At 36.1% G+C, this 72,089-nt stretch overlaps 3 protein-coding genes, 1 long non-coding RNA gene and 1 pseudogene across 5 annotated transcripts; 2 read left to right on the top strand and 3 right to left on the bottom strand.

Annotated features, from left to right (window-relative positions):
* Positions 1 to 3,920: 3,920 nt before the first annotated feature.
* LOC113286293 lies at positions 3,921 to 5,665 on the top strand. Its single transcript, XR_003329201.1, has 2 exons — positions 3,921 to 4,186; positions 5,236 to 5,665. It is a non-coding gene; the product is annotated as an uncharacterized LOC113286293 (long non-coding RNA).
* A 6,840-nt stretch (positions 5,666 to 12,505) lies between these two features.
* On the bottom strand, positions 12,506 to 13,771 carry LOC113286294 (oil body-associated protein 2B-like). Its single transcript, XM_026534955.1, has 4 exons — positions 13,552 to 13,771; positions 13,267 to 13,349; positions 12,980 to 13,094; positions 12,506 to 12,885 (listed from the first exon to the last, which is right to left on the bottom strand). The coding sequence occupies exons 1-4, from the start codon at positions 13,763 to 13,765 to the stop codon at positions 12,629 to 12,631; spliced, it is 669 nt and encodes a 222-aa protein (XP_026390740.1). The 5' UTR covers positions 13,766 to 13,771; the 3' UTR covers positions 12,506 to 12,628.
* Positions 13,772 to 14,620: 849 nt separating this feature from the next.
* LOC113289762 (photosystem I reaction center subunit N, chloroplastic-like) lies at positions 14,621 to 15,713 on the top strand. Its single transcript, XM_026539138.1, has 3 exons — positions 14,621 to 15,041; positions 15,245 to 15,370; positions 15,456 to 15,713. The coding sequence occupies exons 1-3, from the start codon at positions 14,748 to 14,750 to the stop codon at positions 15,543 to 15,545; spliced, it is 510 nt and encodes a 169-aa protein (XP_026394923.1). The 5' UTR covers positions 14,621 to 14,747; the 3' UTR covers positions 15,546 to 15,713.
* Positions 15,652 to 19,788, bottom strand: LOC113289761 (probable polygalacturonase). Of its 2 annotated transcripts, XM_026539137.1 has the most exons (6): positions 19,208 to 19,788; positions 18,953 to 19,073; positions 17,703 to 17,877; positions 17,007 to 17,077; positions 16,773 to 16,910; positions 15,652 to 15,823 (listed from the first exon to the last, which is right to left on the bottom strand). In XM_026539137.1, the coding sequence occupies exons 1-6, from the start codon at positions 19,670 to 19,672 to the stop codon at positions 15,771 to 15,773; spliced, it is 1,023 nt and encodes a 340-aa protein (XP_026394922.1). In that variant the 5' UTR covers positions 19,673 to 19,788; the 3' UTR covers positions 15,652 to 15,770. The 2 variants fall into 2 exon arrangements, with proteins under 2 accessions (XP_026394922.1, XP_026394920.1); XM_026539135.1 differs by lacking the exon at positions 15,652 to 15,823 and having other exon boundaries at positions 15,876 to 16,910; positions 19,208 to 19,787.
* A 19,066-nt stretch (positions 19,789 to 38,854) lies between these two features.
* LOC113292150 lies at positions 38,855 to 38,954 on the bottom strand (annotated as a pseudogene).
* Between the last annotated feature and the right edge of the window lie 33,135 nt (positions 38,955 to 72,089).

Raw genomic sequence — 72,089 nt, forward strand, 5'->3', positions numbered from 1 at the left:
AAGATACTGGTGGATCACCTAAGACATACAGAGATATCACACAAAACCAACATAAAAATTACATAACTACTTATCTATTTCTTTCCACACATCAAGTTGTATACATGATGGGTAGTTCCAATATCTTGTTACCAAGAAGCCTGGTGAACAAGAATATGCTCAGGAAACCATCTCAGAATAATAATTGTCGTCTCTTCTGCCTGTAGCATAATCATATAAGTTAGAATTCTTGGTCACAATTGAGACCTTCCATTCAATTCCATTCCTGTCAATGAAGTGATCAACTTATTTGGTTTCATGACATGTAGAAGATGCCATCATCGTTGCAGTTTTCATTTTAGGGAATGTGCAAGATTTTTTGACATGAAAATTTTTTCCACACTTGAAACTAGGGATACACAAGAACCGGTTAAGATGACCTGGACCGGTCTGGAACCGGAAATACCGGACCGGAACCTGTGTAGCCGGTACAAGGACCGGTACTGGAAGTTGAGAACCGGGATAGACCGGTACAGGGACCGGTTCTTGTGGGGGACCGGACTGGAACCGGACCATAAGTGCAGGTTGATATAAGCCGTTAAGATCTAGATAGGTTTTTAATCCTATCCGTCCAAGATTGTGTAGATGGTGGATTTTCGAAAAGGGTTAAAATCGTAAAACCATAATTATACATGCTCCTGATCCAGCAATCAGATGAGTATTGAGGCTCATGTCTCTCATTGAAGCATGAAAGCTCGTGCCATGAAATCTATGACTGAGAATACTGTCTCTTAGAGTATATGTATATGTGTAATCTCTCAGCTGAGGCAACGGCACATCTCATGTATAGTGAGCAATTTCAGTAATTACTTTTATATAGAATCGAAAGATTGGACGGATCCTAGACAACCTTCCTGCTAGTATAGAGCAATAACGTCTCCAGGATGCAACAAGGTTTTCCCTGACTATATAAAGGAGATATGATGTTTCAACAAGCTCATATTTCTCAATTCTCAGATAATTAATGCTCCTAGACAACATGCCTGCTAGTATAGAGCCGTCAATTAATTATCTCTAATCGTTAACTGAATATTCAGCAATATTCTACGATTCTTCGTAATATTTCGTCACTTCAATTCGTGGTTCTTCCCAGCATAATTCCACGGGTTAGTGATAAAGGTTCAACATAGAAGCATCTGAGCAGCTCTCGAGTAAGCCCCGACCAAAATGGTGCAAGTGTAATCAGCAATAAACGAGCACCTGAATGCACAAAAGAGCATTCCAAAACACGAAGTAACGATGAACCTATGCAAAATAGGAAGAAAATAGTAAATAATAAAATATTAATCAAGACGCTGGGAGACTGGGTCCACCGGCCAGCCGGTCGTGCCGTGGCCAGTCCCACGCCCAATTTTATATTTTATCATATTGTTGTTATTTTCCCTGATCTCATGAAAATCCCTTCATTTGAGCAAATCTCCTTCGTCTCAAGGAAACTCCCCAGTCTCATGGTGTTTCCTCGTATCAACGAAATAATAATAAATTAGGAAAGCTATCGTGGGACCAGACTCACTAGCCGGCCGGCCATGCCCTAGCCGTGGCCGGTCCCACACCTCATGACTCCCAATTATTTTATTATTATTTCCCTCATCCCATGAAAATTCCTTGAATTCATGAAATTTTCCTCAAGTCATGAAAATAATGTAAAATTAGGGAAACTCGTGGGACCGGGCCCTAGCCGGTCGATCATGCCCTAGACGGTCCTACACGCCGCTTATTTTATTATTATTGGTTTTTATGTTTCCCTCATCTCATGGAAACTCCCTGATTTCAATAAATTCCTTGGTTTCAACAAACCTCTTGATTTTATGATATTTCCCTAAAATCATGAAAAATATAATAAAATTGGGAAAAGTGCCTTGGAACGGGCACTTTGGCCGGCCGGCCGGCCGTCCATGCCTTGGCCATAGCCGGTCCCACACTTCATGAATCCCTATTTTATTATAATTATTTCCATAATCTCATGGAAATTCCTTAATTTCATGAAATTCCTCAGTTTCATGATATTTCCCTCACATCAGGGAAAATACATAAAATTGGGAAAGGTGCTGCGAGACCGAGCTTGCTAGTTGGACGGTCATGCCCTAGCCGTGTACGGTCCCACACCTTGCAAATCCCCTATTTTATTAATTATTTTTCATCATCTCATGAAGATTCCCCAGTTTCAGCAAAACCTTGAATCCTTCATATTTTCTCAAAATATTGTTCAAACGCGCATACGAAAATATCGAAATTCTCAAGACTGAGGCACATACATTATGGTGACGCGGGCATGTATCCTTGACCGATCAAGGCTGGCCCTAAGGTTTGCAAATAGTCGGTCCCACATGTTTTAATAATTTTGACCTAATTTGCTCAATTGCTCATATTGGGTCCAAACTCTTCTCAGACAACTAGGAGTTTGCTCAAACGACCATCAGCTGGTCCCATGATCACCAAGGGGCGGTCTCATGCCCCCTTGGTCGGTCCCTCATCTCTCTATAATCAGGTTTTACTACCTAACGGTCACATGAGCATTATTTTTAATAAATGATGAAATAAGCATTTAGTCATCTTTTTACCAACTGGTCTTCAAGAGACTTTGGTATTTTTGCTCACTTTAGCATACGGGCGTTACATGGTCGACTCATCATCTCATGTAGCCGGTCCCTCCTTCACTCCGTGGTCTATTTTCAATAAATCATCAATTGATCAGCAATTGATCAAAATTAGGGTTTCGAATCCAGAGCTCTGCAAAAACGTAATTCTGAGTAGATTCAAATACTAATAATTTTATGTTGATCCCATGATCAACACTTTCATTATTATACTCGACCTAGCAATCAGTATCTTAAATTAATATTTTGTTGGGTCCTGCCACCAACAATTCATCAGACGACCAACAGTCGCTCAGATGAGCAATATTTGCTCAAACTAAGGAATATTGGTTCAACTATCAATATTCAACGATTCAGCAGCACAGTTTGCTCAGGTTATCAACATTTATTCGGCAACGATGCATGTGTCTCAACAGATATGTTCAATTCATGAGTCTCAGAACATTTGCAAATCACTTTCGACTCAACAATACAAGGACTCATCGTCCCATGAAGTCAGCAACTGACTCCACAACCACGAGATGTCAATCGTGTCACATGGGGGATATTAACTAGGGTTTTGGTCTGGCGGTCTACGTCACGTGTTTTCATGCATACGATGAGAATGTGAGCAAGTCGTGCAATCAGTTGGAGGAGTTAGCAAAGAAGTGGATGGAAAATCAACCAAGTCTTCGCACGATGAGCAAATGGTTTTGACACGATTTCCCACTTCCCCACTCTTTGACTCCAGCAACTGTCACACTTCATGGGATCAAGGTGTTTACAATTCAGCAATATAAAAAGGCCTCTGAATCCTGATTGAAACAGACAAGAATTTCTCGACAAGTTCACACAGACAATCTTTCGTTTACACGAACTCATCGTCTGAGCAATCACTTTCAACTGAGTAAAATTCAATCATTCAGAACTTTCTTACGCAGAATACACAACACACCTACAATCTCGATCACCATTGATCTCACACATTCCTCAGCTTCCCTCCTACAGGTCAACCCATCCTCTCTTGTGACCGAATTGACTCTGGAACGACCATTGTCTTGGTTTAGGCCGGAGTCCTATAGATTGATCTCTCGAACTTAAAGCACTCCCTCCTTGCAGTGCATCTGTGTGAGGTTGAGCATTTTCTCGGTTCAAGGAGTCTCCGCATGGTCATCTCCTCAATTCCGTAAAACCCAGCAAATCGTTTTTCTCCATCTACAGATTGGCGACCACAGTGGGAGGTTAATCTCTCGGTTGCAGTATCAAACTTTCACAAGATGGTTGGTCTTAGGACTAATTCAACTACTCCAAACCCAATCCAGAATCCTTCAAATGGCAAGGCTCCTCCTTCTAACGCTACATCTGACAGCACGTAAGGTGGAGAAATACCGATCCTGACTGAGTTGGCGCAAGTCTTGGAGATCCACACCAGGAACATGATCTGATGAAAAATACAATGAACCACATACTCAATTTTCTCATCAAACTGACATCCGAGTTAGGCAGTATCGGTGTACCTAGTTCGATTTGTTCCACTGAAGTGAATCCACGAATTGGTGATCGAGTTTAAGGTATTTTATCTTCAATCTTTCGTTCCTTGTTGTTTCAGAATTCAAAATCCCCAATCATGTATGTTTGATTCCATACTTCAAATGAAATCTAGTTTTTCTGAAAGAGAGATGATTCTCACCATCATTTATCTGCTGAAAAGTGAATTCATCTTCTTCATTTCTTCTTTCTGCATCTTCTTCTTCTCTTTTCACTTCTTATTTTCTGTCCTTCTTCTTCATCTGGTTTAGGGTTCTTAATTCTTATGTTTTTCATCTGCTACTGCTAGCTACTAAGGTAAATCGATTGCATCTTCTCTGTTCACTTCGTCTTTTATGAATTCCATGCATGTTTAATTTAGGGTTAAATGAATTTAATCGATTGCATCTTAAATCAATTTATTTTGTTAGATTTAGGTTTAAATCGACTTACTCTGAAACGGGAAATTAAACAACAGAAAGTAGAGAAATGATTGAACTAATGTGTTTTCTGATATGGGTTTTTGATTACATAATTTGGGTTCTGTTTAATTTTGTCAAATATTTGTTTGATTTGAACTGAGGATGTGATAAAGTTTAGGCTGTGTTGGTTATTAAGAAGATGATAGGTGTTAGAACTATGCAGGGGTTGAGCTTTATGAACTGAAATGGGTTAGTTTGATTCAATTGTCTTGATTAATGGGTTGAGAACTGTTGCAACTGGAGTTGAAGTTACATGAAATATGAGGTTAACTTTGAATGATGAACATTGGTTGTTGAGATGTAAGCCTGTAACTGTGGATGAATTTTCTTTTGGTGGAAGCTGTTTAGATGAATGCTAGGTTAATTGTAGGTGGTAATTGTGAAGAGAATGTGTTTAGGGTTGGAACTGATAATGGTAATAATGTTGAAGTTGAACAGATGTAGGTATGAATATTTGGTTCTTAAGTTATTGTAGATGGTAGTATCTCCAGAATTTGATTGAACATGTGGATAAGATTATGCTGCTACTATGTGTTGTATGTGTATGTCTACTGTTTTCTGCTCATTGCATATTTGGTTATTAAGATGTTCAATTTTGTTGACTTTGTTAGATGGATACACGTAATTCAACTCAAGGAAAAGTGAGATATGCAGTATGGGAACACTTTGAGAAACTGGACTCTACAACAGCAAAGTGTAGGCACTGCTCAAAGATATATGCTGCTGATGCCATGAAAAATGGGACATCTAATTTGATAGCTCATATAAAAAGATGCCCGTTCTTTCAAGTAATGGAGCGACAAAGATCTTGATGTTCATGTTTTATCTATGTCGCAATCCTGCATATTTATGGACGGAAGTGAAAGTGGTGTGAAACTTTTGTTTTAATGTCAAACACACAACTTTAAACTGCTTGTTTCAGGAGTTTAACTTGTAACTTATTTTAAACCTTTGATTCTTAAGAACATATGATGTAATTACAGGTAAAAACCCGGTACCGGTGTTGTACCGGACCGGTACCGGAGGTACAGGTATAGGTCCTCAAAATTAGGTATCGGCGAACACCAAATACAGGGACCGGTTCCATAAGAGAACCGGATCTTACCGGACCATGTGCATCCCTACTTGAAACAAAACTTGTTAGACTCCAAACAGTGCACATAATTAGTTATCTTCATGATCACAACAACACGGTGCAAGAATTCAAGAGTATTTTTAATGTCTATAAAGAGATCTTCCTCCATGGATCTTCTTTTATTGTATTATTTAATCAAATAGGTAGACGATTATTTAAGACTGCTTGACGTAATACTCTTGACGGACGTATTCTTGACTTATGTCCTTGTTAAAGGAAAAATTATTTTTCCTTTAGAATTCTTCATTCCCGAATATGAGATTGGAGGTATATGCAGGATTGAAACTATCTCGAGAGATCGTTAACGATTTTTTTTACGAGAATTTCTGAAGAAACCTTGAGGAACTATGGTGTACGTTACGGGTGAATGAAAGAAACCTTCCAAAGCGATCTCCCATCAGAAAGTGCTTTTAAGGATCGAAATACAACCACATACTTATTAGGTCTAAAGGTGTTTGCCCGCTCTTATACTAATTAAAAGCGTGGGGGTATCAAATATACCACCATCTTTTTCTTTCAACAAACTGTATGGACAAAACCTAATACATTTGCAAGTAGACCAACTTAATGATCCTTGAAAATATGTATATAGAGTTTATATCTCTACCTCTTCTCAATCAGTATGTATGAGACAATGAGTCTGTGAACCTGATTGTTAAGAAGAGTATTTGGACGATCTGAAAAATCAATATCCAAGATCAATCTAGTCATATCCAAATAATCCATTCGAAATTCTTCCAGGTAATTAAACTTGTTATCTATCTTTCATGATATGAATTCTACAAGAATAAGTCTCGTAATCCATCATAATTATATAGACGTATCTACTTAGATTGAATACGTACAACTTGCCTCAATCCAATTATAAAGATAAACAATATAATGCGGAAAAAGAAAAACATAAGACACCGGAAATTTTGTTAACGAGAAAACCGCAACAGCAGAAAAACCCCGAAAACTCGTCCAGATTTGAACACTATCAGACTTCTGACTGGAATATAGATGAGACCTAATCAACCCTCCAAGCGATTCGGTTACAACCACACTCCTTACGTTTCTTGAACCTCGCAAGGTTCCACGCACTTGATTTCCTTAGATGACGTCCTTTACAGCCTAAAAATATTGATTTCCTTAGATGGCATCCTTTACATTGCTTCAACCTCAGTGAAGACTTTCGATACCAATATTCCTTTTACAATTTAAGAGTTGCTTCATTCGCAATGAAGACTTTTGATACCGAAGAATTTTGATACCAAACACCACTTTTAATTCCAATCTGCCTTTTACAGCCTAAAAGTCATTTCATCCGCAATGAATGAAGACTTTTGATACCTTTTACATCCTAATGAATGAAGACTTTTGACCGACTCTGTAAAAGGGTTGCGACTTTTGATACCTTTTACAGCTTAAGAGTTTCTTCATCCGCAATGAAGACTGAAAACTATCCGTAATGAAGACTAAGAGTTGCTTCATCCACAATGAAGACTTCCGCAATGACAAAGAGTTGTTTCATCCGCAATGAAGACTTTCTTCATTTGTAAATGAAGACTTTAAGACTTTTGATACCAATCTGCCATGCCTCATGCCTCTAAGTGCCTAGGAGTTTTTTATTGTTTTCTATTATGAACTTTTGATACCAATCTGCCATGCCTCCAAGTGCCTAGGAGTTTTTTATTGTTTTCTATTAAGATCAGTGACGGAGGTGGGGGTGGCTTACCTAAGGTAGTTAATATCGCGTATTGGTCTCGTATCGTCCGGGTCCGATATACCTATACAAAAGATAATATCGGTTTTTATCGGTGATACATCATTTAATATAGAATTTCCAATAATTATAAAACCGTAATAAATAATAATAATAATCATACACATATCTCAAATTTCCAAAATACAAGGTGGTTTATTAGCCAACGTTGTGATTGTTGTCCCATTATGCCGGTAAATCTTTTTATTATCCTTCAAATTTATTTTTTATATTTTTTTGCCTTGCAGTCGAAAGAAATATGGTTTCCATCTTATATCCTACCATATAGTCATTGATTTTATATTATAAATATATTAAGAATTTTTACCTTCTACAATTGACATTGTACTTGTCTGTAAAGACCAGATGTATGTTGATGCAAAATTTATTCACGAAACCGATATTATCGGTGTACAAGTAAAACCGATATATCAGTCTGTACTGGCATGTACAACCGATAATATCATTTCGTCTTTGTATCACCGATATTTTCGATATCGTATAGGTATTTTCCGATATCCGATAAAAACCTGTAATATCGGTATGCACAACCGATATTGACTACCTTGGGCTTACCTAGGCTGTAGCCCCTCACAACTCCAGTAAAAGCCTAGTTATGCTCTTGTAATTGTCACAAAAAAAATAAAATAGCCCATGTAACATTTTGGTTAAGCCCTTTGGTTACAAAAAAGAAAAGAAAAGGCCAACTTATATCATCGAGAAGATCTAACATTTTGGTTGATGCGAGGAAAGTGAGTGCGTATTTCTCAATTAGGCTCATGTTGGGTGGGATGGAGTTACTCATGAACTTCAGATTAAACCACTGCTTCATTATTTCTTATGATACAAATCCATTGCTATTTTGGCATATTGATTGAGTGATCATTAATTTTCAATTTTATTCAATGGTAATTCCTATTTTGTTTTGGGAACTAGGGCATTGTTGTTACTCTCGATTTTGCACAAGAACAATGCGATTTCTCGGCAAAGCAAGCAACAGAAAAGAAAAATCCATAAACAAACAATGGATCAATATGCCAAACTACATTGTCTCTCCAATAATTTTAGATAATTAGTCTTTAAATTCAATTGTACTTCAATTCCGGTTTCTGGGAAAAACAGTATGTTTGGGGAAATATTTCATATTACAACTCTGAGATAAGAGCAACCAACATATCAGAAAGCCTCATGAAATCCTTTCTTTTTCCGTTTTAATTTATCCAACTTTAGAAAAAAAAAAAAAGAAGAGCAATGTGACAAGTGACTATCTCGAAACAATACAACGACTCATTTTGTGATCCGTTAGTACATAAATATGTAGTCCCTTTAGGCTGTTACCTTTTGCGATTTCTTTCATATAATGAAACGTGAACTCTATGTTGTACAATTAGATATATTAATGTTACTAACTCGTACCGGGTTGATGTTTGAAACATCTATGAGGTGAATATATTTGGTTCAATGTACTGTGTTTCAACAGACAAACTGTAGTGTGTCTTGCTCACTTCATGTATGTTACAGAGAAATTTTTTTACTCGCATTTCAAATCAAATGATTAGTTTACAGTTGAGATGAATGAAATTTACAATTCACATACACAAACAAAAAATTAAAAAATAGCCCACCCAGACTTGAAATCCTGGTTCCGTCGCCGATTAAGATGCATAGAATTTTATTATTTTCTATTAGGATGCACTAAAGGTCCTGAAAGATATTCCAAAATGTGACTCCTCAGGACTGTTCTTGGAGCTGGAGAAGAATATTGGAGTTCAGAAAAGTTGCTAAACAATTTATGGGAACTTGTTTGGGAAATGGTGCAGCTACAAATTTTCTTTTTAGTTTCTGGCACCCTAAAGGAAGATTGTGGGAAGTAGAGTTGCTGATTTTATGCAAGATGGAAAGCTTGTACTTCCTAACTACTCCCATGGGATCCAATGTGAGTGTGTGGATCTCCTACAGAGGGTTGAGTATGATGTTAGAGATGAAGACAAAACCATATGAAAGGGGAGTAAAACATGGGATTTCTCTATGAAGGACACTTTAAGGCTCATCTGGAGAAGTTGCTAAGATAGGATGGACTAAACTGGTTTGGTTTAAACATAACATTCCCAAACATTCTTTCATCAGTTGGCTGGCTTGACATAGGAGATTGAAAAAAGCAAAACTGATGAGATGGGGAATTGTGGAGAGTGCAGGCTGTGTGCTTTATGAAAATGGGACTGAAGATGAAGAATATCTCTTCCTGAACTGCACTTGCTCCATGGATATTTGGCAAGGTCTATTGATTAAAATGGGAGTATGCAGAGAGCTTTCAAACTCTTGGGATATTGAACTATTATGGTGCCAGAACAACTTTTTAGGGGATGGAGATGTAACTATTGTTAAAAAGCTATGTCTGAATAGCTTTGTATATCATGTGTGGATGGAGAGAAATAACATAAATCTCCTCTTCTAAAAAGATGACTTCTGCTGGTGTGAGCCATTTAATCTCCATGAGTATTAGGCTCAAGTGTTTAGCTTCAAAGTTATCAGACAAGGACAAGCCTTTTATTAGGAGATTTATGGAAGTATGGGGCATTGAATGCATTTATCAAACTGAGAGGATTGTGGTATGCAGTTGGCTTTATCCTGCTGAAGATGAAGTCATGGTGAATATAGATAGGTCTAGAAAAGATAACTCAGGTGGCAGTGGAGCAATAATAAGAAATCATCAGGGGAAAATTCTTGATGTTGCATGTGGAGGTTATGTTCCTACTACTATAATGGCTCATGAACTGCAGAGGGTGGAGGTAGGAATGAAATTGGCAATTTTTAACAACCGCAGAAGAATTCATCTCTGCACTGATTCTATGAGAGTATACTTTGCTCTCAGGAAACTCAGTTGTAGCGTGTTGCATATCTGGAGAAGAATCCAGCACTTGATCAGAGATATCTATAATATTAGAGCATCTCCAACAGTGGATACTACTAATCCTATGTTGAGTTTTTATTTAGATCCTTATTTGTGGGGTTATATATATATAGCAAAAAGAATAGTGATTTTCTCATGAACCATATCCAGTAGTGTGGTGTGTTAGTTTTAGGATTTTTTTTGTTGGATAAAAATAAATATGATTCCTTTTTTTGCTATTGGTTTAAAAAAATTATTTAATAATAATAATTAAAAAAATAGTCAAAAAGATGACATGGAGGTCATTCCCAAGGTCTAAATAAGACTTTCTCTAAGACCTTCATATTTATTTTGACACCCTTCCTACTTTATAAGACCTACTGTTGGAGATGAATTTAATCTAAATGAGGTCTAAAATCCTATGTGTCAAAGAAAAATAAAACTCTTACCCTTTGTTGGAGATGCTCTTAAGAATCCATCACTTGATAGAAAATTTTGTTATCATAGATAAAATTTTGTTATCATAAATATTACCAGTTTGCTGACAGGTTAGCCAGTGCGAGAAAATTTTGTTATCATAGATATTACCAGTTTTGACTGGGAGATGCTTACCATCTTGGAAGAGGATACGTCACGGAAAGTTTACATTAGAAAGTAATTTGTTGTCCTTTGTTTTCTGTTTTTTTGTTCTTAGTTCGTAAGGTTTTGGGTTCTCCTTGGACCCTGTGAAGGGTGTCCCAACAAAAAAAAATCCAAAATATGCCTGGACTTACAGAGGTGTATTGGATCAGGATTTATATGGATAAAAACAGATACTAGTTTAACTGAATCAATTGGATTTATAAGATTTCTTAAAAGAATCTTATAGATTTTTATAGATATATAATTTTGGATTATAATGAATTAAATTTATAAAAACGGGTGTGTGATATATGCGTTGGTGGCTGTGGTAGTTGTTGGTGGTGGTCGACAGTGGTGGTTGTTAGTGGTGTGTCGTGGTGGTGGTTGGTAGTGGTGGTGATGGGTGGTTGTTGGTGGTGCTGGTGTTGATTGGTGGTGGGGAAAAAAACATACTCCCTCCGTCCTAAATTATTAGTCCGCTTTGACTAAGTCAAGATATTAAGGAGACCGGAGGAATGTACAAAACTACCCCTATTAAATGATATATTATTACTAAAATTAAAAGGAGTATATGGAGTATGTAAGAAAAATACATTGGTAATGATTATATTTATAGAAATATTTAACTAAAAAATAAAGATAAAAATAAAAATATTTATGGATTGATTTAGTAGATTTGTTTCCAATCGAGGAAAATATCATTTAATATTTAGATTGGTGATATTTAAAATAATTTTATAAATGTAAAAGTTTGAAGGATATATTTGAGAGTTTGACTGAAAAATATGGTTATTAACAGAAGCTGGACAATATTTTAGGACAAACGAAAATAGAATAGAGGACAGAAATTTTAGGATTAGGACAAACGAAAATAGAATAGAGGACAGAAATTTTAGGACAGAGGGATTAGTATGATATGATAAAAAAAGAGAAAGAAAAATTGTCCATCCATGTAACTCTTGTAATTTGGGTTGAGATTATAATGAGATACTCATGTGCATATTTTGCACACAAATATCCATAACAACCCTTATATATCCTTCTCCTCCTCGATTATCCTAAAAGTCTTAAACAAATTGAATACCTAGGAAATTTAATGATTCCTGACATATCCTAATTGAATCCCTCAGATATTTAACGAATCCCGATATATTGTAGATATTATCTACCCCTGTTAAGCTAGAAGATGATTTAGATACACAATTCCTGCTCCACGTTTTCGTTTAATTTTTTAAAATCTGCAAAACTAGATGCACAACTCCTGTTCAACATTTTCGTTAAATGTTTTCGAGATTATCAGCTCAAACTAAAAAAAAAAAAAAGCAACCAAATCCGGGTCAAACTAAAGAGTGAAAGATATACCAGCATTTGACTCGTCCCTGGCTTACCCATAGCTTTAGCATTCAGTCACCAAAAACGAACCCTTCACAACATGTACCCATAAAAAGGAAAGAGGTCCTAAGATGAAATATAAAGTCTAAACAGGCTACAACCACTCGAGCATACACACACAACACAATACACTGCTAAACACAACTGCCACATCCACATGAACATACACATGTTTACATTTTACTTGTTGATCAGCATTCATGCCTTTCACCTAGTCATTCATCATGGGAATGGCACGGTGCATTTCATTTCGGTCTTTTCAATATCAACAGCAAATCCTTTCCCAGTCTTTCTCCATATATCCGCATTGGGGTTGATCCATTCTGGTTCCGCAATCTCCAACCTCAATTTCTTCAGATCTTCACTTGAAATGTTGTACTTCTCATCTCTTTTCTGCACCAACTCTGGCTTCACCATTCCCGTGGGCTCTCCTTGTGGAGACATCATCAAGGATGGTGCACCCAACGGAAGTACATCACCTTTAAATTACTCATAGTTATTAATATCTTCACCAAAAATATTTGGATTTCTTGCATGGCAACAAAACAAGATTAACCAGAAAAAGTTCATTACCTCTGTCTACTTGCCAAGTGCACCAAAATTTACCATAAGTTTTTGTTAGATTTTCATGTTCTCTCGATTGTATCATTCCTGGAACTCTTGGACTCATCCATAAGCCAGATTTAATCTAAATTGAAATTTATTTACCGAAGTTAGAATCCTGTAAAAGACAACAGCTACAAATGCATACGAATCGGACTGAGTGAGTCACCCGCCTCTTCCAACATTAAAAAAGAAAGAAAAAAAAAAGTAATTATGAATGGTAAATCAGTAACAAGGGTTGTTTCCCAAGGACCAACCTCATATGCGTGAGAGTGCCACAGTTTCTGTTCCTCCGCTGGCAAAGTTTCAAAAATCCGATCTGATACTATGTATTCGACTCCTGTACGTATATATCAGGCATCCAAGAACTCGTTAACTCGATCATTTAAACTGCTAAAGAGACGTAATAATGATATAAAAAAAATCCATTGGTTAATTAGAAAATTAACCAAAACTCAACCTCAGTCCATGGGGTCGGTAACTATCGAATTATCTACCGCTCTACCGGAAAAAAAACGGACTCGTAGAATGAACAAAATTACCAACAAGGCGAGCGGAGGAAGAATCAGAATCATAAACAGCACACTGAAGGAAGTCTTGGTTGATACGAGTGACGAAGTGATGAGTTTCGATCTGACGACTCATGTCGTGACTATAAAGAGCAAAGGTACATACGTGTTGCTGCATCATTTTAATAGGTTTCAAAGATTGAAGCATAGCTGCTCCTTTGTCCAACATATGTTGACCTACTGACATTGGCTTCCCTGGTACTGTTGGTGGTGTTTCAAAGGATTGCATACTCTCCGGTACATCTTTATTACTTGATGCCATTGCAGTTGGCTCAAATTACTTCACTTCTGATTAAACAACTTAAAATTTAATGATAAGCTGGAACTTGGACTATATTCGGAGATTAGAAGAGTAAGTTATATATGAGGTTCAAAATGTGCAGACAGCTTAGCATGTGCCACGGTGAATTCAATTTGTTACGTGGCTGATCAAACTGTATGGCACGATGACATGTTGTACATGCACGGAGAATATTTTTCGGAGGGGATAAGTATGTAGAAAGCCTGGAGAATGTGTGCCACGTCTTGGCAAGACAATTTGTTGCTATCTGCTAAGTACAAGTGTCGAAAAGATCAGAAGTACAATTGATTATTATGAACGGGCGCAGAACAGCTGCTCAAGAAAGGCAAAGTATCTTTAGGTACATTTGTTCAATCACATTATTAGGGCTCATCTTAATCCACCGCTGCCAACGGAGGAAAGGACAACTACCCTGGTGACAAGCCTTTCCGGTCGAAGGCTATATTTGACACTTTAAACTTGGCCACATAAGATCATTGTCTGTGCTTCAGGCATGACCTGACAAAATTTGTCTTGCGAGCAAATTTACTTGTTGTATCATAGCAACACCCTCTCTTGATTTTTTTTCACCCCGTCTTGGAACAAACTAATAAATATTGGCCAGAAAAAAATTGGATTATTGTGGGGACAAAAGAAAGCAGTAAGAGTCGCCAATAGACATGAGGAAATCTCACCTTATCCACGCTCCAACCACAAACTTAATATTTTCTGCACCCACACATCATCCAAAACCTAAACACAGATTCATCAACACCCCCTGCCAACCCCAGACCTCCTCTGTGCAATTATATTTTCAGTCTGTTTTTCCAACTAGCCAAATTTTCTTACTAGAATATTGTAAAGTTAGAGTTTTCTTTGCTTTGAATCTATGGCAACTTCCATGAACTCAAGTGTGTTAGCTTGCAACTATGCAATCTCAAGCGCTGCAGTTGCATCCTCAGAAGCGAATTTGAAGCTTTCTTCAGTCGCTCCAATCAGTTCAGGATCTAAAAAGACCATGAAAATTTGCGCCAAAGCTAATGTCACTGAGGGCCAAAGAGATCAAGGGAAAAAGGCTGTACTTCTTGGTTTGGCTGCTGTCCTTTTATCTACAACCATCTCAACCACGTCTGCCAATGCCGGGATCATCGATGAGTACCTTGAGAGGAGTAAAGTTAACAAGGTTTGTGATTTCTGTTATTTGTGAATATGAAAACATAATGTCTAATTGTCTGCTGATTGCTTCATGACAGGTTGCCAACATTTGTTATTAGATCTCAGTTGCTTAGCTAACACTTAATGTACCTGTATCTTTCGAAATAGAAACAAACTACCTAGGTCTAGTAGCTTACTGAACTTAGCAAAACACGAACCGTCCTTATGCAGGAACTGAATGACAAGAAGAGATTGGCCACCAGTGGAGCTAACTTCGCACGTGCATACACTGTTGAGTTCGGAACCTGCAAATTCCCAGAGAACTTCACCGGGTGCCAAGATCTAGCCAAGCGAAAGGTATTTATATTATATAGACTGTCTGAGCTCCGCTTCATAACTGTTCTATGTCTAATTTTTCCGTGTTTTGCTCATGGTGATACAGAACGTACCATTCCTCTCTGACGACTTGAAGGTGGAATGTGAAGGCAAGGACAAATTCAAATGCGGTTCTAATGTCTTCTGGAAATGGTGATAACATAAAATTCGCCATTTTCTTCTCTCTTCAACATGTATCTAATTATCTATACTTGATTTTCCCATATGCTGAAGTTTAATATCAGATGTTTTTCTCAGTATGCCATTCTGTTTCCATTAAATGCGACATTGAAAGTCTGCAAAATGTTCAGATTCAAAATTTCTGATAGGAAAAACTGTGCACATACCAATGCCAATGCTAGAATCATTTCCCTGTTTACCATTAAGATTGTGACACACCATGTCCCAAATCTGGACCAGCCCCTGCTGTCCTGGCTGTAGCAAGGTCCATATAAAATAAGAAGAAACAGATCTCAGTACTGCAAAATTTCAAAAGAAAAAAATATCTATATCTCTTCATTAAAATTTGCCATGATGTCTGCTGGACTTTATACAGTGTAAAAAAATGGGTATGTGCTTTTCTAAAACCCTATGAATCATAAATCAGAAATAAAGCAAATGAGTGTTGAGACCCTTTGAACATCTCTTTGTGGTATACAAATACTAAATCCCGCAAATATACAGGCATGAATGTCTTCCTCCCTCTTCAAACAACAGATTCTAGATTAATTGAATCCAGTTTCGTTCAAAAGTGCGCGAATCTATGCGACATTCCTGCCGACCTGCCAATACTAGACCCAATTGGATCAAGATGAATATGTTACCAAACCTGCTCCTAATGTAATCTTGTCTTGAAGAGTTTGAGTTGGTTATTGAAATCCTATTGAGTTTAGACACCATGATGAAGAGCCGCTGTTGTCATTTAGAAGCTGTTGGCATGGTTCTGGAGATACTTGAACAGCTACACCTTTAACGAATTCGCACTGCCATTTTAATGATGGGCTTAACCCTAAAAGACTAATATTCCTCATACAAATTCCTTCAAAAGGAGAATCTTCTATTCCCTCTAATAATGGTGCTCGTATAGTGTCAATGCTGACCAAATTACTAATGTAGATGCCTTTCACGGTGGGAAGTGCTTTGGGATCCCATCCATCATCAGGGTGGTCATTAGCACCCCTACTAAACCTAAAAGGTATTTTTACTCTGTCCAAGGTGATATTAGTTATGGTAATGTTGATTATATATCCCCCTCTGCCTATGTCAGTTTTCAGCCGAACACCAGCGGCTGAGTTGCGAACATGTAAGTTTTCTATATGTACATTGGAAATCCCACCAGACATCTCACTACCAATTCCCACACCAGAGCAAGTGGGAGTTGTACCTGATACATTCCGAACAACAATATTCGAGCTCGGACGAGCCATTTTGATTCCATATCGATCCCACCCACTCTTCACTGCAACTAAATCATCGCCACTCTCGATGTAACAGTCCTCGATGCAGACGTTTGTGCTAGAATCTGTGGTTTTTGAATGAATCGAAAACTATTGTTGTAAATGTAAACAGATAAGATAAAAAGAAAATGGAATTTATTCAACCCTTTCATTTCTCTTACCTGGGTCTATACCATCTGTGTTGGGAGCGTTCAAAGGAGCCAGTATAGTCATCCCCTTGATTACAACGTCGCTGAAACCAAAATTGAATATCAGCAATGAGGAATAAAAACAGGGTACATAAACAATTAGATTTTAATAATAATTGTTTTATTTGCTGAAGAAAAATGGTACTAATCTCTTCAACATATCCGCTGCCATTATTTTTAAACCATGGGATAAACAAAATCTTGTAGAAAAATGTAATTGGGAGAGATCGTAAAAAAAGCTAATTCATTGGATACAAAACTGTAAAAAGAAGTGCAAACTCTATAAAGTATGAATGTAACAGATTAACTTTGGTGAAATCACTGAAATGTATTGACTCTCACAATTACTTACAATCAACAAAAGTTTTCTGTTAATAAAAGCCTGCTTTTGGATATGCAAAGTACTGAGAATGCAACCCATATTCTCAAACAGTTTTTTAATTACCGAAAGCTCGTTTTCACTTTTAAGACTACTAACCAAGCAGTCTTATTAATCTATAAGGTACTGTAACATATAAGTTGGAAATCTGACACTAGAATGCCAAATGCAATAGAACCGTAAGAACGATTATCCCGAAAAAAGACATAAAAAGTAAAAAATAACACAATCAATCCAACATCTATTTTTCAAATAAAGCGAAAGAAGAAATAGTTATTAAGAAGAAATACCTGCAGTAAACAGGATGGATGGTCCAAAAAGGAGAGTTGCGGAAAGTGAGGTTGGAGATGAGGATGTTGTGTGAGTTCATTAATTCAACTAAGTGGCCTCTCGTATGCTCCAGTGTTCTGTTCCACCATAGATCCCACCACATCCTACCCTGACCATCAATGGTTCCATTCTCTCCTGTGAACCCATAAAACATCAATATTCGAGTACATATATTTGCTTTTTCAATATGATGCTGGTTGGGACCATATAAAATATGCTGGTCAGTCTTGGGACCGCATCACTCACTATGAAAACCACTTATAGTTGAATGAACATTGTGAAAAAAAAGGCAAAGAGTTCATTACTGGTATTGAACTTACCAGCTAAACAGATGTATGCAATCACCACTTCATAGCTAAAACTAGGAACCTAAATTTAATGCTTAGTTGAAGAAAAACTGCATATATAATTGGAGAAAAGTAAACTTTTGAGCTATGTTTTACTATGTCATTGTTTTGTGCCTAGCTATTGGCAGAAGCAATTAATGTTTTAGGGATTCTCATGTGATTTTACTAGTAAAAAAATGTGAAAGTGGCATTATAAAATAAGATACCCGTCGTAATTTTTGTTTAGTTTTTTACTTCCACTCAGCAATCAAAGATCAGGAATTAGACGAGGAAGATGTTTTGCATTTTCAAATAACACAGGCGGAGGTCATCCCCGTTCATATAAATTCTTTCTCTTCCATCCAATAATATAAATAAATTCCCTTTATATGGGTCGACCGTAACTAGACATGAACGATAGTTCCAAGTTCCACAATGAGCACTCTGTTCAAAGAATTTCACTTTCTTAATTGGTGGTTGCTATTTCTTGGATTCATTATCACGAGCTTGACAATTAAACAACTGTAATACAGAACTTGTGGATCACATGTGAAAGGTTTTAGAGATTACTGGCTAACGAAAGCCATCCAAGTCTTCTCGTGACATACATACATGCATAGAAAATAAGCTCAGGTCCATAATCTAATAAACTTGGATCTAATCAATAAATGGCAACACCAATCAACATAATTGTGAATTGCCACCCACAAAAACTGCTTATCTTCCATCCCAAAAACATTATAATTTACTCTTCAGAAAGGAAAAATTAGTAGATCATGGATTTACCACTGTAAATCATAGGGCATAGTTTTTTTTTAAGAAAGGATAAGTAAAGAGCCAAAGCAAATCAAGAAATGAAAGTTCAAACAGAGGAATTACATTACCTGTAATGACAACATTAGAGAGGGAATCACCATGAATGAGGCTTATGTGTCTTCCTCCTAATCTCTCTCTACCTCTTCCATAAGATGGTAATGCCTCTATCACTGGCCACTCCTCTGGAATCTGTTCGCATCACCAACCAAATATAGGTAATTAAATTAAAAATAAATTGCAAAAATAAAACAAATTAAAGTATCTGAACAGAGGATTAAGATTCAAAGAACCCGGATTGAAAGAACTTAAAAAAATATCATTACCTGGGAACCCAAAATAACAGCACCAAATTCCAAGAAGAGAGTGAAATTACTAGTAAGATTAAAGCTACCAGTAACCCATCTTCCTTCTGGAACATTCAGTTGTGAACCACCATTCTTATCAAATCTTTTGAGATATTCTAAAGCTTTTCTAAAAGCTATTGTATTTGATGTATTGCCATCACCAATCCCACCAAAATCTCTAATAGACATAACCATTTTTCTGGGTGATACTTCATTTTTGTAAAACCAATAACAACTTCCTGGGTCTGTTAAAAACCTTGTTTTCTCTTCTGATTCTGATTTGGAAGAACCGATAACCCATGTTGATGGAAAAACAGATGATTTTGAACTAATCTGAAGTATGGAAATGGATATGACTGTGAGGATTAAGAAGTAAACTGTGTATGATGGTCGTGTGAAATTAGCCCAGCAGATAGTAACAAAAAAGGGTTTTTCTACGTCCATGAAAGACGACGAACAAGAACAACAGAAAATGAGAATATAGAGTTCTGTTTTTTCGATTTGTTTAAGTTTCCATTTTAGGGTCTGGTTTAGTGGTGCTCTGCGTAAATTACGATGCGAGTTTTTGGTCGAGTCCTTTGTTAATATCTGTTTTTATTTTACGTCCTTGCTTACAAAATAAACTCAGCTATATAGATATTCACTAATTGATTTTGAATCTTTGACGGGGGTTTGGATCTATGCACCAAAGTGGTTTTTTTTTTTTTTTGGCTTTTAGAAGTCAAAAAAGTGACAACTCAGTTATTGTAAAACAACTTTTAAAAGAATAGTTAGCTTTTGTAAAGCAAAATGTTTTTTGTTCTTTATTTTCGAGATTGACTTTTGTTTTTAATATCCAAACACGTTATAGGTCTTACGGAGTTTCAAAAACAGTGGCTTTGTGGTGTAAAGCCGATCTTTCCAACTTGTAGCGAATCAAGTTGACAATTGAATTGTAAATATATAATGGTTATATTTTATTTTATGTATTTTTGAAAAAGAGGGAAGTCTCGATCCATAAATATTAATATTACGACGATTCCGAATTGATAAGGCTACAAGACGTGTCATAAAATTTTCAACAGATTTAGAGTAATTTACTGGACAACAAACACATACATAATACTTATCATCAAAGTAAATTTTTTGAAGATCAAATCTAACAATTACACAACGACTCCTAAAAATAACGGGTTTGATTTAAATGGATGATCTGGACTAAGGGTAATACTTCGAAATTAGTTAGCAAATCTAATACCGGTAGAAATGTTAGGATCCAAAAATCCAAACATTTCCCAAGAGTTTTTTTTTTAACAATGATGGCTAATGTATACTAGGATTGACAGATTCAACCGTTTGTCAAGGATTTTTTCAAAATTAAAGTAGCATATGTGAGAAAGATAATCAAAATCAGATATTTTTAGACGGAATCAGTTGGAGGCGGTCTAAGTTGTCAATGGAATTGATCTTCTATTCCTCTCTTCAACTAATATAATTTGGTATTATTGTTATTGCAAGTGTCTTTGGTAATGTTGTTGTTACTGCTGAATTCTATTTCTGTTGTTGTGATTTGGGTCTTCTTATTGGAAGAAACTGGTTATTTGGATGCTTAGCCAATGTTGTCGATGATCTTGATGATGTTACTGTCATAATTTTTTTGTTTCCACAAAAGGTGTTGATCTTGTTCTAGTTACAGCTGTAATTGAAGTTCTTCCATTGAAAATCATACAATTGGACAACTTCTTCATCCATATATCCAAACATCATCCTATATTTGTAATTAACATATAATGGTTATACCTTTTAATCTTTTCTAAATATATATCTAAAATATATAATTGTTATACATTTTCAATTATTCCTAAAACACATATAGCCATTACACATCCACTACATCCGGAATCATCACTACACCTAATAGCTTGGGAACGCTCTAGGTTTAGTGGTGATTCCCCATTTATGCAATATGATATAATGGATATATGTATTTTAGGAAAAAATTAAAAGATATATAACTATAATAGTTTAAATATATATATATATATTATATCCAAAAATAAGATATAAAAGGATTTTAAATCAAATCAAATTCCTAAACATACAATGTTTATATCTTTTTTGTTTTTTTTTTCAAAATATATATCCATTATTCATTTATACTCTGCAATCCTTTTTCGCTAGGATTCGCCACAAATAACGAATCGAGCTGGAATGAAGGGGATTAGGCGACGATTTTTCGATTTAGGAAGAAGTTGGGAATGCTCATGAGACCCTACCTAAGAAAAATGTGTAATGTTTATCTAAAATTGAAGTTGGATAGCTACGTGATGGAATAGTTATCGGCTGAAATTCTACCTCTTCTAAAATACTGTAGCATTAAAGAAGTGGTTTCGTCGTAAATTCAGAGTTAAGGCATCGTCGTGATGCAGATGTCAATGTGTACAATAGTAAAGTCGTTAGATGATGATACCAGCGGTTTGAATTCTAAACTCGTCAGCATTAGGATGAGGGGATTTAAAAATGAAAAGTTAAGGTGTCGTCTATTTATTTATTTTTTCTTCTAAAATGAGTAAATAAGTAATAAAAAAAATACAATTTGTCTTCAAAGTCTCTAAATAAAATAAAATATTGAGATGGTAAATAGTTTGTCGTACAATGTTTTCCTTCTCCCAACTATAAGAATACTTCATGTTACCGTTGCTCTTAGAGGTAATCGATATATGGTAGGGATCTTCCAAGTTTCAACCGGAATGTCACATATGCATTTGGAATAAATTGTGGAAGTAAGTCCAATGATGGAGGGTTATAAATCTAGCGTCGGGTCAATTTATGTTTGGAGTTGAAAGACTAGCTCGACGCTCCATCTTGAACCGAAAAAATCAACGATCAATGAAGACTTTAAGTTACTAAACACTCTAAAATAGTTAGATTAAATGTTAAAAGATTTGATATTTTAGGTTTGATTGTAAGCTATCTTCTGTGGAACTTTGGAAAGTAGCTTGGAAAAAGCTTATTTTGAACCCAACTTGAACTCTTTAAATCTGATCTTCACACTTTTTATACATTTTCATAGGGCTAAGTTCAAAGTTCAAGATTTCAAAAAAAAAAAAAAAGAAAAAAAAGTGACTCCAGATTATGATTCAAAGCTTTTTTGAAGAGAAAAGTTGAATCAAGGTATGTGCTCACGCATTTGATCTAACGGTTCCTTCTCTTGCGCCAAATCATTGGGCGCAAGATACTCGATTCAAGCAAAAATCCATAAGACGCAGCTCTTCTTTCAAGCTGACATGATTCAAGTTTTCTACTTGAATTTGAATCACCGTCAGGGTTAGCCTAATAAAGTAGATTTAAAGGGTTATTTTTATATTTCCCATTGAATAATTTTTTTATATGGGTTATTTTCCATCTATAAAATGCTTGAAATACCTAGTAACATAAAAGTAATATCCATCTTTTTTAATTAATCGAGCGATCTTGAACATGGCCGGACAACAAATTACTAGAAGTGAACCTTTTGGCTAAGTTTCTAAAATTAGTTGTTCAACAGACTACAAAATGAAAAATTTTACTTGTATTATCTCCTAAATGTTAATGTACTAATTAGTAAAACATCTTCTAGTGGTCATATTATTTATTCTAAAGGAACAACGTCACGATAAATCTCATTATTTATAATGAAAAACAACAAATCAGATCGTAGAAGAAGAAGATGTTTTGTTCTTCATGCCACAGAAAAATGACGAAAAAAAGGAAGACAGTTTGACATATTTTGTTTTTTTGGCAAATTTATACCATTGGAAAACTACCATGGATTTTAAACATGCCAAAATTTGTCTTATATTAAGAGAATATGTTGTAACTTTTTATGCTTACGCGTGTTCGAGCATATTTGATCTAGCAGCATCACAAATAATCATTGAAAATGTAGATGGTCATGATGATAATCACTAAAAATATTTGATAAGTAAAAAACTTGTCTAAATTAAGTGGATTAAATAGTGTTCATATTGTCCAAATAGTTGGTTATAATGCTGCTAGATCGAAAAATGCTCAATAGTGCGTGAGAACAAAAAATCCAAATATTTTGGGTTGCTCTTGACAAAATATTGCAATAGCAGACTTTATAAGCATAGCATTCCCAGTGTAATCTCAGTTTAACTTAATAAAATGCATGCTTCAAAAAAAAAATGAAAAAAGAGATGTCGGAAATAACTATAAAAGATTTTATATATTTTGAATTTTTAAGGAAAGGAATGCAATTAAACAGTATTATTTGGCGAGAAACACACAAAATAACCCCTACTTAAGAGTTCACTTGATCAAGGGGCATGCAAACAAAATATACTTATCGCGTGTTTGTCTAATATCATTTACATTGGGTTTCATAGGAGGAGTAGAGGAAGGAAAATGAAAAGCACGTATGTGGTCTATTTCAGCTTTGGCCCCCTCAGTTATCCAACCAAAGCACATTTCTAGATTGAGGTCGACCAAAGTTTTAAAAGGATAAATACTATTAAGAAAAACAAACATATTGTTTGAAAATTTTATATGTTAGTTAGTAATATTGAGCCTACAAACAATGGGAGAAAATCAAAGCACATATTAATCTGCTAGGGATGGTCTCCCGGGAAACAAACAACTTCATAGTGTAAAAGCAAAAAGAAACAGTTTTTTACTTTAGGTGATACACCAACTACTAATCAACCTCCACTATAGACCCTGACTTTAGTCAAGCATTATAGACCAATATTAGATTTTTGAAATTGTAAAGGCCGTCATATCATATTGATGTTGAATTCATGGACTCATGGTTGAGATCTTGATTAATGGGTAGTCAATTTAGACAAAAGGTGTCAGAAATCTTGATCCTAAGTTGAAATCGATATGATGGTACACCTTCACGACCCTTTCATTTATAGTGTCGGCAACTTCATTTATGATTCACAAAGGACCTAGGATGATGTCAGTGGGAAACCCACTACCACCAAGGGGCCTGCCGATTTGAGTTTTAGCCTTTTAGGTGATCAAACTCTAAATACTTTTGCAAATAATTGATTTGTATAGTTGTGTAAAAGACAATTAAACGTCTGATAAAAATGAAAATATTTAATTGAGAAGAAAATTGGTTCAGATCTGGGGAAAAGGTGTTAGTGGACATGAAGTCAATGAACTATTGGCACATTTGTCGGGGAATTATTACTATATGTTTGTATTTTATTGGTAAACAGCACAAGGGGAGAGAGCAAACAAAATATTATTTTGCTTACCAAAAGAAAGAGAATTATTGTGTAAACACGTCTGTGGGGTGGCTCACCATTCTCGGGAACAATCCAGTAAACACTGGAATTACTTCTCGGTTAAGGATTAACCGCCTTAACACTAGATAAACATTATCAGTTTGATAGTTAAGAAAATCCCAAATTGTAAACGCGTGTTTGCTTCCATCAGTTACCGACTCTAATACTGGCTATAAATAGCCACTGGCTTTTTTCATTTTGGTGCACTTGTGTAAGAAACAAAAACCGAGAAGTAATAAACTCCCCCACTTTCATTTCTCTCTTCTTAATTCTAAGTTAGTGGTCCATCTATATAGTACTACGCGTGTATATAGTACTTCAAACTAAACTAGTTAACTAGCTTGGTATACTTGAGCACTTGATACGAATTCTCATGTTCGGTCATGGACCGACAAAATACAACACGTTATCAGCACAAATCGCTCTTTTAGAAATTTCGACTCCATGTTTACGTTGCTCGTTGTTATGGGAAATTTGGTGGAGTGCGACTTCAGCATAATCATTATCCGGCTATACATATTTGTGTGGAAGCAGATCACTTGCATCAAGGGATATGTGAAGCTGATGACAATATGAAGATCACGAATAAAAATTCCTTCTTCATATTTCACACTCATTTACGAAAAGTATTTTTATATATGTATATGCATCCTGGTACTAATTGCGTGGTTCATGTTTGTTGTTTTGATCAGGATGGCAACCAAGCAAAACGAGTCCAATAGTAAACCTGCTATCATGTATACATGCATCAAAAGCGCATTTGAACTTCCTGGTAAGTATGCGTAGTCATAAATTAAGGTAAGAATGGGATTTTTCCAAGCTTAATATTTTTTTGATTATAGTACCAGTGAAGTGAGAAATTGTTGCATCCTTAAAAGGATGTTTGATTTTCTCAGTTTCAATAATCTCCACAAAATTTAAAAATAATTCCACCAGAAGATGGATATCGTGCGGCATAGTATGGATGTAAAAGCGCGATCTGCTAGCCCGTTGGTCCCAGAAGTGACCCGTTACAAAGTGCTAGCCGGTTTCTATAGGCGGTCCCTGAAGTGACCAACTAGGCAACTTTTCCATAAATAGTTTATCCATTTGCGCACTTGTAAATTAACATTTCGTTGACCCTGAAGGTGACGAGGTTGGATATTTGTTGATATTCTATTAGTACCATATTTGTTTTGATGTTTATCCTTTGTTTTAAGTTTTATTTATTTTCTTTGCTTATTTTTGTAAGTAATAAATTTCGGAAGCAATCCATGAGACGTTGTCGACTGCAGAAGCAGTCCAACATATATTTTGTGTCTTCCTGTAATAATCCAAAATTTATGGGTTCCAACAGTAATCCATAAAATAGACTCCAGCAGTGGTCTATCGAAATAGTTATATTCCAGGAATAACCATAAAATTTTGGGTTCCCGAAGTAGCCCATAGTTACCAATGTTTTTGTTGATGGCTCTGCTATCTTTCTCTCGTCTACCTGTACTAACGGATATGGATTCCTGAAGTAATTTATCCAATTTGATAGACGATGGAGAGTTTGTCTCAAAGACAAGGAACAACAAACACAAATTTTCGAACCATTTTTGTAACTTTGTAGAGGTTTTGGGAAATGTGAAATGCCATTCGGGTTCGGATATTATGATAGACCACTCCGGAAGAGCGTATATCATTCTGGTGGTATAAAAATTACTACTATAGACGCCTTATATTATTCCGGATTCCTGAAGAACCTGTTGAATTTTGAGAATTTTCGGCGTAACACACCCTTCAAATGAAAATGAGCATTTTATGGAGTATTATTATCATATGTTCTGTGCCAGAAGCACGTTATAGAGAAGCTTAATGCTCTCCTTTGTAGGGTGTGTCATATGAGGATTCGAACTTTTGAATATCACATCATTAAACCAGAAGTTTAATGAACTTGAATTTTCATGCTTCAACATGATAGATTTGGACACCCAAATTCTACCAAGATGAGTAGACAATACAAAATGCTCATAGACATCTTTTACAGAACCTGAAGCTTCTGTCGGATAAAGATATAAATTATGTTGGTCATTCTTTGAGACACTGGCTCTTTAACTAGCATTAACAATTACATTATTGTACTTATTGGATCACCGATTCTTGCAGAGGGTTTATGGTGGCATTTGTAAGGCTTATTTACCCTACACTATGGACATTTTTCAATACTTCACTGTATTGCTAGAACGCATCTAATAGATGGTCTCTTATTTATTTAACACGTAATTTTGCATTTTCCAAACAATTTGTGCAAATATTGTGGTTGCCTATCCATCTTAGACTTTCCAATTAAGTCCATTTATTTGGTGTAATTGATAGGCTTTTGATGCTTTGCCCTCGGTTGGTATTATATCGAGCATATAGTTAGCACATGTGCGCACTCGACATGGGCTAGTTGAGTTCTTTGTTTAAGCATCTTTAGTTTTATTGCTCGACCAACTATTACCATCAATTATGTCTTGCGAAGCAACCTTACAATTTCGTGTTTGGTCCATAACGTCACCTAGCTATGTATGTTGCTTTCGATTCATAAGACATTAAAACCATGTGTTGGTAATGTCTTACGGAAGATGAGACTATATTCCCGCCGTTAGGGGGAGGAAGTAAGCCGTCAAAAAGGAACGACATGAAATGTCCCATCTCTTCGAGCCTGCAGCTGTTTTTTGGGTACTTTTTGTAGTTAAATTAAAACCCAAAAACCATCATGAGCAGAATTGCCTTTGAAAATAAGCCAATTATGGAACCAGAAGTTTCCAGAAATGAATAGTAATATTCCGCCATGATCAGGAAAACTAAGATGCCACCAGAAGTTGGCATGACAACCTGCCACCAGAAGTTGGCGTGAGCAAGGTTGATAACGTTTAAGGTTCTCTCATTTTAATCAGGGGGAGAAATGTCACCACAAGAAGTTGGTGAGAATTATGTTGATAACCTAAAAAAAGGTTTTTCCCGCCTAAACCAGTGGGAGAAAGAATGTCATCTGAAGATGGCACGTATTATGTCGACAAATTTAAGAATTTTCTCTTGAAGTCATGTAGATGACTAACACCATTTAATGGTTGCAGTAAGAAATGTCGATAATTAATAAGTTATATGATTATTTATTTTTTCCTGATCAAAGAAAGTATGGGTCTCACTAGAATTGGCGAGAAACATCTCATTTGTTTTCTCACACCAAGATATTGGATGTAATTGAGGTGTTGAAGATTGCTCATGATTAAAACACATAACTGCAGTAGCTCTGGGAAAATATTGTTTGTCACTTGCTTGAGGATATAGACACGAAACGTTGTCTCAGCAGGTTAGATTACACACCTCGCAGTGACCAAGTTGTGAATTAAGACTCGATTAAGGCGTGAACGACCGCCTTATTTATGCCTCGTAAAGAAAATCCAATCACTTTTATAATATGTAGTGCTCTTGAAGAGAGACTACAGATAGTGCTCGTGGAGACTATCAGAATATGATCTACATTCTCTAAGTTTGAAACTCCTCATTGAAGATGAGGATATGATAATGCCCCTGAAGTGGCGCTGGTACCAGTCTATGAAATTTTCGTGAACGTGCATGCACTAGAGAATGTGTTAGATTGTATATGATTGTCGATTACTGTTTACAATAGTGGTTGTGTACCCCTCTGCAGAGGAACATCGACATTGTGATTGGTAGGCATATGACATGTTTCCCCTCAAACTAGATAGAGGATGAAATCTCTCGAAAAGCGCAAAAATATCGGATCCGACTCACACTGTAAAATCATGAGGCCTGAATATTACAGGTTGGTGTTTGAGATGAAGCGCAGAGAAAGTAAAATAATCGTGTAAAGTGCGACTTAGAGGATTTTCCTGCTGAACCCCCAGGATTGGTTCTGTGAAACGAAAAGTATTCTCCTAATATAGATGCACTTTAGCGTGGTAGTCCCTGAAGGACTCATATTGCATCTTGTTATGAGTAGTGGTTGTAATGAATCCCTGAAGGATTCGAGTTTCTGACTCAGACAGCCACCTGACTTTGTGAACTATGTCAGGCTTGAAATAAATCATTATCACCACATGGGAGAAATTCGTGAGCAATCCTTGTATGTGTTTTATGTTCTTGGTATAAGGTTAAAATCCGAATAGATTGATGATTTCATTTTTGGCTTCTCAAAGAGCCCTTAGTAGCGCTAAGATCCACGCTTGAACAAAACTATGAGATCTCGTTGAAATTGAAATATCTCTCGGCCAGAAGTTCGAGAATATGCTAGCACAGACTAGAGTATCTAATTTTTGATACTGGTAATACTTATTGTGCTACTAAAGTTAACACTATTACTATGTGATTCCCAAAAGTGGGAAGTGAGCGATCTATCTGATACGTTACATTTTTATAGGCTGAAATTGATTTTATGGTATTTATGAGTTTACAAAAGGACTTTCATTGTTATGCCTGAAGTTAAAGCAAAAAATTGAATTTGGTGCACTCGGCGCAAGACCTGTAGTCAATCCTCCATAAACTGCAAATGGTAAAACAGTTTTATGAAGTCTATATAATATTTGCACCACTAATCGCTTTAAGAAGTCATGCTTCAGCGGGAGTAAACTCGTAGAATCATATGATGGACTTAAACGCGATGTACTCTTTTTTCCTTCACTAAGATTTTGTCCCAATGGGTTTTCCTTGTCAAGGTTTTAACGAGGCAGCATATGCGTGTCCGGTACCAGTATTAGGCGACCTCTGTTGTACTCTTTTCCTTTGGTCTGGTTTTGTCCCATGTGGTTTTCCAGACGAGGTTTTTAATGAGGCAACATTTGCATCGGCGTCGACATTATTTTGAATTTTTGGCGCTCAGGTTTTGTCCCAAGTGGTTTTCCTGACGCAAGCGTGTAGGTTTTGTCCCAAGTGGTTTTCCTAATGCAATTTGTCATAGGAAGTATTTCCTGACACTCAGGTTTTTGTCCCAAGTGATTTTTTCCTGATGCAATTTTGACAGAAATCATGGAGATGACCAATCTCACTCCAAGTTCAGGTTTTTCCTAAATGGTTTTTCTGACACAGTTTCGGTGACGGGAGAAAATATGTGACTACCATCATCACTTTGAAGCTACCGATGTTGTACTCTTTTTCCTTCGACCATTTTTTGTCCCAATTAGATTTTTCTGGCAAGGTTTTGACGAGACAACAAATTTTTGCTCGGGTTTTGGCCTATCAATCTTTACCAGCATACATTGACAAGAAAACATTTTATCAGAAATGGTGGTCCAAGGGGGAGTATTGTGTAAACACGTTTGTGGGGTGACCCACCATTCTCCGGAACAATCCAGTAAACACTGGAATTACTTCTCGGTTAAGGATTAACCGCCTCAACACTAGATAAGCATTATCAGTTTGATAGTTAAGAAAATCCCAAATTGTAAACACGTGTTTTCTTCCATCAGTTACCGACTCTAGTACTGGCTATAAATAGCCACTGGATTTCTTCATTTTGATGTACTTGTGTAAGAAACAAAAACTGAGAAGTAATAAACTCCCCCACTTTCATTTCTCTCTTCTTAATTCTAAGTTAGTGGTCCATCTATATAGTACTACGCGTGTATATAGTACTTCAAACTAAACTAGTTAACTAGCTTGGTATACTTGAGCACTTGATACGAACTCTCATGTTCAGTCATGGACCGACAAAATACAACAAGAATTATTTTCTTCCCATATTTGCTTTGTGTATCCATCTGATAGTCATAGGTAATATTGAACTACAACACCGTTGTTACGATGGGATGGCCGATAAAAAAACACACCAAAACAGCTGATTGCATAATGCATTGTATATCTTTTTTTATTGGAATATATTATTTTGAGATATATAAATCGTTTTAGTGGTTGCATAATTAAATTAGTGGATGTAAAGGAAAAGATAGGACTAGTTAGGAAAAGATAGTACTATTATTCTTATAGAAATTATCCTGATCAAAATTTGGTTTATTTGGAAGGAAAGATATAACAGAACATTTGAAAACCAACAAAAAACACATGTACAATTAGCTTTAGAAATCCAAAGACATTTGACCTTTTGGCATAAAGAAAAGTTCACAACCTCAGTTACATCAAGTAATACCACTACGAAGAAGAATGAGATTTGAAAAGCACCTGGAACTCTTCAGAAAAACTCAATTTGGATGCAGCATCGATATCTAAAAATGTGCCTGCAGGTTTCTCTTTAATATTTCGTAATGATGCAGGACAATTCGAACAAGGGAGAGCAGGACCAATTACAGCAACATCTCCATAAGAGGCAGAAGCACTAGGATTACTCCAGGCAGCTAAATGGGCAGTTGATGAAAAGTTCTCTGATTTCAGCATGGAAGGTGACTGCAAAAATCTTTTTGATTACTTAAATGGTGTTCGTTCAGAGATATCATGGCAGAATCAATCCATAATGGAGGAAGTAAAGCAACTTACTGGCAAATGCCATAATTTTTTGGGTTTTATATTTGTTCCTAAATCATCAAACGATGTGTTTGACTTATTAGCAAAAGAAGCTAAATTTTATCAAACAATTTTAGATTGGAGGAATGTCCCTCCAGCTTGCATTATGCAAGCCTTGGAAGTAGATATCTCTAATGATAGGGCAGCTGCTCATAACCTATCATTAGGCAGCTCTACCCATTTTGATGTAAGGGTTACTAACTCCCTAAGTTAGTCTTTGAATATATCCTTAACTTACAAAAAAAAATAAATAGTGGATGCATGAACCAAATACGACTGTATAAATTGTTATGCATCCTTTGTGGTATTTCCATAAATTCGTTTTGTATCTCTTTTTTGTTGGAATGATATTTTTCGGCATATACTACCTCTATTTCAGAAAAAGAGATACTTTCACAGTTTCATTTTTGCCTAAAAATAGGCCAAATTGAAAAATAAATAAATGAAAGTATCATTTTTCCTGAAACAGAGTGAAAATATCACTTTCCCTGAAACAGAAAATTAGTTGATGCATAAACCAAAATATGGTTTGCATAATGGCTATGCATTCAATTTTTAAAAATTGTGCCTAAAGTGAAAGTATCACTTTTCCTGAAACGGAGGGAGCACATTGTTTTATTAGTCGCAATGGAAAATTAGTCGATGCATAAACCAACATATGGCTACATAATGTGTTATGCATCCCTTATGGTTGTTTTAATATAGTCAATATCGATTGGAATGGCCGATATTATAGGTTTTTATCGTGTATCGGGTAAAACCTTTACAATATCTAAAATATCGGCGATACAAGGATTAAACGGTAAAAACGCTCATATCGGTTGATACAAACCGATATATCAAGTCCATTGATACACTGATAATATCGTTAAGAGTAATTTGGTAGAATAAATTATTAAGATCTGAAAATTTGTAAACATAACCCTTCTTCCTAATCATCTTCTTCTTTTGTACCCTTTAATTTGTACTGTGAAGATTTTGATCTTGAAAATTAATGCATCATATGGCATCAATTTTTTTAGATTTAAACATTTACAAATATTTTAAAATTATATTTTTAATGATGTATCACTGATAAAAAAACGATATAATTTTTTGTGTAGGTGTATCGTACCCGGCCGATACGATACCGATACACGATATTAGAGCAGTTTCTATGAAATGAATAAATCAAGGATTTGTTCATTTTGATCCCACTATGGACTCAATAAACATGAAAAACGGATGAGCAAACCAACAAATTTGAGGGTTTGTTGAGTGCGGTCAATAGATTAGTCGCCCGCTTAATGTACAAACTCGCGGTTGTACCAAACACATAAATATTATATTTTAGATTTTAACTTCAAAATAAAAATGAAACTTACATCCAGTTATATGGAATCGTACAAAGCTTTAGTTGGTAGCCTAGCAACAAGCTGGGACCGAGCACCTTTTTGGATAGCAATACCTCTATGAAAAATAAAACTGCCTAGACCACTACCAGCATCATTACTAGATAAACAATTTTTGAAACACTTAAAAAAACATACAATATCCTCACTAAGCTCCCCTAAAGTAGTGAAAGCCAAAATTCCCAAACCATATCCATGTGAAACACAAGCATCCAAATATTTAGTACGTTTGCGCGCAATTGCTTTCGAAATAGCTTGGCCTGGAATGAAAGCACGAGCACTCTCACCGGTGAAGGGTGATACACATATGACATCCATACACACATCTTGGCCATTTTTCCAGTTACAAACAAGGATGTCCGCTGGACGTAGATCCTTCTTATTATATGACAAAAGACCCAAAGCAGCCTCCTTGCACGTAGGCACACCAACTTCGTAGAAAATATCAACAATTACATCAGTCATACCATCTTCATAACTTCATTCAGGTCTGTGGTTTGTCTCCCACTTATTGCGTCGATGCTACTGCCCCCTCCTTGGAAGTCACTCGTTTTGATGCGGTTAAGAAGCAAATCCCTGTCCAATTTTTTTTGTCTGAAAGAGATTCCATTATGTGGGAGTGTAACCAGGTCAAACATGCACAAGATTACCTTTTGACCGTGCTCATTAGTGGGTTAGATCAATGCCTCGGGCCCAGACAGTTCAGAGCGGTGGTTTGTTATCGGCTTGGTATCCCCTAATTCGCGAGGATGGCTTGTGTTTTAGTTCCAATAGATCCATGAATATTTTTGGTGATCATGCACTTCATTATGTATTTATCCTTTTAACTTTATCCTACAAAATATTTTATATTAAAAAGAAATATTAGCGGGGCCCTAAAAACCAAATATGTTCTTTTTCTCTAGTTTTCCACAGTGGAAAATGCAATTTGTTCAGCCACATGGTTCAACATTTTTTATTTTTTTTGATCATTGAAACTACTGCCCTTAACTACTTTGGGTGGTTTGCATAATGGCTATGCATTCAATTTTCGAAAATTGTGTCTAAAAGGATAAACGCCTCTGAATGTTTCGTAAAAACTCTAAATTTGATATTGTTGTTTGTATTCACTATGTTGATCTCTTTAAAATATTTCCAACGAGATAAAATTTGTAAAATTCCAATGCACGGGTTTTTAGAAATGTTATATTTTAGTTTGCCTGTCAATTGTACCCCTGAAAAAAATAGGATAATAAGGAGTTATAATAATTAGACTAAAAGGGAGGGGCATTTCGGGCTTTTCAGGTCCCAATGATTACCAACAAATCATTTCCAATCTTCTTTTATCAAAATGCACATTTGCGTTATGCTTCATTTTGCAAATAACAAGATGCCATAAAAGGGACTCCTTCCCTCTGGGCCCTCCGGTCGGTTTACCAAATAAAAATGGAAATATACGAGGTATCTTTTACAAACCTTTTAAGATAAAATATATTTGTAGCCCAAGATATCAGATTTACCGTAAAAGAATAGTAATTTTAGATTTGGTTTATATTTTCAAAATTTTAACATGTCTAAATTAACCTTTATCCATTACATATAATTAAAAAAAAAGTTTAAAAAAATCCATTATTATCAGTAAATTAGGCAAATTTCCTGGAGTAAAATATCTAGGGTTCTCAATTCTTATATTCTTTATAAATCGGTGTTGTTGATGTTCGACTGCATTACAACCAGTGTACTTTAAAATGGTATTTGATTCATTTTCAGTGTAAAAAAGAAAAAGAAAAAAGAGTATTCCTCGTTATCCCGTGAGTCTGCGACGACGAATCACTTTTTATTTTGTTCTAGGTGGTTCCTTAATTTTAGTTTCAAGTAACGCCCAACACTTAACTTCGTTATTTGATTCTTTTTATATACTCCCTCCGTACCACATATATAGACGGAGGGACCAATTCTCTTAGATTAAGAAAATTACCTTGAATTCATCATTTTTTTTCCTTCTTATTTTATCCTTTATCCTATTACTAACACAATTTTCCATGTGTAATAAATGAGGGTATTTGTGAGAAAATTCATCTTGAAAATAGGACTCCGCCTATCTAGTGGGACAAATAAAATTGCAAATTCTGCCTATATAATAGGTACGTTTATTTGCTTTTATTTGCTTTTCAACCATTTGATCTTTCCGTTTTTTTTAGGTTCTACTTGAAAGTGACTTCACGGAAATAGCGATTATCATGGGCTGCGACTAGTTATCGCAGGTGAAAACTATAAATTTCAGCAACTTTATTAGTGTTGCAGGCTAATCTTCTAAAACAGTGAAGGATTATAGTTTTTTTGCTTTCTGTTACAGTTTTGTTGTTCTTGTGTGACTCGCACACTTATGTGTCTATTTAATTATTTTTCATCCGTGTGTTTCACATACTCTTTGTCTTTGTCGGTGAATGTCGGTTATTAGTGTTGTTTATAAACATCAATACATACTGTAATAACATTCATTCATTCCGAGTAATCAAGAACATTGTTAACCCATTTCAACATTCATTCATTCCGAGTAATCAAGAACATTATTAACCCGTTTTAAGGTTAACATGGTATTAGACTCAAAACTATTCAGATACTGAGGGTTGTTTTGATCTTTATCTCTTCCGTTGAAGAATTTATCTTCATCTTCTTCGTCTATGCTTGTTGTGATCTTCATCAACGATTTACAATCGTGTTAGTGGTAGTTTTTGACTGTTTTTTGATCTCCTTTTCAGGTTCTTGATTAATTTCTAAATCTAGATCTACTTTATTTTTAGATCTACTTCGTTTCTTTAGCTCAAATTTCTGCAATCTTTGTCAATTTCTTTCATTCTTACTTGTGATTCAATCTGATTTCTTATCTGATCATAGATTCAACTCGTATTTCAACTTTACCCCTCAATATTATCGCTAATATTATTCCTCTCAAATTTAAAGATGCTAATTTTCTCACTTGGAAATCACTCATGTTACCATTATTTCGAAAATTTCAAGTTCTTAAATATATTGATGATACATTTCCATGTCCTCCAATGTATGCATCTAGGACTGCAGAAAGTAATGATGTTATAAGTCCTCTATATGCAACTTGGCAAGCTGAGGATTCTACCTTGATTCTATGGATACAATCCACTAATTCTGATTCTGTGATTTGCTATGTTGATGGAGTTGACACCTTCGCTGGTTTATGGAAAGCAATTAGCACAAGATTTCCTCAGACCTCTACAATACACGCCATTCAATTACGTAAAAAGCTTCAGATCCTAAAGATGAGTGGGCATGTATGATAGACACATTTTTGTGTCCGATTTGTCTCGATTATATATATTGTTAGGGCTCATTTTTGCACTTATTATGGTGTTTTAGTTATTTGTAGGTATTTTTGGCTAATAAACATTTTTGGAAAAAATTGGCTCGAAAAGTTGACGGAAAGCACCCGGAGGACACTTGATATTCGGACCCCCGTCTTGGATAAGGGGAAGCCCCAGGACACCCCTTAAGGCAGCTGCTAAAGGACCCCTACTCTGGATAGGGGCGCCCTTTCTTCTTCACGGTTTCAAATCCAGAAAATTGGCGGGAAATATTTGGCAGTTTTGGCAATCGTGATTTGGAGGAGTTTGAGGTCGATTAAACCTCTGATTTTCATAGGATAGACTCCTTATGGGTCTAGGAATCTGATATGGGTGTTTAAATCGATTAGACTGGGCTCAATTGACGGATTTTTATCACAACAGAAAATATGGAAAGTCACGTGTGTGACCTGTTTTAGGGAATTTTAGAGAGATTAAAGTGTTGTAAACCTTCCCAAAGATTTGTATCTATCTAAGGAAGAGTTTAGAATAAAAAGGAAAGCTCAGAAACGCGTAGAAATTCTAAAACAAGAAATTGCCGCAACTTTGCCGTGAAGAGAAGGAAAGAGATTTTGGAAGATTTGGGAGAGATTTAATCGGTATTTTTGATATAAATAGATGTCTTGGGTCATATAGAAGGGGTGTCGAGAGTTTGGGGACCTAAGGAGAGCCAGAGAAGAAGAAATCAGAGCTTTACCAAACTCTGTTTCTGCTGCTGCTGCTGCTGAAGAGGAAGAACGCGAAGAACATTGACGCACGCAAAACAGTCGCAGAACAGTGTCGTTGTTTAACAGCTGAAGAACATTAAGCTGTGCAGGACAGTCGTATTCTAGGGTCTTAAATTTCTGATCCTGTAACAGTTGATTAGTAACGTATATCTTCAGTATTGCAACACCAACTGTAACGGTGACTTCTGTAACATCTATACACCGTTGCAGATCTGTTGTTTTATATATTCTCTTCAATAAAACCACCTTTTGAGCCATGATTTATTATTTTGAACCTGTTTTTGATATGAGGAGCTAAACCCCATTGCTGAGGCGATAGAGGAAGCTATTTTTCCAACAAAAAGCGGTACAATCTATTTAATTTAATTTATTGCAATTATTATTATGATTATTTGCCTTGGACTATTATTGAATATGATTTTTATTTGAGTGATTGTGATCTATTTTGATGGAGTATGCTTAGTTTATAGACTCTTGATGCTTCATGCTTGGTATTTACAATTATTGGTTTTGAAAATCTACTTGTTGCAATAGTAAGAATCAAATTGAACAAGAAAATTGCATGAATATAAATATTGGATTAAATCACTTTGAATTTGGAAAATAGTGGAATCTTAGCCTCAGTGTTCTTTTAATATTGATATCAACTTTGATTGAGTTTGCTATAATTTTTAGTGAGTTTTCTATTTTAATATTAGAATTTAAGTCTAATTAATATCCTTCACAAGTCTGAGAATCGAACCACTTTTACCACTATCTACAAATCACATCAATTTTTGGCGCCGCCGACGCGGACTTGTTTTTAGGGTTTTAGATTTATTTATTTATTTATTTATTTTTATTATTTTTTTCCTTTTTTATGTTTTTGGGTATTTATCTTGTGTCTACAGGTTCTGGATCATAAAGAAAATTGAGCCAAAGAGTTTGGTGATTTCATAAAGACTTGGAGCTAAAGATTAAAGCAAAAAGAACAGAAAAGAAGACAATTTTATTTTAGACAATTTTAGTTTAGGGTTTGTTTATTTTCTTTAAAAAAAAAACTGTATTAGGGTTTATTATTTTTGTAATTTTTTTTTTTTTGGACTTTTGGACTTTGGGACATTATTTTTTTATTATTACCCTACGGAAGGGTACTTTAAATATAAACTGTTTGCAGAGAAGGAGGACAATTACGATATTGTCTCTGCACCTTGGGTTCGTACACTAGACATCGGAGTCAGTGGCCCGAGTCGACTACAACCGATTCATCCCCCGTCTGGAACGGGAGGTAAGATTCTAAACACTCGCGAATCCCCTGTCAGCGAGTTACTGGACTCCTTCGTATGCATATATGTTGAGGACTGAATACGGACATTTATTTTTCTAGTAAAGGGCAAGGCCTGGCCATACAAGATAAGGGTTCGGATTTCATCACCGTTCTCTTCTTGCCCGCTTTAGGAACACGTAACCTACGCGAACCTAAGCCTAAAATTTTGACTAGAACGAGACCGATAGGGTAACGAGCTTAACAGGAAAGTCATTCGAAAAATATTGGTTACTCTTTTAAGCATACTTCGAAGTTCTTGACGGTTTCTGTAAGTTGAATGCGTGACTGCGCCGCCTTGTAATACCGGTGAGGCCTTGGGTATCAAAGCTCCACCGAGCTTCCCTCGCCTCTATTCAACTTACGTTAACTCGGATTGATTCCAGAGGGGTTTGCTTAAATTGTAACGAATTCCCGTTCGAAGGATTAGAAGCTGGTCTAGAAACAATCTAAGTGGAGCCATCATGCTTTTTGTTTGCTAGAAATCAATAGGTTTGATTTGGTTGAGTCGGCCTTGATCTGTGTTTGCTTACCCTTCCAATTTAGAAAATTCTATTGTATGCCTGAACGTAAAAGAGACGCACTAGGTAGATTTGTTAAAGAGAAACCTAGTAGTTCGAAGCGTCTCGATTACCTTAATCTAGAAAGTCCGACTTTTGAAGAGTCTGTTTTTGAACGTCCTTTGACTGAGGAGAGAATCCTGTTGCTCCGATAGCGCCAGAAATGGCAACTTTGAAAGCTTTGTTGAATCCAACTAGGACTACTCGTCCTTCGTGTATTAAGTTAGCTGAAACGGAGGCACCCTATGAACTGAAACCTGGGACCTTACAGATGCTCCCAATCTTTTTAGGGAAAGAAAATGAAAACCCTTATTACCATGTTAGGGATTTTGAGGAAATTTGTAGTACTCTAAGAATTAGAGGCTTAGATGATGATGCTTTGAAACTTAGGTTATTCCCATTTTCCCTGAAAGATAAGGCCAAGTCGTGGTGTATAGTTTGGACTCCGAGTCAATTGAGACATATGAACAACTTACATCTGCCTTTTTCAATAAGTTTTTCCCTAGGCACAAAACATCGTCTATTAGGACGCAAATATGCACATTTTCACAACAAGAGGGAGAATCTTTATATAGGTATTTGGAAAGGTTCAATGATTTATTATCCCAGTGTCCTCATCATGGTTTAGAAAAGGTTAGGCTAGTTCAGATCCTTTATGAGGGTTTAGATTATTCCACAACGACCATGGTTGAGTCTCTATGCACTGGTGGATTTGAAAACCAAACTGTTGATGCGGCGATGGAATTTTTTAATGAAATCGCCGAAAAAACACAGCAATGGGAAAATAGTAGGGCACCCCAAAAAACAATTCTTTTAAGTAGAGGAAACGTTAATAGGGTAGGAGGCTATGAATCAGATGCCAAAATTGCTGCTATAGCAAAAAGGTTAGAAGCCTTAGAAGTGGGCCAGACTAGTGGTAGAGTGGAGCCTTTTTGGGAAGGCCAGAATATTGAAGAGCAGGCCAATGCTCTTTATAATAACACTAGATTTGATAACCGTCAAAAGATTGACCCATATTCAGAAACCTATAATCCTGGTTGGAGAAACCATCCGAACCTTTCGTGGTCTAAGGGCCAAAGTCAAGGTCAGTTTAGTAATTCTAATGCTCCCCCAGGTTTTGGCTACACTAAGAATCCTTCAGGACTAGCTCAGTTTCAGAATCAGTCAGATAAGAAAATCCTAAGTTTAGAGGAATCTCTCGCCTTGTTAACTCAGCAAACTGCAAAATTTCAGTTATCCGTAGAACAGAGTCTACAAGCTAGTAACAGGATAGGACAAGAAAATAGTCAGGCTATTTCCGAGTTAAAAACCCAGGTTGGTCTGATAAGTGATTCTTTGAGAGAAAAAGGTAAGTTTCCTAGTCAAACACAACCCAACCCTAGAGGAGTTCATGAATTAGGTGCAAAACCATCGAATCAATTGAATGCTGTTAGAACCCTTAGAAGTGGTAGAGTTGTAGACAATAAGGTAACCATGCCCGATAGTGAACATACTGTAGTTCACCCCTCAGGATCTCACCTCTCAGGACCAGTAGCTGAAGAGACTGATAAAGTTTCTGATGATGTGAATTCGGTTCCTGAAAGGTCTGATTTTAGGCCTAGAGCCCCATTTCCTCAGCTATTAGTACCAACAAAGAAGGAATCGAACTTTAATGACATAGTGGAGGTTTTTAAGCAAGTTACCATAAACCTTCCCTTATTAGATGCAATTAGGCAAATTCCTGCTTATGCCAAGTTCCTTAAGGATATGTGTACGCGAAAGCGAAAACTTAGCGTCCATAAGAAAGCCTTTTTAGCTAGTCACGTAAGTTCAATCATTCAGACACCACAACTCCAAAGTACAAAGACCCAGGTTCTCCTACCATTGCTTGCACAATAGGTAACTTCCGGGTAGAAAAGCTTTACTTGACTTAGGAGCCAGTGTGAACTTACTGCCATTCCATGTATACTTACAGCTAGGACTTGGTGAAATGAAACCTACTCATGACACTGCAGTTAGCTGATAGGTCTGTTAAAATCCCTCGAGGTGTTATCGAGGATGTTCTTATTGAGGTCGACAAGTTTATTTATCCAGTGGATTTCGTGGTCCTAGATACCCAACCTGTCCCTGACCCAGAGAACCAGATACCTGTGATTTTAGGTCGCCCATTTTTAGCTACGTCTAATGCGATCATTAACTGTCGAAATGGTGTGATGAGTTTATCTTTTGGTAATATGACTATGGAGATGAACATTTTTAATGTCAGTAAGCAACCTCATGAGCTAGATGACACATGTGTTGAGGAGGTGAACATGATAGAAGCCTTAGTTCAGGAGTCATTACCAAACATCTTGTCTGAAGACCCATTAGAAAGTTGTCTATCCCATTTTGGTTTAGATTTTCGACGATAGCACTATTGAACAGGTGAATGCTCTATTAGATTCTACCCCTGTGTTAGACACTGATAGATGGAAAGCTAGGTTCGAACCGTTACCAGTTTCTGAGACTACCCTAATTCCTTCTTTAGAAGAGCCCCCAAAGTTGGACCTTAAACCACTACCCGATACTCTAAAGTATGTGTTTTTAGGCCCATCTGAGACTTTACCTGTGATTGTAGCTTCCAATTTGGATAGTGATCAGGAAAGTAGGCTAGTAAATGTACTTCAAGACAATAAGGAAGCTTTAGGGTGGACTATAGCAGACATTAAGGGTATAAGTCCTACTGTGTGTATGCATCAGATTCATTTAGAGGAAGACTCCAAACCTTCTAGGGAGATGCAACGTCGACTGAACCCTAACATGAAAGAGGTAGTTCGAAAAGAGGTGCTTAAGTTGTTAGATGCGGGTATTATTTACCCAATTTCAGACAGTAAGTGGGTCAGCCCTGTTCAGGTTGTCCCCAAGAAATCAGGTATCACTGTAGTCCAGAATGATAATAATGAATTAATCCCAACCCGAGTGACCACGGGATGGCGTGTGTGTATTGACTATAGGAAATTGAACAAGGTCACAAGGAAGGATCACTTTCCCCTTCCTTTTATCGACCAAATGCTAGAGCGATTAGCTGGACATAGTCACTATTGCTTCTTAGATGGCTACTCCGGTTATAATCAGATCGTTATTGCCCCAGAAGACCAAGAGAAAACCACTTTTACCTGTCCCTTTGGTACCTTTGCGTATAGACGCATGCCTTTCGGGCTATGTAATGCCCTGCAACTTTTCAGCGTTGTATGATGAGCATATTTTCTGATATGGTAGAACGGTTCTTAGAGGTCTTTATGGATGATTTTTCAGTGTTTGGTTCATCTTTCGATGAGTGCTTGCATCATTTGACATTAGTGTTGACTAGGTGTAAGGAAAAAAATTTAGTGCTTAATTGGGAAAAATGCCATTTCATGGTTAAATCAGGAATTGTTAGGGCACATCGTCTCTTCAAAGGGTATAGAGGTAGACAAAGCCAAAGTTGACCTTATTAAGACTTTACAGGTCCCAAAAACCGTAAAAGATATTAGGTCATTCCTAGGGCATGCAGGTTTTTACCGTCGATTCATTAAGGATTTTAGCTTGATTTCTAGACCTCTTTGCAATTTGCTTGCAAAAGATGTTAAGTTTGTCTTTGATGATGCTTGTTTAGAGGCTTTTGAGAAGCTTAAAACTTTACTCACTACTGCCGATAGTCCAGGCACCTAACTGGAACCTACCCTTTGAGATTATGTGTGATTCTTCAGATTATGCTATAGGCGTCGTTTTAGGACAACGAGAAAACAAATTACTTCATGTGATTTATTATGCTAGCAAAACTCTGAATGATGCCCAAATGAACTACACAACTACCGAGAAGGAACTTTTAGCCATCGTGTTTGCCTTGGATAAGTTTAGGTCCTACCTATTAGGTTCTAAGATCATAATCTATACAGATCATCATGCTGCTTTGAAATACCTTTTATCTAAGAAGGATACCAAACCTAGATTGATTAGATGGATCCTATTGTTACAGGAATTTTCCCCAGACATTAGAGACAAAAAGGGTGCAGAAAATGTAGTAGACCACTTGTCTAGGCTAGTTGTTAGTTCCCCTAGTGATTCCCTTCCTATAAGGGATAGCTTTCCTGATGAAAAATTGTTCTTTGTTTCCCAATCACCTTGGTATGCAAATATACTGAATTATCTTGTTACTGGTCGAACCCCTCAACATTGGGGTAAGCAAGATCGTTCTAAGTTTTTAGCCGAGGTTAAGTATTTCTTTTGGGACGATCCTTATCTGTTTAAGTATTGTCTGGACCAGATTATTAGGAGATGTGTATCTGAGAGTGACCAGTCTCGTATTATCTCCTTTTGTCATGAACATGTATGTGGGGGTCATTTTAGTGCTAAGAAGACTGCTGCTAAGATGTTGCAGTGTGGATTTTACTGGCCTTCGTTGTTTAAAGATTCCCATAGTCATTGTGTTTCTTGTGAGTGTTGCCAGAAGTTAGGAACCATTTCCCGTAGAAATATGATGCCTTTGAACCCTATTTTAGTGATTGAGGTCTTTGATGTGTGGGACATTGATTTTATGGGTCCATTTCCTATTTCGTTTGGTTATCTTTACATACTTGTCGTTGTAGACTATGTGTCTAAGTGGGTTGAGGCGGTTCCGTGTAAAACGAATGACTACAGGGTCGTAGTCCAGTTTTTGAAAGAGAATATACTTACATGTTTTGGTACGCCGCGATCTATAATTAGTGATGGAGGTTCACACTTTTGTAATAGACCGTTTGCTCTTTTTATGAAACAATACGATATTACCCATAAAGTAGTAACCCCGTATCACCCTCAGACTAGTGGTCAGGTAGAGGTTTCCAATAGGGAAATTAAACGTATTCTAGAGAAAACAGTTAATCCAAATAGGAAAGACTGGTCGTCGAGGCTTATTGATGCCTTATGGGCTTACCGTACTGCATTTAAGACACCCATTGGAATGTCACCTTATCGTTTAGTGTTTGGCAAGGCATGTCACCTGCCTGTTGAGTTAGAGGATCGAGCCTATTGGGCTATTAAGAACTTAAACTTTTCACTTGACAAGGCAGGAGCTCAAAGAAAGCTCCCGCTCAATGAGTTGGACGAGATTCGTAGAGATGCATACGATAGTGCTAAGGAGTATAAGAACAAAATGAAACTTGTGCATGATAGGAATATTTTACGAAAGTCATTTTCTCCAGGTCAAAAAGTTCTTCTGTATGACACTCGTTTGCATCTATTCCCCGGGAAGTTGCGCTCTTGGTGGACCGGTCCTTTTGTGGTCCATACTGTTTTTCCTCATGGCGTCGTTGAGATTGAGACACCAGATGGTAGTAGTTCTTCGAAGGTTAACAGTCAGCGATTGAAGCCCTTTTTAGATCCTTTTCCTACAGGTGATGTTGAGGAGGTCCCTGTTTACCTTGATTGACCATCGAGGCGATTTTGTATGTTTTATAATATTTTTGTAGGTTTTTGGTTACACATCACCCAGGTATTATCTTTCCGACTTTTCTCTTTACTATTTCCTCATGTTACTTATATTTTTGGTATTGTTTTTTGATTAGAAACATTGAGGACAATGTTAGATTTAAGTTTGGGGGTGGGGTAGAACTTTTTGTTACCTTTTCGTTGCAATAAATAAACTCCAGAGCCTAGAATTTTATCCCTATTAAGGATGGCACTAACCAATCTAAGTGGATGGAAGCATTTTGGTTGTAGGAGTTGAGGAACCAATCTGACTAGATGGCAACATCTAAAGAGTCTATTCATAAAATCACAAAGCTCAGGTGTTAGAAATAACATGATAGTTTCACTATATCTCGTAGACTCCTTTTCATTTCTGTTTTTATTTTGTTTTGTTTTTAAACTATGTTTCTCTAAGTGATTAGGTGGGGCTCACGATTCAAGTTGTTACCAATGCTAGGGTGAATTAGAGTGATTGAATACAAAAAAAAAAAAAAAAAAAAAATAAAAATAAAAAGAGACCAGACCATCAGACCAACTGGAATAAATTCATTAAAGTCGACCACTGGAACCCTTGTATATGCCAGTTGTGTTGACCTAGAGTTAGGATTATCGACCACTGGTACCCCTGTATATGCAGTGTGTTGATATTAGTCAGACCGATATCTCAGTCCATTAGGATAGGTTCATTTTGGCGGAGGCCTTCAGACAGATATGATAAACACCGTTCACCTAGTAAACATCAAAACCATCTATGTTTTTCTATATCCATCTTCTTGATCTATCCATGTGATTAGTTTTGACTCCGGATATTGATGTCCATAGTGCAACTATCTGAGTAGAGCTCTGTCACTTATATATGAATTTTAGTATGCTTGAGTGCAAACTCGTGTACAACAATTGGAATTTCGCATCAGGGTACTTCCTCCTGTAGTCAATAAGTATGCCAACCAAGGAGATTCTTTAGTGCCTTCCAAGGTTCTGTGTAGATAGCTAGGGTCTAGAGTATAAAGGTTTTGTGGGTATACCTCTGGTAAGCCCTCCGGAGACAACACTCTGCCACTAGGGTCACCTAGGGGTTTAAAGGCTTATTGCATACGCTAAATGCAATCGACGATGCCCGCGACAGTGAGTTAGGATTTTATTTCTATTTTATTTTTGCTCGAGGACTAGCAAATAATAGGTTTGGAGGTATTTGATAGACACATTTTTGTGTCCGATTTGTCTCGATTCTATATATTGTTAGGGCTCATTTTTGTACTTATTATGGTGTTTTATTTATTTGTAGGTATTTTTGGCTAATAAACATTTTTGGAAAAAATTGGCTCGAAAAGTTGACGGAAAGCACCCGGAGGACACTTTCTATTCGGACCCTCGGCTTTGGATAAGGGGAAACCCCAGAACACCCCTTAAGGCAGCTGCTAAAGGCACCCCTACTATGGATAGGGGGCGCCCTTTCTTCTTCACGGTTTCAAATCCAGAAAATTGGCGGGAAATATTTGGCAGTTTTGGAAATCGTGATTTGGAGGAGTTTGAGGTCGATTAAACCTCTGATTTTCATAGGATAGACTCCTTATGGGTCTAGGAATCTGATATGGGTGTTTAAATCGATTAGACTGGGCTCAATCGACGAATTTTTATCACAACAGAAATATATGGAAAGTCACGTGTGTGACCTGTTTTAGGGAATTTTAGAGAGATTAAAGTGTTGTAAACCTTCCCAAAGATTTGTATCTATCTAAGGAAGAGTTTAGAATAAAAAGGAAAGCTCATAAACGTGTAGAAATTCTAAAACAAGGAATTGCCGCAACTTTGCCGTGAAGAGAAGGAAAGAGATTTTGGAAGATTTGGGAGAGATTTAATCGGTATTTTTGATATAAATAGATGTATTGGGTCATATAGAAGGGGTGTCGAGAGTTTGGGGACCTAAGGAGAGCCAGAGAAGAAGAAATCAGAGCTTTACCAAACTCTGTTTCTGCTGCTGCTGCTAAAGAGGAAGAACGCGAAGAACATTGACGCACGGGAGACAGTCGCAGAACAATGTCGTTGTTTAACAGCTGAAGAACATTAAGTTGTGCAGGACAGTCGTATTCTAGGGTCTTAAATTTCTGATCCTGTAACAGTTGATTAACAACGTATATCTTCAGTATTGCAACACCAACTGTAACGGTGACTTATGTAACATCTATACACCGTTGCAGATCTGCTGTTTTATATATTCTCTTCAATAAAACTACCTTTTGAGCCATTATTTATTATTTTGAACCTGTTTTGATATGAGGAGCTAAATCCCATTGTTGAGGCGATAGAGGAAGCTATTTTTCCAACAAAAAACAGCACAATCTATTTAATTTAATTTATTGCAATTATTATTATGATTATTTGCCTTGGACTATTATTGAATATGATTTTTATTTGAGTGATTGTGATCTATTTTGATGGAGTATGCTTAGTTTATAGACTCTTGATGCTTCATGTTTGGTATTTACAATTATTGTTTTTGAAAATCTACTTGTTGCAATAGTAAGAATCAAATTGAACAAGAAAATTGCATGAATATAAATATTGGATTAAATCACTTTGAATTTGGAAAATAGTGGAATATTAGCCTCGGTGGATATCAACTTTGATTGAGTTTGCTATAATTTTTAGTAAGTTTTCTATTTTAATATTAGAATTTAAGTCTAATTAATATCCTTCACAAGTCTGAGAATCGAACCACTTTTACCACTATCTACAAATCACATCAATGTCTCCTCTTTTCTTGTTGAAGTCAGAAAACTACAAGATCAACTTGTTGCAGCTGGTTTTCCTGTTTCTGACAATGAATTGGTTGTAAATATTCTATCTGGATTATCCTCAGACTATGCTTCATTTGCTACTTGCATTTGAATCATATCACCACATGTTAATATGCAAGAACGACATAATTTTTTGCTTACTGAGGAAATAGTTATCTCAGCTACTAGACCTACTAAGAATGCAAAAGGCTTTGTTGTGAACACATCAGATTACTCTAGACGATATTATAAAGGAGGTTATAGAGGTGGTAATCCTAGAGGCATAGGTTTTGATAGGTATCCAAATCCTGTTATTTTTTCCTGACATGCATCAGGTAGAGGTTATGGTGCTACTTACAAGCAGCTTTGTCAGATCTGTGAATTTCAAGGCCATACTGCTACAACCTGCAATCAAAGATTGGATTTCTCCTATCAGGAAGAAAACCTCCACCTAATCTCAGTGCAATGCTGGCTGCTGCTGATATTTTTGATGATGAGTGGTTTGCTGACCGTGGTGGAAATCTGCATATTACTTAAGATTCTACTACACTCACTGAGGCTACTCCATATGAGGATTCTGGGAAGATAACTACAACCAATGGTCAAGGTACGAATATCACACATCTTGGTATATCTAGTAAACACTTATTTCTCCACAATATCTTGCTTGTTCCAAATGCTCCTCACAATTTATCTTTTGTACACAAATTCACATATGATAATAATTGTGAGATAACCTTCTCTTCTCATGGTTTCATTGTGAAGGAACTGAACTCTAGGAAAATTCTTTTGCAAGGGCCACATAAAAATAGTCTTTACCCAATCAAATTCACCTCATCACCTCATGCTTTATCTTCTACCACTCCTGACACCAGCATCTTTCATAGAAGACTTGGACATCCATCCTTCCAAACTCTTTAGAGATTAAAACATCAACTTAATATTTCTCAATTTCTAGTAAGCCTTTCTTTTGTGATGAATGTAAAACTTGTAGAAGTCAGAAACTACATTTTCAAGTATCATGTAACTATGCATCTCAGCCTCTAGAGTTGTTGTATATGTATTTGTGGGGCCCTTATAATGTTACTTCTGTATCTGGGTCTTTCTACTATGCTAACATTGTAGATGACTATTCCAATTTCTGTTGGATATTCTCATTAATCAATAAATCTGACTTTAAAAATGTTTTCAACTCTTTTGTTACTTGCATTGAATTTTTTATTTTGTTATTTTCTGTAAAAATGCATTAGAACTGATGGAGGTGGTGAATTTGTTAATAATTTGCTAAAATATTTTCTCATATCAAAAAGGAATTAATCATGAGATGACTTTTCCACACACTCCATAAAAAAATGGAGTTGTTGAGGTCAAGCATAAACATATTCTAGGTATTTCTAGAACTTTACTCAAATAATCTGGTCATCCACCTAAATTTTGGGTTGATACTTTTCATACTTTTCGCCTAAATTTTATTTCACAAAGCCAGATTATTCATTTCTAAAAGCTTTTGGGTGTTCATGCTTTCCATGGTTAAAACCATAAAACCATATACTATAAACAAACTTGAACCAAGAAGTAAACAGTGTATCTTTCTTAAATATAGTCAATCTCATAAAGGCTATACGTGTCTTGATCCTACTAAAGGTAGAGTTTATATTTACAGGCATGTTCAATTCGATGAATCTGTCTTTCCTTATCTATCTTTGATATATTTTTCTCTTCATGTCAATTCAGACACCTCTTTCATTTTTCCGTCTGACACTGATGTTTCGGTATCTCATTTAATGACTCCTGCAGCTAATACACTTCCTGCACCTATATGTTCTTCATCTTCTACTCCTGCAGCTATCCAATTAATGTTAATGATCATAGCATGGTTACTAGGAGTAAAAATGGAATAATAAAACCAAAGTCCGATTATGCAACCAAACATCCATTGCATGTTGTAATATTTGTGCGATTCTACTATTCCAAATAATGTGAGACATGCAAAGAAGAGTTTAGCATGGCTTCGTGCTTTAGATAGTGAATACAAATCTTTAATGGATGCTAGTACATGGTCACTAGTTGATCCTTCTCCAGATCAAAATGTTACTAGGTGCAAGTGGGTTTTTCAAGATACAACAAAATCCAAATGGTTTTATCGATAAATATAAGGCTAGACTGGTTGCTAAGGGCTTTCATCAACAATAATGAATTGATTTTGAGGAAATATTTAGTCTAGTAGATAAACCTACAACAATTAGGATTGTTCTCTATATGGCTATTCATTATGATTGGAAAATTTACCAACTTGATGTTAGTAATGCATACTGCACGGTGATCTCAAGTAAAAGGTATTTATGACTCAACCACCAGGATATGTAGATGCAGACAAACCAAATCATGTCTTTTTACCTCACAAGTCAATATATGGGTTAAAACAGGCACCAGGAACTGGTATGAGAAATTGAAGATTGCTCTCACTGGCTTACAGTTTGTTTCAACATCAACATATACTTCTTTCCTTAAGTCAACAAATACCCTGCTGACTTAAGGATCTAGGTGGTGTTCACTATTTTTTGGGCCTTGAGGTTAAAAGAACATATTTCACTCTCTTTCTAAGTTAGACCAAATATGCACTTGATCTACTGAAAAGAACAAATATGGAGGGTGCAAAAGCTTGTTAGACACAATTGATGTTAATTTCAAACATTCCAAGTCAGATGGTGACCTGCTAGACAACCCTACAGAAAACAAATCAATTGTATGTGCTTTACACTATCTAACATGAACTAGACCTAAAATCTCTTATGCTGTCAATCTTGTGTATCAGCACATGCAACATCCAACTACATCTCATCTTGCAGCTGCTAAAAGGATTTTAAGATATATCAAGGGTACTCAGTCATGGGATTGAATTTATTAAGGGCTTTTCCTTTCTTCTTGGATTTCCAGATGCTGATTGGGCTGGTAATATTGATGATGAAAGATCTACAGGGGCATACTGCATTTTTTTAGGTGATAATCCAGTTTACTGGTCTTCAAATTAAGAAACAATCTACAGTTGCTAGAAGTTCTATAGAAGCTGAATATAGAACTCTAGCTCACAGTGCTTTTGAATTTTTATGGATCTATTACTTGCTCAGTAATTTACATTTCACTCTTCCTGCTATTCCCGGACTTGTGTGTGACAATATCATCTCCATCTCAATGGCCTCAAATCATGTTCAACATTCTAGAATGAAACATGTTTATATTGATTACCACTTCATTAGGGAATTTTTGCAATCTAAATCTCTTGATGTATTCTATGTCTCTAAACTAGTTCAGATAAATGATATCTTACGTGGTTCAATATTTTAAATGCTCAGGTCCAAGCTCAAGTAGTGTCCCTTACCTTGTGCTTGAGGGGGCTAATGACATCGACTGATAGTTATGCAGTAGTGAAGGTTAATCTTCTTAAGAAGTGAAGGATAACAGGTTTTTCTGTTTTCTGTTACAACGCTTGTGTGACTCGCACACTTATGTGTCTGTTTTATTATTTTGCACTCGTGTGTTCCGCACATTCTCTGTCAATGTAATAACATTCATTCAGAGTAATCAAGAACACCATTAACCTGTTTCAAGGTTAATACAAATGGCGATTGATATTTCCACTAATCGCGACCATACTACATCGGTGATAACCAGAATTCCAAGTGAAAAATCTGAATTCCATCATTAATTCCACTAGATGAAAGTTCAAATTTTCACTATTATTTCATGTGAAAATTCCAACTATCCCCATAGTGAAAACCCAAATTATCATCCATTACTAATGTGAAAAATCAAAATTTCCTTGTTAAGGATGAAACATTTAATCTTAATAGTGTGTTGTTTCAGGTGTTAGCCTTGTCGAGAAAAAGTTCAGGTAGATCTCATGCGAACTGAAGGAAGTGGTCATTCAGACCTTATCACAAACACGTTCTTTGCATATTCTTGTTGATAAAGAGATATTTTGACGCGTTGTATTCATCATCTCCTTTTATTTTCTTTACCAACAACTTCGAATTTTAGAACAAACCCACCAAATAAGCAGCATGAATGGGCCATAATTCGATTTTCCAATTATAACTCCAGAAACATAAAATACAGATGTTTCATGTTGCACCATTACATCCACAATTTATGATTTCATGTGTATATAAGTTACGATTTCATGACACACAATTATTGAACTTCTAATCCCTGAGAAACTTGTTAAAGAATATAACTACAATACCTAAACAAAACAATGACGGTAGCGGTGATAATTGGATTTTTTTTTAACAACAAAGAACCGCGAAGAAATTGGAAAATGATCATAATTTGAATTTTTTTAACTGTAAGAAAATCAGATATTTTTAACTGTGAAAAATATTTCTAAATGGACGAGTTTTCAGTCGTGACTTTTGCATGAAAAAGTCCTTGGCTTCCTAAATAATCCTGTACTAAAAAGTAATTTTTTTCGACAATTTTTTGGGGATAAATCAACAATATTTTACAGCACGTGAAAAAAGAATATCAAATTGTTTAAGTTAAAGGCTAAAACTGTAATCATGTCTCATTGTAATTAAGTATGGGTTTTGTATATACATGTTTTTATTGATGGGTTTGTGATAAAAAAAAAGTTCAAAAATCGGCCACAAATAATTTTCCCTTAAAATAAAAGTCTATATATGTGGACAGAGTTAGGGCTGCACAACGGTCGGTCAGTCCGATTTTCATCCAAACGCCGAACGAACCGTATATATGTCATTTTTCTAATTTGAAACTGTCACCGAATAGTTCATGATTCGGTTTTAACAAGACCGAGTCGGTTCGGTTTCTCAACTCACTTTTTACGGTTTCCACCAATTGCGAATTCATAATAAATTAAATAAAAGAAATGCTGAAATCTCAATAGTTTATTCAGTTTTTAGTCACACATTCAAGTTCAATTTGCAATTTTCAATACTATGATGTGACATGCATTCAACCATTCGTATACATTCAACAAATCAACCATTAAAAATAAGCAGGTTGATTACAGTTTTACAATTCCTCTTTATCCTTCAACATCCCAATCTGATTTAATTCTCCATTAGCAGTAGTAACAACCCCCAATAACTTGCTCAACTCTTCATCATTCCTCACTGCAAGTTGAACGTGTTAGAGCACTGCTCGGTCGAACTCGCAAGCGTTGCTATCTCAAGCTTGTTTGTCAAGTTTAGGTGATCAAAACTGTAAGTCTTGATTTCTAGTCTACTTATAGCTATGTCTCGGACTAGGATAGAATGTGTAGTTGAGCTTTAGACTTCACGGCGTTCATCGATTGAAGACGAAGATTTACTGAGGAGAGCTTGGAGGAACTTCATCAACAAAAGGTATGTGGAGACTAAAACTTATCTATCACTCAGAAGTCTATTATATTCTATCTCCTATTGAGAATAAGTCCTATATCTATATAGACTTTACATTATGCACATTTGATATTTCGAGCTGAGTTTAGCTCGTTTATATCCTTCTCGAAATATGTGTTGGAAGCTTTTTGCTTTAGCTACATTCATCATTATTCTTGACGAGTTTAGTTGGAAACAATTCATTTGTTGGAAACTAAATAATGAGTCAAAATATAATCATGTTAGAATTTCCTTGAAACATCTTACATGGTTTGTGTGAGACAGTCATTTGATGTAGACTCGGAATGTTTTGTATTGATTATTCGATCACTTGAAAATTACTTATAAGCTAATAGTTTGCGTGAGACATCTATTATCGTCTTCTAAGGATGTTTCAATGATTGAAATGGGAGTTTAGAACAATCAACCATTGTCTGGATATAGCACAATATGCATGCCAGTATGCAAACTGTTGTAATATGATTCAGGACCGGAAACCAAGTGTGCATACCAGTATGCGAATGGTTTTAACTGTTAAAGTCCGAAAACCAAGTATGCATACCAGTATGGGAACAGTTTTACATGAGTTAGGTCCTGGATGACAATATGCATACCCGTTTGCGAACTGTCGGACAAGACCAATGTCCAAAACTTAAGTTTGCGTACCGGTTTGCAAACTAAGTTGGTTTATGTTCTAAAATCGGTTAAGTATGATTTCATACTCATGAACAAATACATATATGAATTAAGGAATTCAATCTTTGCAAACCTTAATGTTCATAAATTCATTCTCTTGAATCAATACGATTTTGTTTCAATTGTGTCTTGTATACTTCTATGAGAATATAAAAAATTGAACAACTCTATGAGTAGCAAAATTAGATTCATTTTATTATCATTTGATCTAGAAGTGTTAGATGAATGTGGTTAATAGAAAAGTGTTCATATGGCCAACTTCGGTTAACTATTGTTGAGCCAACTCAATATACACGTTTAGGTACAATTACACATATCTAAGTGGAAGTATATTTCATTTGTGTGTAACAATCTAAGACCATCTAACGGTGGAGAGATATTTCTTTGGTTTTAAGCAAACTTGCTTTGTTTCAAAGCTATCAAACCCTGATTTAAAGACTATATAAGGGAGAACTCTAGCAACTGGGAAACCTAATACCCACACCTCCTGTGTGATACTAGTTGCGTACTAGAGTCGATTCTCCTTTAACCTTGGTTTTTCCTAAAACCATTACAGGTTAACGACTTAAAGACTTCATTGGGATTCTGAAGACAGATCCAACTTTTTTCTTTGTATTTGCGTATTCTGATCTTACTTGTTCTATCGTATTGAGTACTATCTTCTCTAAGATTTGCTCGAGATTTGTCTTCGATAGGTAAGATATAAAAAGTAATCACAAAGCTCTTCGTATCATTCTTTGTGATTCCACAATAACTTGTTCTATGACCATATAGTTAAGTTATTGTGAGGTGATTGATATTACTAGGCCGTTCTTCGGGAATATAAGACCGATGTATCAATTGGTTCCTGTTCACCTTGATTTATCAAAAGACGGAACAAAAACTTCGTAGGTATTTCTGTGGGAGACAGATTTATCTATTCAATAGACTTCTCTGTGTGAGACAGATTTGTCTATTAAGTATTCGACTTCGGGTCATAGCAACTCTTAATTTTGGGTGAGATCAGCTAAGGTAATCAAGTGTGTAGAGTCCTGCTGGGATTCAGACACGAAAGGAACGCGACTGTACCTTAATCAATGTGAGATTGGTTAGGGATCAACTACATTCCAGTCCGAATATAACTTGTAGTATGCTAGAGTCTGTAGCGTCTTAATACATTGTGGTGTTCAAATCTGGACTAGGTCCCAGGGTTTTTCTGCATTTGCGGTTTCCTCGTTAACAAAAATTCTGGTGTCTGTGTTATTTATTTTTCGCATTATATTTTCTATATAATTGAAATATCATAGGTTGTGCATAGTTCAATCAATTATCAAATCCAATCTTTGGTTGTTGATTGAAATTAATTGACGCTGGGATATTGGTCTTTCGTACCGTACAAGTTATTTCTCGTATTTATCCGGCTCACAGATTTCCATCTGTTCGATTGCAGATTGATTTGAGAAATTGAGATATAACTCTTGGATGTATTTTACTTGATTGAGTCTTCATGTCTATTTTATTTTCTTGGAATTTATTGGAGTTAGTCCATACAGATCTCCTAAACGAAATATTGGGTGTGGTTGTTAGACCCCTGCTTTTTCAGATATTTTTAGGCTGTTCTTCGAGAATATAAGATCGGATTATCAATTGGTTCTTGTTGCTTGATATATCAAAAGACGAAACAAAAACTTCGTAGGTATTTCTGTGGGAGACATATTTATCTATCAGAATAGACTTTTTTGTGGGAGACAGATTTGTTTATCAAGTCTTCGACTTTGGGTCGTAGCAACTCTTAGTTGTGGGTGAGATCATCTAAGGGAATCAAGTGTGTAGAGTCCTGCTGGGATTCAGAGGCGTAAGGAATGCGACTGTACCTTAATCGGTATGAGACTTGATTAGGGCTCAACTACATTCCAGTCCGAAGTTAACTTGTAGTAGGCTAGTGTCTGTAGCGGCTTAATACATCATGGTGTTCAAAAATGGACTAGGTCCCGGGTTTTTTTTTTTGCATTTGCGGTTTCCTCGTTAACAAAACTTCTGGTGTCTGTGTTATTTCTTTTCCGCATTATATTTTCTATATAATTGAAATATCACAGGTTATGCGTAGTTCAATCAATTAATGAATCCAACCTTTGGTTGTTGATAGAAATTGATTGACACTTAAACATTGGTTTTTTATACCGTTCACGTTATTTCTCATATCAATCAGGCTCACAGATTTTTATCTGTTCGATTGCAGATTGAATTGAGAAATTGAGATATAACTCTTGGATGTTTTTCCTTGATTGAGTCTGACTGTCTAGTTGATTCTCTTGGAATTATATTGGAGTTAGTCCATACAGATTTCCGAACGAAATATTGGGTGTGGTTGTTAGACCCCCGCTTTTTCAATCCGTATCAGAGCAGGGAAACACGTTTAAGACCTCATAAGTCTGTGTTTGTAGTAATCTGAATGTACGGACAATAATGCTCTATTAAACGCACCACCGGATCCAAGGGACTCGAAATTTTCTTCCATGACTGATTTTATTAAATCTGTAGAAGATATTCTCTCTCAACCTTGATAGGCATATTTTTGTGTCTGATATAATCTCAATTGTATATATTGTTAGTGCTCGATTTTGTATTTATTATGTCTTTTTGTGTCTTTGTAGGTGTTTTTGGAGAAATAAGCTTTTGCGGGAAAATTGGCTCGAAAAGTGGTATTTGCGCTCGTGGGAGAAAATTACTATTCGGACTCTCAGTTTGGATAAGGGGCACTTCAATTACTAAGGGGCACCTTACTGCTATATACACTCCAATGGCTAAATACACCCCAGTCTGGATAGGGGGAGGTCATCTTCTCTTTTGTTTGAAAATAGTTTTTGGCGGGAAGTTCATTCTTAGCACTGATGTTTTTCTGGAATTATTTTGGACAAGATATTAAGGGCTTTCTGTTGGATATGGACTGGAAGAGTCGTATACATCAAAACAGGGTTGGCAAGAGAGGTCGTTATGGAAAGAAAATTTATCTCTGCGTATATCACGAAACATGGAAAATGCTGTTGAAAGTCCGAAACTTTCGGGAGAGAATTCGAAAAAGATTTTTGTGGGTTCGTTCACGGATTTGGGTTTCTCTAGGCCTGTTGAACCATAACAGGGGAGGAAATTGGGCCGGATAATGGTCTCTCGACGGAGTTTTACTCGGGTTTTGTTGGAGATTTTGAAGAAGATAGAGGGAGATTTCATTATACAGAACCGAGAATATTCCGATGTTGGTTTTGTTATTTATGGAAGATACGTGGGACCCTAGGGAAGATAATATGTACTGAGATTTGTTTCTATACATTCTGGAGAGTTTTAACAACTAAGAAGCCGCGTAGAGAGATTGCAGGAGATTTCCTCGCAACTTGCCGTGGGGGAAAAACAAGGATTTACTCACAAGATATTCGATCCCGGTGATGTATAAATAGTGTGTTTTGAGTTCCAGAGGGGGTGTCGAGAGTTGGGGGGAGCCAACAGAAGGCTACATAGATCAGCAGGAGAAGTTGCAGAGAAGGAGTTTCTGCTGGTATAGAAGAAGAAGCTGCAGAGCATAAGACACACAGAAAAAGTCGCAGAGAAATATCGTTGTTCAACAACAGTACAAACATATCGTTTATAAACAGCAGTTACATTAGGTTATTATCCAATATCTTCTTTGTAACAGCGACGTCTGTAACATCATTACAGCGTTGCAAATCTCTGTGTTATACAATTTCTCCAATACAACACCTTTTTGAGCTATGGATTATTATTTTGAGCATGTTTTTGATATGAGGTGCTAAACCCCAACACTGGGATGATGGAGAAAGCCATATTTCATACGTGTGGTAATTATATTTAATTCTTTTTATGACTTTTTGCATTAATTTAATCATTTTATGATTTTTTTTAATTAGTTGTGAAGTCGTATGATGATGTATGCTTGGTCTAAGTGATTTTGATGCATCATGCTAGTGATTTACAGTTAATATTTTTGAAATCTACCCTGGCAAAGAATTAGAGTCAATAAACAAGAGCTATAATTGTCTAAGAATTGATTTTTGAACCACATGGTATGAGATTTGGTGGAATCCTGAGTCTCAGTAATCTCTCGACATTGTGACAAACCTTGTGTATATATTTTCTTTATTTTTATTGTTTTCTATTATTAAGTCTGAAATTGAGTCTACACAAGTCCGAGTTGAACGAACTTTATTTACCACTTAAAAAACTACATTAATTTTTGGCGCCGCTGCTGAGAATGAACTTCCCGCCAAAAAATATTTTCAAACAAAAGAGAAGATGACCTCCCCCTATCCAGACTGGGGTGCATTTAGCCATTGGAGTGTATATAGCAGTGAGGTGCCCCTTAGTAATTAAAGTGCCCCTTATCCAAACTGAGAGTCCGAATAGTAATTTTCTCCCACGAGCGCAAATACCACTTTTCGAGCCAATTTTCCCGCAAAAGCTTATTTCTCCAAAAACACCTACAAAGACACAAAAATCCATAATAAATACAAAATCGAGCATTAACAATATATACAATTGAGATTATATCAGACACAAAAATGTGCCTATCAAATACCCCCAAACTTATTATTTGCTAGTCCTCGAGCAAATCAAATCTAGAAAATAAAACCCTAACTCACTGTCGCAGGCATCGTCGATTGCATTTAGCGTATGCAATAAGCCTTTAAAACCCTAGGTGTCCCTAGTGGCGGAGTGTTTTCTCCGGAGGGCTTACCAGAGGTATATCCACAAAACCTTTATACTCCAGATCCTAGCTATCTACACAGAACCTTGGAAGGCACTAAAGAATCTCCTTGGTTGGCATACTTATTGACTACAGGAGAAAGTACCCTGATGCGAAATTCCAATTGTTGTACACGAGTTTGCACTCAAGCATACTAAAATTCATATGAAGTGACAGAGCTCTACTCAGATAGTCGCACTATGGACATCAATTTTTGGCGCCGCCGACGCGGATTTGTATTTAGATTTTTTTTAGGTTTATTTTTATTTTTATTATTTTTTGTTCTTTTTTACGCATTTTGGTATTTTTCGATTCTTTTCAGATTTGGAGAGAAGCTACAAGGAAAGAAAAAGCGCTATAAAAGGAAAGCATCGCCAAAGAAGGAAAGAAAAGAGGAATCCGAAAGGAGTGAAGAAGAAGATTTTGTATATAGTTATTTTGTTTATTTTTAGAAACTGTAAATATGATTTTATTTTTGTAATTTTTCTTTTCCTTTTTGGACATTTTTATTTTTGGACTAGACATTATTATTATTTTGAAACCCTAAGGAAGGGTTAAAAATTAAATATAAAATGTTTACAGGGAAGGACGACAGTTACGATACTGTCTCGGCCCCTCGGGTTCGTACACTGACATTGGAGTCGGTGGCCTGAGTCGACTTTAACGGTTCATCGCCCGTCTGGTACGGGAGGTAAGACTCTATCCACCCACGAATCCCCTATCAGTGGGTTTTATTTTGTGTGACAACTCACACCCCTGCAGTAGAATGTCGAACTGGTATTACAATAGTCAATACAACGAATATCCGACTGAGTTTCAAAATGGACGTTACTACTTTGACCATAGTGTGAATAGTGGTTGGGAACATCAGCTTTCTGGAGATTATGGTCCATACCATGGTGAGCCCAATTACTATACGCACCGGTCATATGAGCAAAATTCTTATATTTCTCCTTTAGAAGAGTCTCTCAAGAAATTAGAAGAGTCGATACATAGGATAACTGAGATGAATAACTTAGTTTATGACGAAAGAAAACTTTCTATAGAGGAGTCCCTCAAGCTGATAGCTGAGACGAACGAAAGAATTGCTCGAAATAATCTTAATTTTCAATACAGTGTCTCCAATAATACCCTTGAAAATGAGGATAGTTATTTGCATAAACAGGATGACGAGGATATAATTGGTAACACTACTTGTTGTTTAGATGAGGTTCAACCATTTTCATGTTATTATAATGATTATGATGAGGATAGTGTTGATGAAGAATTTGAAATAAATAGTCATAGTGATTAGGAATTTGCTACTCCAACTCAGCTTAATAATAATATTATTTCTAGTTCAAATCCAAATAATTTTAATAATTATTCACCTATTCAAAAGGACGAGGATTTGACTAGAGATACCCCCGTTTTAGACGATGTAGTATTTCCTTTTGATTACGAAGCTAATAATGGTTTAGAGGAACGAGTATATTTTGAGTCTAGCGATTTAGAAACAATAGACTTAGAAAAAGAAAATGAACTCGTCGAGATGATTGAGGATGTACCCGACTTAGAAGAATCAATTGACCATTTTCATGAATTAGATGACCTTGAAATTAGGGAAGTTGTGATTAGTATTTCTAGAGACACTGAAAACTCTAAGTTTGGGGGTGATTATCATTCTCTATGTGATTTAACTCTTAGAAAGGTCCCTCACTTTGGACTTGACATATGTGCCTCAACCATTTTACAAGATTATCTTCATACACGTTTTCCTGAACCTAGTGATGTCCACAAGAAATTTCAGTTATTAGAAACCCATCCTCTGGTTGATGTGGTTTACCCAGTCTATGATACCCAGATTGACTTTGTTTTCCCACCAAATAGTTTTCTTCCAAATGTGGGAATGTTTGATTTTCAAATGTGTCGAATATTAAGTTTTGAGATTAAACCTAATTACTTTAGGAGATTAGGGTCGACATACTTGTTTGAGGAAGATCACCACTCTCATTGTGGTCAGCTGTGTAAGTCAAATCTGATTGACTTATAGGATCCTCAATTATTCAGGTTATTATTATGTGCTCCTAAGTTTTTATTTGAGTTTTTCCAGAATCTAGAACCTGAAAATTTGGATCTAACCTATGAGGAAACACAACCCATGAAAATATTTTATCTGGACCCAGTTATAGATCCTGAACCTGAACCACAACTAGATGTAGTTGTCTTAAACAGGAAACTAGACAAGGGTGTGCTTTATTTGTTCATTTTCTTGGCATGTTGCAGATTCCTTTTACTTGTGATAGATCTATTTGGTTTTGATGACCCACAGATATTTCGGCTATTACTTTATGATTCTATGAGGTGACTAATTCTTTCTTAGTCTGGCTGAAGACGTTAAACTTAGCACTTCTTGGTAGGTAACCCATTCTCATGCAACACGGTAAAATCTTTCCTTATCTCTTTTGTTTCAAATGGTAACAGTTTGTCCTTGTTCATGCTTTTAATTTGATCTTTAGAACATTGAGGACAATGTTATATTTAAGTTTGGGGGTATATGAGAAACTTTTTAGTTGCATAATTAAACTCCAGAGCCTAGAAATTTATGCCTATTAAGGATGGCACTAACCAATCTAAGTGGATGGAAGCATTTTGGTTGTAGAAGTTGAGGAACCAATCTGACTAGGTGGCAACATCTAAAGAGTCTATTCATAAAATTACAGAGCTCAGGTGTTAGAAATAACATGATAGTTTCACCATATCTCGTTGAATCCTTTTCACTTCTGTTTTTATTTTGTTTTGTTTTTAAACTATGTTTCTCTAAGTGATTAGGTGGGGCTCACGATTCAAGTTGTTAGTGATGCTAGGGTGAATTAGAGTGTTTGAGATACAAAAAAAAAAAAGAGGAAAAAAAAAGAGAGAAAAAAAAAGAGAAATTGAGACCAGACCAACTGGAATAAATTCAATAAAGTCGACCACTGGATCCCTTGTATATGCCAGTTGTGTTGACCTAGAGTTAGGATTATCGACCAATGGTACCCTTGTATATGCCAGTGTGTTGATATTAGTCAGACCGGTATCTCAGTCCATTAGGATAGGTTCATTTTGGCGGAGGCCTTCAGACAGATATGAGAAACACCGTTCACCTAGTAAACATCAAAACCATATATGTTTTTCTATATCCGTCTTCTTGATCTATCCATGTGATTAGTTTTGACTCCGGATATTGATGTCCATCGTGCGACTATCTGAGTAGAGCTCTGTCACTTCATATGAATTTTGGTATGCTTGAGTGCAAACTCGTGTACAACAATTGGAATTTCGCATCAGGGTACTTCCTCCTGTAGTCAATAAGTATGCCAACCAAGGAGATTCTTTAGCGCCTTCCAAGGTTCTGTGTAGATAGCTAGGATCTGAAGCATAAAGGTTTTGTGGGTTTACCTCTGGTAAGCCCTACGGAGACAACACTCCGCCACTAGGGACACCTAGGGGTTTAAAGGCTTATTGCATACGCTAAATGCAATTGACGATGCCTGCGACAGTGAGTTAGGATTTTATTTTCTAGATTTGATTTGCTCGAGGACTAGCAAATAATAAGTTTGGGAGTATTTGATAGACACATTTTTGTGTCTGATATAATCTCAATTGTATATATTGTTAGTACTCGATTTTGTATTTATTATGGCTTTTTGTGTCTTTGTAGGTGTTTTTGGAGAAATAAGCTTTTGCGGGAAAATTGGCTCGAAAAGTGGTATTTGCGCTCGTGGGAGAAAATTACTATTCGGACTCTCAGTTTGGATAAGGGGCACTTCAATTACTAAGGGGCACCTCACTGCTATATACACTCCAATGGCTAAATGCACCCCAGTCTGGATAGGGGGAGGTCATCTTCTCTTTTGTTTGAAAATAGTTTTTGGCGGGAAGTTCATTCTCAGCACTGATGTTTTTCTGGAATTATTTTGGACAAGATATTACAAGATTTCTGTTGGATATGGACTGGAAGAGTCGTATACATCAAAACAGGGTTGGCAAGAGAGTTCGTTATGGAAAGAAAATTTATCTCTGCGTATATCACGAAACATGGAAAATGCTGTTGAAAGTCCGAAACTTTCGGGCGAGAATTCGAACAAGATTTGTGTGGGTTCGTTCACGGATTTGGGTTTCTCTAGGCCTGTTGAACCATAACAGGGGAGGAAATTGGGCCGGATAATGGTTTCTCGACGGATTTTTACTCGGGTTTTGTTGGAGATTTTGAAGAAGATAGAGGGAGATTTCATTACACTACAAAAAAGAAGGCCTCTTGGGACGGTCATAAAACTGTCCCAAAAGTCTAAAAGCCGTCCCAACAGGTATTTAGGGACGGTTTTCTTACCGTCCCCTGAACCACCGTCACTAATACTACTAGGGACGGCTTTGGCTTCCAGGGACGGCTTAATTCAACCGTCACCAATACTTATAGGGACGGATTCACGCTGTAGGGACGGTTTTAGAATCCATCCCAAATACTTTTCTAACCGTCCCTAGAGAAAAATTCCAACAGTAGCAGTGACCCAATAGTAACGCCAAAAAAGCGTTGCTAAAGTTTGAAAAAATTGGTAAGACCTTTCTTGGTTTCTTTGGCAGGATGCCTTTCCCTTTACCCTTATGAACATTCATTCACACAGTATTTTCTCATTCATGAAATCAAGTTTTTCACAAAAATGATTCAAATTTAGAATAACAAGTCTCATACGACAAAAGAAAAAACTCCGCAAAAACAATCAACAAGTGATGTTCATAGTTGTACACAACTTGGACGTAAACGGTGCACCATCTGCACTGGAAATGTATTTGATTGCTTCTGCTCCAGAACGAACTTTATTTCTCCGTAGCATTTAATTCCTACCATCTACCATCATCGAAATTCTGCAACAAAGTCATCGATCGACATACATAAAGAACGAAACCGTAGTATCTAACCTAAATAAGTTCGCCTCCCTGTAAGAGGGAAAGTTGAAAACAAGAAATTTCTTAGAACCAAATTATCAGCATCTCAGATTGTCGTATGCATTATTTACTGAAAATAATTAGTATCTTAACTTACATACACAGTTTATTTACGAGAAAATGGAAATGAACAAACCAAATAGGGTAAATACTATTGGGACAGGGATAGAGGAATAAATACTCAGTTTATGGGTTTGCATTTCCAGTTTGTGTTATATGCCTTTGGAGGAGTTCTAACTCACCTCAATTAGAATATTTGGGATAAGGCACATACCGTTGGCACATGGCACCAGAATTTCCATTGAACTGCCAGTATCCTGCCGCATTTCCATTTGACCCTACAAGTAAATCAATTTCAAAAGTTAGGTCAATTCGTAATACAACTGCAAAAAACAGATACGACTCGAAGCTTTACCTCTTTGTCGGATTTCATATGTGGCTTGGAGCCGCCAGTGTGTCACTGTTGAACCTTTTGTTTGGCCCTATTTTCTATATCCGCTAAGGATCGAGTAAACAAGATCAAAGCAAACAAAATGCGAGGGTAAATTATCAAAAGGACTCGGGTATTTGGTTGGCCATTTTCTTCAACCGGGGAGACACAAAGGTTACCAAGTGCATACGCTACCTCATTTCTTATGTCGAATGAGCAACAGAAAGAAGATGTAGCAACAAAGGCAATGTCTCGCTAAAGTATATCAACTTCTTATGAGAAGGAGTACCTGCTGCTATGTTGGATAAACCCCAGGCTGCCTCCTACAGTACTAACAAAAATATCAACTAAGAGGTGAGAAAAATATAATACTACATAAGAGTTGTTAGTAAGGAAAGCATACCTTCTTCAACACCCGATGCTCACATCTCAAGCAATCTACAAGAGCCAACATATCAAAAATTACTGTAATAACAGAACGTGAGATGGAAACTCGATTACTGTTCTTCACCAATATATAAAAAATTAGATAAGGTATGATTAGATTAAATAAACTCAGAGATACCATATGAGCAGAGTCAGCTTGTATATAATACAAGGAGTTATGGATGGAGGGAAGGAAATAACATGATGTACCTGTTTTTCTTAGATATGAGATGTTTCTTGGATAACACCTTCTTTCTACTTATCAGGAACGATCACCTTTCGATAGCTTCTTCTCACCTGCAAATCAAAACTCTAAAAGTCATCATTTCGTACGAGTAATTTTTAAACCATAGTACTTCACTTTATGAATTCACAACAGAAAAAAAGAAAAATTACACTTATCGCACACCATAGTAATTTAGGTTCTCGATCTGTTTTTTATTAGAGATTTTAAGATATCCCCTTCTATTTGTGCTCTAACGGAGAGACACTCCTGTCCTAAAATTCATAGTCTCTTAACAGTGTCCTAATAGATCTACATCTGTGTCACTTATTGAACCAAGTTACGCAAGGAAACACCATACTATTAGTTCTAGTAGCAATAATTGACAATACAAAAGCCTTAGCATACAAGGTGTACATAAAGCCTTGGAATCTGATAGATTGTTAACTATTTTATTATGCTAATTTTTGATGCAGGACCACTCTTTGCCTCACAGCAACATTACTAGCAGCGAATCACTTATGACAAGTAATTTCGAAATCAGTGTCGGTTACTAAAAATTATCTTATACAAAGGTCAAAGGAAATCTCTAAGTTGCACCCTGTTGTTTTTACCTATTGACACAGATGAGATGCAATTTGCAACCTACACAGACATTTAGAATAACCAACTCTGCAATCATGTTATAGAGAGATAGAGAGGTAGAGATTTATACCATCCAGAGAGATAAGGAAATTGAACAAGGTCATGATGTAAGGAAACACCAGAGGATTGTTGAGTCAGATTGGTTTTTATGATTCTACGAAATGTCACTCTGCAGATTATGATGGTCATTATCAAGAAATAGAAATAGGTTGAAATTATTTGTTAAGTTACTAAGAGTAATTAACGATCACCATTGGTGTCGGTAAAACAAGAAAGAAGATAATTCAAGAAACTTAATTAAGCTAAGCATGAAAAATAATTAACCCCAAATTTGTAATTAGAATCTGAAAGAAGACATTAATGTCTAAATTCTGTAAGACCTGAATGAAATTTCTCAGTTCTATAATGGAAAAGATCAAAAGAACATATGGAGAGAGATAACTTACAGTGGAGACAAAAAGAGTAACAGAGCAGTTGCATTTCCTGTTTCAGAGAGACATCATACCCTATAATTAACGAAATCGACAAACAAAATCACATACACAAATAACAAAAAAAAAGAAGCAAATTAGCTAATAATTTAATTTTTAGTATAGACAATGTGAACTATCACCAACCTGTATGTATTCATGGATGTGACTGTTTCCATTTCCCAGCTGAATAAGCCTATTAGAAATACGTGTAATGTGTCCAAGATTACCGACTCGAGGTACTTGCTTTCTAACGGAACATGAAGTCGGTTGTGGGTCAAAAATTGATTTCATTCTTGCTTTAGATGACTAATATACTAGACGGAGATGCAAACCTAATATCCTAATATCCTAATTTTACCTCAAACTTGTAAAGTCTAAAGCAGCAATAGACGGAGATCTCAAATTCGTTCACAGTGAAGCGACACTTGATTCTCAGGTTGAATTTCTTCCTCTTTCTCTCTCAATCTTACGTTGATTTGATTTTAGGGTTTGCGAATTTTGTTTTGAAAATCTCACGTGGTTGTTTTTTGATTTTAGGGTTTGCGAATTACAAGAGAACACTTTCCGCGTATTCATCGATTTTGGGTTTGCAAATTACAGATGCTCATCATGCAAACTTTGGGTAAGAATCTATCTCTCATTCCCTTTGAATTTTTTGAACCTCCTCCGTTTACAGTGAAGCGAGATTTTTTGTTAAGCAATCTTTTATCCTGGGGACGACTATACTAGACGGAGATCTCAAACTTAGTGTAAAGAATATCACGAACGGAGGAGGAGGTTTAGCTTAACGAGATTTTTTCAGCAGAAGAGGAAGAAGGTAAAGAGAAAACGAAAGAAGGTCGATATAACCAACAAAGTAAAATTTTTTCTTGTATTTTCAGGCGTAAGATATTAAACTACCAATTACTCAATCACAACCGTCAAAAACCTATCTAGTGGGATGGCTTAAAATAATGCGTCCCAATTAGTGGACAACTAGTGACGGCCAGAGTGGTACGTCCCAAATGGACAATTCTAGGGACGGCTAAAGCAGAGTGTCCCAACAACTAACCTCTAGGGACGTTTTTTGTAGAAGTGGCCGTCCCTAGAAGCCTTGTTTTTTGTAGTGTTATACAGAACCGAGAATATTCCGATGTTGTTTTTGTTATTTACGGAAGATACGTGGGACCTTAGGGAAGATAATATGTACTGCGATTTGTTTCTATACATTCTGGAGAGTTTTAACAACTAAGAAGCCGCGTAGAGAGATTGCAGGAGATTTCCTCGCAACTTGTCGTGGGGGAAAAACAAGGATTTACTCACAAGATATTCGATCCCGGTGATGTATAAATAATGTGTTTTGAGTTCCAGAGGGGGTGTCGAGAGTTGGGGGAGCCAAGAGAAGGCTACATAGATCAGCAGGAGAAGTTGCAGAGAAGGAGTTTCTGCTGGTATAAAAGAAGAAGCTGCAGAGCATAAGACACACAGAAAAAGTCGCAGAGAAATATCGTTGTTCAACAACAGTACAAACATATCGTTTATAAACAGCAGTTACATTAGGTTATTATCCAATATCTTCTTTGTAACAGCGACGTCTGTAACATCATTACAGCGTTGCAAATCTCTGTGTTATACAATTTCTCCAATACAACACCTTTTTAAGCTATGGATTATTATTTTGAGCATGTTTTTGATATGAGGAGCTAAACCCCAACACTGGGATGATGGAGAAATCCATATTTCATACGTGTGGTAATTATATTTAATTCTTTTTATGACTTTTTGCATTAATTTAATCGTTTTATGATTTTTTTTAATTAGTTGTGAAGTCGTATGATGATGTATGCTTGGTCTAAGTGCTTTTGATGCATCATGCTAGTGATTTACAGTTAATATTTTTAAAATCTACCCTGGCAAAGAATTAGAGTCAATAAACAAGAGCTATAATTGTCTAAGAATTGATTTTTGAACCACATGGTATGAGGTTTGGTGGAATCCTGAGTCTCAGTAATCTCTCGACATTGTGACAAACCTTGTGTATATATTTTCTTTATTTTTATTGTTTTATATTATCAAGTCTGAAATTGAGCCTACACAAGTCCGAGTTGAACGAACTTTATTTACCACTTAAAAAACCACATCAAACCTTCTCCAGGTCTAAAATCCCTTAAAGCATTTTCAGGAATTGAAGAACAACTTGAAGGTTTATCTCGTGACGTTGAGTTTTATCTCCTGAAAGAACAAAACTCTCTTGATAAACTAAACCAAGTTATGATGAGTAATCTTCATGTTGAGATTTATATTGAGCTGCTTATTAGTAAGGGAAAGACTTCCTTTCATTGCTATCCAAAAGCTTGTAATCTGGATGATATACAAGAGGAGTCTAAATCTCATATATCAGATTGTTTCATCTCGGAACATGAATCAATTCATCTGTCAAATCCTGTTACTCATATATCAATATAATGTTATTTCCTTCTCTTGTAAGAATGTTAGGATGTCGCTTTTCATCAAAAGAGTTTCCCTATGCAGTACTGAACATTACCTGCAAAGCCTATTTTTTATAAGTTGTAAAACAAGAAATCAGGAACAAAAATTCATTTGTGTTCTTTTAAAGTTCTTTGAAAAATTGTAAAAACATATTCTTGGGTATCTCTCAATACCGTTGAATGCAAAAGTATTTGGAAAGAAACTCTTTCTTGGTGTCATGGTGTGCAAAGGCTACCTTGTACTATGTCTTCTTGACCATACAAAGATTTGATCAAGAGAATCCTTTGTGGATTTGTTTGCTCCAAAATTCTCACCTATATTTTGATTCTCCATAAGCATAAATTTGTCTTTGCGTATCAAAATATAATGTAGCATAAAACAAACAAGCCCTTGTTTGCACTTGTGCGGTTCATGTACGTTGAACCATTATGTGTTAGAACCGTGTTCCCAAACGTACAATAGCCGGTTCAGGTTCCTTTCCATATACACATAAAAAGAGAAAGAACTCTTCTCGTTCTTTTCACCCTTCTTCTCAACAATTCGAGAACGAAAGAGAAAAACCCAAAGGCTCTCAAACCTTATTCACCTCTCCCATTTCTTAACCTTTTTGTGTTTGGATTAAACCATTGAAATCAGGAGAAGCTTTTTTTTCTTTGGGTCAATAACCATTTTCATTATACTCATTGTTTTGGAACTCCACCATTAACGACAGTTCGTGTACCAAGTAAGTATTTCATCTTCTTTTGAGTTTTCCTTATCAACAATGGCATCTAGGAAGAGGTTAATTCGTGGTGAAAGTTCAGGTGATCAAGTTAGTGGTGATACTTATTATGATCCCAGTTTGCAAGCTAGGTTTGTTAGCAAAGAGGCTTGTGACCACTATTTGGAATATAAGAAGAAACTACCTAATATGGAAAGATACTATGATGTTTCAAAAATTAGTGTAGAACATCTCTCTAGGTTTTCTGTAGGTTATGTATGGGGCATAATTCATCAACCTATGTGAACTGCTCATTCTGAAATGACTGCCCAGTTTTATGCTAATTTACATGAACCAGACTCTGTCAACTGCACGTTCAATACCATTTTAGGGAATGAAATCTTTTTGGTGAATCATCAAGTTATTGCTAAGATCTTGAACTTGACCCTGGTTGGTAACTTCCAATTCCCAGCTCTTGAGAATGAAAGGTTGTCTCCAAATGCGCTGTCAAACCGTCTTCTTAACAAAGACGTTTCTTGGAAAGATGGAAAGATTGATGTTCATGGTTCTGATTTGTTTCTTAAAGTTGCTGGAATACTGGTTGTAGCAAACATGATGCCGAGTACAATTGATAAAATGTTACGGACCAGGTTTCTTGCTGAATTGGTTTGTTACATTGTTGAAGGGAGAGACATTGATTTCTGTAGTCTTATCATTCGTCATATGATAAGTGTAAAACAACTTCAAAGAAGACTCCAGGCTTTCCTTGTCTCATTTCAAGGATTTGCAGTTATTTCGGCATCGTTGCTTTTGGAACCGATCTTGGAGGGCCAAAAGTCTTAACCATGGCAAGCAACGAAAATATGAAGAAAACTTCAACTAGAACCTTTGCAAGAACTTCAACAGTCTCAAATACAAAGATTATCCATCTTCAACAAGAGGTTGAGTGTTCGAAAGAGCAGTTGGAGTATGCTTCTGAAGCTCACCCAGAACTGATTGAAAAGTTTCATGAAATTGCTAGGGACTTTTATGAGAGCTTGAGTTAAATATTTTCCTTTGTTTTTAGTTGTTTTAACTCTGCTTATGGTATTTTCGGTTGAACTTCTTATGTCGAACTTATTAAAACCGCTATTTTTAATGGTTGTAATAACTTTGATAGTATTTTAGTCTTGGATGATTTTATCCTTCAACTAAATTTCTATGTGTTAAATCCATAAGAAGTTTAGTTGAATATGTCAAAAGTTAAGTCTATTATGTCTTTATTGATAAAAGATAGAATGAACTTTTGAATATTCCGCAGTATTGATCTTTCCCTGATCCACTTCTATGTGAAAGTACTGTGTGGCTCTGTAAGTTTTCTTATGTTGAGCATTTCCAATCAAACTAATCATTAAGATTCTCTCGTGGTTAATTTATTTGAGTTTTCTGGATACAAATTCATGTTTCCTGTGATTCGTTAATGTCCAAAGAAATCCTTCTTTTCTCGTAAAAGTAAGGTCGCTCTTTTTGTTTTTTCGGGAATGACATTTTATGGGGGAGAGTTCTTAATTGAACTTGTGCTTAATTGCCAAATCTTTGAGGGGAGTGGGGCTGTGGAATATTGTAGGAATTTTCTTGTATCCTTATAAACTCCTTGATGAATACACTAAGTATCGAATATGTGAAATCATCGAAACCAAGTTGATATATTCTCTTTTAGTCATGAAGTGTCTCTATGAGAATTTCATTATGATCCCGCTAGTTTTCGTACCTTTGCCAATTTATATTGACAAAAGGGAGGAGATTTTTTTTGTAGTTCACACTACAAATACGTATTGTTTACGGATCATTATGTAAGGGGGAGTGGTTTTCATGTGAGATGAAGTATTGACTAAGGGGGAGTGATACATATCACCGTAGTATTATTGTAAAAGTTGTGATACAATTGAACTTTGATGTTGTGTAATAATACCATGACGCTGTATAACAATAATTGAGAACATTTATTTTCTTATTGTTATGGATACAGATCTTCAACAACAATTATGCTGAGCTGAACACGTTCAGAATCACTGGAGTAATTGGAGTGACGAAGAATTCAAGGAATGATGAAGAACCAAGGAAATCAAGCATGTTGTATGAGAAGCTACAAAGTTTTTTTTTTTAGTAATCCATATGTATTGATAGTTTTGTCACTAAAATTGACAAAGGGGGAGATTTTTAGAGCCCTGCTCGGTCGAACTTGCAAGCATTGATATCTCAAGCTTGTTTATCAAGTTTAGGTGATTAAAACTATAAGTCTTGATTTCTAGTCTACTTATATCTATGTCTCGGACTAGAATAAAATCTGTAGTTGAGCTTTAGACTTCAAGGCGTTCATCGATTGGAGACGAAGATCTACTGAGGAGAGCTTGGAGGAACTTCACCAACAAAGGGTATGTGGAGACTAAAACTTATCTATCACTCAGAAGTTTATTTTATTCTATCTCCTATTGAAACTAATTCGTATAGCTATATAAACTTTAAATTATACACATTTGATATTTCGACTTGAGTTTAACTCGTTTATATCCTTCTCGAAATATGTATTGGAAGCTTTTTGCTTTAGCTACATTCATCACTATTCTTGACGAGTTTAGTTGGAAACAATTTATTTGTTCGAAAATAAATAATGAGTCAAAAGATGATCATGTGAAAATTTCCTTGAAACATATTACATAATTTGTGTGAGACAGTCATTTGATGTAGACTCAGAATGTTTCTTATTGATTATTCGATCACTTGAAAATTACTTATAAGCTAATAGTTTGTGTGAGACAGCTATTGTCGTCTTCTAAGGATGTTTCAATGATTGAAATATGAGTTTAGAACAATCAACCATTGTCTGGATATAGCACAGTTTGCATTCCAGTATGCAAACTTTGTAGTATGATTCAGGACCGAAAACCAAGTTTGCGTATGAGTATGATAATGGTTTTAACTTTTAAAGTCCGGGAACAAGGTATGCATACCAGTACGCAAACGGTTTTACCTGAGTTAGGTACGGGACGACAGTATGCATACCCGTTTGTGAAATGTCGGACAAGACCAATGTCCGGAACTTAAGTTTGCATACCCGTTTTCAAACTAAGTTGGTTTATGTTCTAAAATCGGTTAAGTATGGTTTTATACTCATGAACAAATACATATATAAATTAAGGAATGCAATCTTTGCAAACCGTGGCTTAATGTTCATGAATTAATTCTCTTGAATCAATCCGATTTTGTTTCAATTGTGTCTTGTATACTTCTATGAGAATATAAAAAATTGAACAACTCTATGAGTAACACAATTAGATTTATCTGATTATCATTTGATCTAGAAGTGTTTGATGAATGTGGTTAATAGAAAAGTGTTAATATGGCTAACTTCGGTTAACTATTGTTGAGACAACTCAATATACACGTTTAGGTATGGTTACCCATATCAGAATGAAAGTATATTTCATTTGTGTGTAACAAGCTAAGACCATCTAACGGTGGAGAGATATTGATTTGTTTCAAAGCTACCAAACTCTGATTCGGAGACTATATAAGGGAGAACTCTAGCAACTGGGAAACCTAATCCCCACATCTCATGTGTGATACTAGTTGCGTACTAGAGTCGATTCTCCTTTAACCTAGGTTTTTCCTAAAACCACTATAGGTTAACGACTTAAAGACTTCATTGGGACTCTGAAGCCATATCCAACTATTTTCTTTGTAGTTGTGTATTTCGTCTTAATTGTTCTATCTCATTGAGTACTACTTTCTCTAATATTGGCTCGAGATTTATCTCCGATAAGTAAGTGTAGTAGGGTAAAAACTGATTCTGCTGAAAATAGTAAATTGGTGTGTGTTGATGAGAAACAAATTCAAACCCTAAACAAAATATACTGCACAGGAGTACTTTAGATTCGAGAGATCAATATGTAAGACTCTGGCCTAAACCAAGAAATAACCATTCCATATTCAATGCGTTCACAAAGGAAGGAAAATGGTTGATCTTAGGGAGGGAAGCAGAAAAGGTGTTAAGATCATAGTGAAAGTCTCTTAAGGTGTGGTTGTTTATGACTTGCTATCAGAATGTATAACTGCTAGCAGAATGAAAGCTATAGGTTCTAGCTGTTTCTCAATACTTGTGTTGATGACACTGTTGTTGGTTGAAATAGGTGGAAAACCTATTTATACAAGTCATAATCGAACGCCCTGATCTCGTAGAAAGTGGAGGTAGTTAAGTAGTGGAGAAGTGAGAATCGTGTAAAAGTGGTGAGAATCATGTCCCTGTCATGAATGGAAGACCGGTCAACTTTACACCCACTACTCCTTTATTGCTATCAACCGTACGCCTTTCCTGACAGTTTCTCATAATGGGCGTGTTGCACGCCGCACGCTGTAA

Source organism: Papaver somniferum, chromosome 6 (genome assembly GCF_003573695.1).
Source record: "Papaver somniferum cultivar HN1 chromosome 6, ASM357369v1, whole genome shotgun sequence".
Classification (NCBI taxonomy): Eukaryota; Viridiplantae; Streptophyta; class Magnoliopsida; order Ranunculales; family Papaveraceae; genus Papaver; species Papaver somniferum.

Bases quoted from the DNA above. Each gene is read 5' to 3' on its own strand.
- LOC113286294 (XM_026534955.1), bottom strand. From the start codon at position 13,765: ATGTCAGTAGGTCAACATATGTTGGACAAAGGAGCAGCTATGCTTCAA. The intron at 13,350-13,551 runs GTAATTTTGTTC...ATATACGTACAG, and splicing joins TTCCTCCGCTCGCCTTGTTG to GAGTCGAATACATAGTATCA. The intron at 12,886-12,979 runs GTAATGAACTTT...AGTAATTTAAAG, and splicing joins CACTTGGCAAGTAGACAGAG to GTGATGTACTTCCGTTGGGT.
- LOC113289762 (XM_026539138.1), top strand. From the start codon at position 14,748: ATGGCAACTTCCATGAACTCAAGTGTGTTAGCTTGCAACTATGCAATC. The intron at 15,042-15,244 runs GTTTGTGATTTC...GTCCTTATGCAG, and splicing joins AGAGGAGTAAAGTTAACAAG to GAACTGAATGACAAGAAGAG. The intron at 15,371-15,455 runs GTATTTATATTA...ATGGTGATACAG, and splicing joins AAGATCTAGCCAAGCGAAAG to AACGTACCATTCCTCTCTGA.
- LOC113289761 (XM_026539135.1), bottom strand. From the start codon at position 19,672: ATGGACGTAGAAAAACCCTTTTTTGTTACTATCTGCTGGGCTAATTTC. The intron at 19,074-19,207 runs GTAATGATATTT...TGATGCGAACAG, and splicing joins CTGTTATTTTGGGTTCCCAG to ATTCCAGAGGAGTGGCCAGT. The intron at 17,878-18,952 runs GTAATGTAATTC...ATGGGTTCACAG, and splicing joins CTCTAATGTTGTCATTACAG to GAGAGAATGGAACCATTGAT.